The sequence below is a fragment of the Carica papaya genome, chromosome 1 (genome assembly GCF_054855325.1).
Source record: "Carica papaya isolate Zhongbai chromosome 1, ASM5485532v1, whole genome shotgun sequence".
Lineage (NCBI taxonomy): Eukaryota > Viridiplantae > Streptophyta > Magnoliopsida > Brassicales > Caricaceae > Carica > Carica papaya.
In genome coordinates this window covers 6,868,937-6,938,681 of record NC_142309.1, presented here as the reverse complement: position 1 = coordinate 6,938,681, position 69,745 = coordinate 6,868,937, and the positions used below count along the sequence as shown (strand labels likewise).

At 36.6% G+C, this 69,745-nt stretch overlaps 9 protein-coding genes across 19 annotated transcripts in view; 5 read left to right on the top strand and 4 right to left on the bottom strand.

Annotated features, from left to right (window-relative positions):
- CM1 (chorismate mutase 1) overlaps positions 1–249 on the bottom strand; it is a 3,309-nt gene extending 3,060 nt beyond the window's left edge. Inside the window, exon 1 of the mRNA XM_088217068.1 lies at positions 1–249. This exon is cut by the window's left edge and continues 87 nt beyond it. Within this exon, the coding sequence (XP_088073194.1) occupies positions 1–101 (101 nt within the window). The 5' untranslated portion in view covers positions 102–249.
- Positions 250–12,071: 11,822 nt separating this feature from the next.
- Positions 12,072–14,327, top strand: LOC148269132 (Tetratricopeptide repeat (TPR)-like superfamily protein). The gene has a single exon (XM_088217064.1). The coding sequence runs from the start codon at positions 12,201–12,203 to the stop codon at positions 14,094–14,096; it is 1,896 nt and encodes a 631-aa protein (XP_088073190.1). The 5' UTR covers positions 12,072–12,200; the 3' UTR covers positions 14,097–14,327.
- An 891-nt stretch (positions 14,328–15,218) lies between these two features.
- On the top strand, positions 15,219–16,629 carry LOC148269131 (PPR containing protein (DUF179)). Of its 2 annotated transcripts, XM_088217055.1 has the most exons (3): positions 15,219–15,368; positions 15,493–15,672; positions 15,787–16,629. In XM_088217055.1, the coding sequence occupies exons 2-3, from the start codon at positions 15,522–15,524 to the stop codon at positions 16,473–16,475; spliced, it is 840 nt and encodes a 279-aa protein (XP_088073181.1). In that variant the 5' UTR covers positions 15,219–15,368; positions 15,493–15,521; the 3' UTR covers positions 16,476–16,629. The 2 variants fall into 2 exon arrangements, with proteins under 2 accessions (XP_088073181.1, XP_088073178.1); XM_088217052.1 differs by lacking the exon at positions 15,219–15,368 and having other exon boundaries at positions 15,401–15,672.
- Positions 16,630–17,128: 499 nt separating this feature from the next.
- On the top strand, positions 17,129–29,203 carry LOC110820223 (Tetratricopeptide repeat (TPR)-like superfamily protein). 9 transcript variants are annotated; one of them, XR_015818210.1, is made up of 4 exons: positions 17,129–17,628; positions 22,457–24,157; positions 24,290–28,181; positions 28,903–29,203. XR_015818210.1 is itself a non-coding variant. In XM_088217032.1 (4 exons), the coding sequence occupies exon 4, from the start codon at positions 24,608–24,610 to the stop codon at positions 26,990–26,992; it is 2,385 nt and encodes a 794-aa protein (XP_088073158.1). In that variant the 5' UTR covers positions 17,129–17,628; positions 22,457–22,713; positions 24,087–24,157; positions 24,290–24,607; the 3' UTR covers positions 26,993–28,453. The 9 variants fall into 9 exon arrangements, 7 of the variants coding, with proteins under 7 accessions (XP_088073158.1, XP_088073154.1, XP_088073152.1 ...); XR_015818211.1 differs by having other exon boundaries at positions 28,889–29,203; XM_088217032.1 differs by lacking the exon at positions 28,903–29,203 and having other exon boundaries at positions 22,457–22,713; positions 24,087–24,157; positions 24,290–28,453.
- Positions 29,204–32,193: 2,990 nt separating this feature from the next.
- On the top strand, positions 32,194–35,628 carry LOC110820307 (Saccharopine dehydrogenase). Its single transcript, XM_088217025.1, has 4 exons — positions 32,194–32,646; positions 33,196–33,617; positions 34,375–34,699; positions 34,835–35,628. The coding sequence occupies exons 2-4, from the start codon at positions 33,274–33,276 to the stop codon at positions 35,525–35,527; spliced, it is 1,362 nt and encodes a 453-aa protein (XP_088073151.1). The 5' UTR covers positions 32,194–32,646; positions 33,196–33,273; the 3' UTR covers positions 35,528–35,628.
- A 1,020-nt stretch (positions 35,629–36,648) lies between these two features.
- On the top strand, positions 36,649–39,552 carry LOC110820104 (tRNA/rRNA methyltransferase (SpoU) family protein). The gene is made up of 6 exons (XM_022049493.2): positions 36,649–36,926; positions 37,014–37,491; positions 37,826–37,964; positions 38,209–38,270; positions 38,684–38,822; positions 39,047–39,552. Exons 1-6 carry the CDS (start codon positions 36,800–36,802, stop codon positions 39,182–39,184), a joined length of 1,083 nt encoding a protein of 360 aa, XP_021905185.1. The 5' UTR covers positions 36,649–36,799; the 3' UTR covers positions 39,185–39,552.
- A 133-nt stretch (positions 39,553–39,685) lies between these two features.
- Positions 39,686–48,413, bottom strand: LOC110820224 (U-box domain-containing protein). Of its 2 annotated transcripts, XM_088217024.1 has the most exons (17): positions 48,353–48,371; positions 47,335–48,193; positions 46,470–46,674; positions 46,092–46,243; positions 45,722–46,004; positions 45,346–45,498; positions 44,846–45,049; positions 44,631–44,743; positions 44,400–44,514; positions 42,536–42,625; positions 42,237–42,440; positions 41,996–42,091; positions 41,751–41,873; positions 40,743–40,835; positions 40,463–40,627; positions 40,172–40,261; positions 39,686–40,090 (listed from the first exon to the last, which is right to left on the bottom strand). In XM_088217024.1, exons 2-17 carry the CDS (start codon positions 48,186–48,188, stop codon positions 39,917–39,919), a joined length of 3,114 nt encoding a protein of 1,037 aa, XP_088073150.1. In that variant the 5' UTR covers positions 48,189–48,193; positions 48,353–48,371; the 3' UTR covers positions 39,686–39,916. The 2 variants fall into 2 exon arrangements, with proteins under 2 accessions (XP_088073150.1, XP_088073149.1); XM_088217023.1 differs by having other exon boundaries at positions 47,335–48,413.
- Positions 48,414–49,287: 874 nt separating this feature from the next.
- PTEN1 (Calcium/lipid-binding (CaLB) phosphatase) lies at positions 49,288–59,185 on the bottom strand. The gene is made up of 8 exons (XM_022049707.2): positions 58,915–59,185; positions 57,630–57,959; positions 57,230–57,406; positions 56,769–56,882; positions 56,181–56,384; positions 50,294–50,527; positions 50,063–50,164; positions 49,288–49,791 (listed from the first exon to the last, which is right to left on the bottom strand). Exons 2-8 carry the CDS (start codon positions 57,912–57,914, stop codon positions 49,642–49,644), a joined length of 1,266 nt encoding a protein of 421 aa, XP_021905399.1. The 5' UTR covers positions 57,915–57,959; positions 58,915–59,185; the 3' UTR covers positions 49,288–49,641.
- Positions 59,186–61,013: 1,828 nt separating this feature from the next.
- On the bottom strand, positions 61,014–65,836 carry DND1 (Cyclic nucleotide-regulated ion channel family protein). The gene is made up of 8 exons (XM_022049536.2): positions 65,521–65,836; positions 64,641–65,286; positions 63,591–63,806; positions 63,167–63,483; positions 62,430–62,541; positions 62,111–62,347; positions 61,773–61,859; positions 61,014–61,688 (listed from the first exon to the last, which is right to left on the bottom strand). Exons 1-8 carry the CDS (start codon positions 65,553–65,555, stop codon positions 61,200–61,202), a joined length of 2,139 nt encoding a protein of 712 aa, XP_021905228.1. The 5' UTR covers positions 65,556–65,836; the 3' UTR covers positions 61,014–61,199.
- Between the last annotated feature and the right edge of the window lie 3,909 nt (positions 65,837–69,745).

Below are 69,745 nucleotides of genomic sequence, written 5' to 3'. Positions count from 1 at the left end.
CTGAACTGCAGAGAGAAATGGCCGTAAGACGTAGACAACCTCCGAGCATTGAGAGCAGGAATAGCAGGAGAAGGAGCTGTTCTCAACAACTTTGCCTCCATTGAAGCGAGAGAGGAGGAAGAAGAAGCAAAACAATCTCTTCTCTTTTCAAAAAAGAAACCAAAAAAAAACTGTTATTACTTTCAGAAGGGTAGAGAAGAAGCTAACGCAGAAAGAAAAGAAAAAGATTAAAATAGAACGTAGTGGCGTGTTTGGTTGGTGAGTGAAAGAAATATGTTAGGTGTTGACATGGGGTAGGTTTAACAGGGGTGAGTGGAAGGCCTGCGTCATATAATATGCTTTTGATCGTTTTCTCTACTGGTTTTCTTTCTTTTTTTTTTAACTTTACATGGTAAGTAAACTAAGAGCTTTAACCCTAGTAAGAATTAATTAGTTTCTTTTCTTGTAATTAACTAAATTTTAATTAGTTTATTTGAAAAATTAAGGTAATTAAATTAATAACTAGTTTTGATGTTCATTATTTCTCTTTTGGTGTATCAGCATTAATTTATTAATGGAGTAATTAATATAAAATAATAATGTAATCTTGTTATTCTTTTCCAATTAAATTTACATCTTACATATTTTAAATGTTTATAATAACACCTTATGCTTTCTATTGCATTACTTAAATGAAATGATCTTTTTATCCCTCTCATTACAATTATTGTCTTTTTTTAATAATACAAATCTTAATAAAATTATATTATTTTACGTGTGATTTATTATTATTATTTAATAAATAAAATATAATTTATAATATTAAAAATAATCAAACACTCTACTGATAGCACTATAAATAATACGATTATATTTAACTACTAAATAACAAACAGTTAATATTATATTATATATATATATATATTACATGAACCCACTTAAATTTGAGGACTCAATTTAGATCGAACACTTGCTTAATGAAGTTTACAACAAACTTGAACGAAGAATTCTGGAATTACTCTATCAATCCAATAATAAATCTTACTTAATTAGGTTAGTAAACTTTTAAGTTGATATTAACAATATTATGTAAAGCGAAATTAAACTACACTCTCCAAATAAAATAAGTGAACTATTTAATCAACAATCATATTACAATTTCCATTTCTCATCAAAATTCTACTATTATTTATTCTAAATATATTAAAATTAATGAGAAATAGATAAAACATCATTTCTTATATATATATATAAACACCATGTTACCTTAGAAATAAAACTACTTCCTTTTAAAAGCTAATAATTGACATATTTACTTTACTTCATTCAGAAGATAAAAAATTATTATCTTTTTATATGTAAATTACTTCACCTATTTTTTTTCAAAATTATTTTTAATTTCATTATATACCTATTTTTTTCATATTTACATTAAATAATAAATTTAAAAATTATAAAATTATATTTGAGTATTACAAAATTATTATTTTTTATATGTATGTAAGTTACAAAAAAAAATGATAAAAAGAATTACAAAATAATTTATCACAATTTTAAATGTATATTAAAAATTTTAAAATTAGTTTAGTTGACTTGTTGATCTTCAAAGTTTTTCAATATGTCCATGATGATGGCAATTCATTTTCTGCCAAAATTTCCTAATGAATTTCTTGCTTGTAAACCAAGACTTTTGAATTAATGGACACCGCACAAATTCACTTTAATTTGTCATCAATTGCCTCCCATTATACGATTCACTTTTGGAATACCATAACTTGGGAGAAAAAAAAAAGAAAAGAAAAATTAGAATTATACGGGTCATGGTCATGGGAAAAAGAAGAATATTTTTCTCTTTTCCTTTTTCTTTTTAGATGCTTGGAAAATGGAAAAGAAAGTAACCAAAAATAAATCACTTCATTTTGGTTTTTTTTAAATTGGAATTTTGTTTGATTGTTGTAAGTAAGACCATATTTGTTTGGTGGTAAATGGTAGTCAATTAATATACGTTATTCCACAAACGTGATAAAGTACTACTTATTTCAGCTTCTAACATAATGAAATGATAGTATGACTGACAAATTTATGATTAATTTTAAAAACCATCGAATCGGTGATATGTGACGAGTAAATAATATTCTTTCCGTTATACCCTCATAAAATATTCTTAATTTTTGTTATACCATCGTACACAAACACTCTCATAAATATGTTTAATAAATTAATTCATGGTAAATGATTATTTCAAACACATTTTAACTTTTTATTTTTTAAAATAATTTTAAATTTAATATGATAATATATAATTACACTTATTTATTTTTAATATATAAATAATTTTATTTTTATTAAAATTAAATTAATATGATAATATAAATAATGATTATTTATTTTATTAAATAAAAAATTTAATTTAATTATGTATAATAATTATTTATTTAAATATAAATTTAATTATATTTTTATATAATTTATTTTTATTGTTATATATTTTTTATTTATTATTTACTATTACATATTATATGTAACGGTCCCGGAAATTTTAACATGAAATATGTATATTAAAAAGGTCAAATGCGGAAGCGTAATAAAAATTTGATTTAACATCCCTTACACTAAAACAAAAAACATACTCAAAGTATAAAAGAACAAACTAACTAAAAGAGAAACTCGAAAATAAAAGCTATAAATATGACTACGGAGTCTTCAGGCGTCCCCTTCACCGTCTTCCTGCGGAACGGGCTCGGGAACAATGTCTTCCTGATCTGAAATGATTAAATAAGGAATGAGCTACACCAGGCCAGTAAAGATATCACACTATCTCACCGTCACGGAGGTAAAAGTGGATAGAAAATACAAAAGGACCAATGGAGCATAGTTTACAACAAACTCGTTTATTAACATAAAAACTTTTACTATCCACTTATCTCGGTGAAATTCATAAAATAATATACGAAAGCAATAACATTATCATCATCACGAAATCATAGAAACTGTATAACAAAATACTTATCATGCCTTTTGCATCTCAATCATTACACAACATATTTTTCCTTATTTACCAGCCTACTAGTATCCATGGGGATCCATAGGGGTCCCGCTACCCGTGAACCTTTAACACCTGTAATCATATTCTAGGGCCGTCCCCATACCCCGTCCGGTATGGGCGCCAAAACTATAAACCTCAATATCCCGTCCACTATGAGGGTGAAATGGACCGTCCCCATACCCCGTCCGGTATGGGCGCCAAAACACATAAGGTCTCCATACCCCGTCCGGTATGAGAGACCACAATCCCGGTAGGGTTCCCTACGGACCCGGTCCGTCCACCATCTCCCAGGATATCTAGTCAAGCTGACTACATTATACAATTATCAATTTACATAACATTTCATTCCCCTTTTCCTCAGTCAGCATCATCAAATCACACACAAACAAGCAACAAGTAATTCATGCCAAACAAGCCAACATACAACATCGAGTTCTCAGTCATTCAACCCATAATCAATAAAACAGTGATTTATGCACACGAAACTATGAAATGAGAACATCAGACATCATACTGCATTTAAAACTGTAAAATAGAACAAACAATAACTGACCGACAAATACACCAGACTCGGGCTCCATTAGCAACCTTAAACAATTTCACACATCTACTGATTCATGAAACACCGTTTTATCATTTATTGAACTTTAATACCGTGATAGAAAATAGGGTGAGGGGTCCTTACTCGTTTCGGAGTCCGAACACGGCTCCACAGTGCGCCTACAGGTTGTCCCTAATTTTTCCTAAATTTTTCTCGGGGAACTGAAACGCACTACTGGTACCTGCACGTGTCCCCAAAAAATTCCAAATTAGACCCAGGCCCCTTTCGACCAATATCGCAATTCCGGCACGGCGGCTCCGCCGCTTGCGGCGGCGATTCGCCTCAGGTTGGCCGTTTTCGGCCGAATTCGGCTACACTTGCATCGGTCCCTGTGATAAAACAACCCTAGGGCCCTCGGGGGGCCAAAAAATTATGGAAAATCGAAGCTTACCGGCGGCGGTGCTCTCGGGTGCGGCGGCTCTCCGGCGAGGTTCGTGTTTTGGTGATTCGGCTCCGATCAACTTGTAGAGAAAAGAATGGTGATATAAAAATTGCATCAAATGGAGGCTAGGAAGGGCCTAATCGGAGGCAAAAACCGAGGAGGGGCGCGGCGGCGCCGCTGGGTTTCGGCCGTGTTTTCTGGCCGTTTGGCCGGGATTTTGGCTCTGATTTGGCCACAGGAGAACTCAGCATGGAAAAACGAGTCGGGAGTATGAAATTTACCTCGATCGGCGGTCGGAAAACTCCCCAGTGCGGCGGCGGGTGGCGGGAGCCGGCTCCTCCGGAGTCTGGTTCGTCTTCTCCGACGAGGGCAGGCGGCTAGGGTTTTTGTGGTCAGGTGTGGGGGTTCTATTTATACCCTTTTGCCTTTTGATCACAGCTGTCCATTTTGATTAAATCTGGGCCGTCCGTTTTTGATTGAATCTGGGCCGTTCGTGCGCGTGCATCTGGGCCGTCCGATCGCGCGCATGCGGATCGTCCACGTGGCCCGTTCCCTGGTCGACATGGTCTTGCCACGCGGCAGGTTTTGGTTGGCCAGGGCTGCTGACTGGGCCGCTGACGTGGCTGCTGACGTGGTGCTTTTTTAAAAAAATTATAAATTAAACTAAATAAATAAAAATAATAAAAATAATAATAAAAATGCTGAAATTATTTGGGCGTTACAACTCTCCCCCCCTTAAAGAAATTTGGTCCCCCAAATTTGCCTCTTACTCTTGATCGAACAGATGGGGATACTGGGCTCTAAATTCTGATTCTAGTTCCCAAGTAGCCTCCTTGGGCGTGTGGTTCTACCACACGACCTTTACAAATGATGTTTTCCGGTTGCGGAGTATTCTGCTCTCTCGGTCCGTGATACCGACCGGTACTTCTTCATAAGACAAGTCCTCTTGGAGTGGAAGCGGTTCATGAGCCAAGACATGAAAAGGGTCCGGGTTGTACTTACGTAGCATAGATACGTTAAACACGTTGTGAACTCAGGAGAGCTCGGGAAGCAGTGCTAGTCTGTAAGCAGCGGTACCAATCTTGTCTAAGATTTCAAAGGGTCCAATATATCGAGGGTTTAATTTTCCCCTCCTGCCGAACCTACTAATTCCCTTGAAAGGAGTGACCTTAAGAAACACTCGGTCGCCTTTTTCAAACGCTAGATCCCTCCTTCGGGTGTCTGCATAACTCTTCTGTCTACTCTGACCTGTCTGAATATTCTTTCTGATTTTAGCTATCTTCGAAGTGGTCTCCTCTACCAACTCCAGATCGAACAATCTTCTGTCGCCCACTTCCTCCCAACAAATTGGTGATCTGCATGAGCGTCCATATAACGCCTCATACGGAGCCATGCCAATGCTCGCTTGATAGCTGTTGTTGTAGGCAAACTCTATTAGGGGTAAATGGTCGTCCCAATGACCCCTAGAGTCAAGGGCACAAGCTCGGAGCATATCTTCCAGTGTACGAATTGTTCTTTCTGATTGTCCATCAGTCTGAGGATGAAAAGCAGTGCTGAGGGACAGTTTTGTTCCCATGGCTTGTTGGAAACTATTCCAAAACCGAGAAGTGAATATGATGTCCCTGTCGGATACCACTGTCACTGGGACTCCATGCAATATGACTATCTCCCGGATATACATTCTTGCCAATTTGTCCAAAGAATCAGTTATTCTGATGGTCAGGAAGTGGGAAGACTTAGTGAGTCGGTCAACAATTACCCATATAGCATCATGTCTTGATCGTGCCTTAGGTAGTCCCGATACGAAGTCCATGGTGATATGTTCCCACTTCCACTCTGGAATCGGTAAAGGCTGAAGTAACCCACCTGGGCGTTGATGTTCTGCTTTGACATGCTGACATACCAAGCACTTAGATACAAAGTCAGCTATATCTCTCTTCATCCCATTCCACCAGAACCGAGGTCGCATAGTTTGGTACATTTTTGTACTTCCTGGATTCATGGCAAACCTTGAACTATGGAACTCCGTCATGATGTCTCTTTTTAACTCACTGTCGTCTGAGACACACACTCTGTCCTTGAAACGAATCAATCCGTCGGCAGAGATCTGAAATTCTGAACTCACTCCCTGTTCTGCATCATTCTTGCGGGTTACTAGGGCGGGGTCGACTGACTGGGCTTCCTTTATTCTTTGGATTAACTCGGGTTGGACTGCTAGGTGGCCTAAACATGTGGCCCTCTTCAGATCTCACAGTCGAACCTGCTGCGTGGCCCCAATTGACTTGCATTCTGAAACCATCAAATGGGCTAGGGTGCCTGCACTTTTCCTGCTGAGGGCATCGGCTACCACGTTGCCCTTATCTAGATGGTCTAGGATATCACAATCATAGTCCTTGAGGAGTTCCATCCACCTTCTCTAACGCATGTTGAGATCCTTCTTAGTGAAGATGTGCTTAAAACTCTTATGATCGGTATAGATCTGAAAGGTCTCTCCATACAAATAATGACGCCAGGTTTTCAAGGCGTGTATGATTGCGGCAAGCTCCAAGTCATGGGTAGGATAGTTCTTCTCATGATTCTTTAGCTGTCTACACCCATATGCTATAACCTTTTCATGCTGCATCAGGACACAACCCAGGCCCAGATAGGAGGCATCACTATAAACTGTATACCCTCCTGATCCACTCGGTAGAGCCAGCACGGGTGCAGTAGTCAGTCGCTTCTTCAATTTTGAAAAACTCTTTTCGCAATCCTCATTCCATTTAAACTTTGCATTCTTCTTTGTGAGTCGGGTTAGAAGAGCTGCTAGACTAGAGAACCATTCGACAAATCGGCGGTAATAACCTGCCATCCCCAGGAAGCTGCGAATTTCCTTAACTGTTGTCAGCCTTTCCCAACCAAGTACCGCTTCAACCTTTTCGGGGTTCACTAATACCCCTTCCTTCGATATAACATGTCCTAGGAAGGCGGTTTGCTCGAGCCAGAACTCACACTTGCTTAACTTTGCATACAACTTATTTTCCCTGATGACTTGTAGGACTTGGGCAAGATAATGAGCATGTTCTTCTCTACTTTTTGAGTAGACTAAAATATCATCGATGAACACGATGAAAAATTGATCCAAGAACTCTCTGAAGATCCTGTTCATTAGATCCATAAAGATGGTCGGGGCGTTGGTTAGCCTAAACGGCATGACCAGGAACTCATAGTGTCCATACCTGGTTCGGAATGCCGTCTTGGGGATGTCTTCTGTTCTTACCTTTACCTGATAGTAACCTGATCGTAGATCTATTTTAGAAAAGGCCCGTGCACCCTCCAACTGATTGAAAAGGTCATCAATCCAGGGAAGATGATATTTGTTCTTAATTGTTACCTTGTTTATCCCTCTGTAATCAATGCACAGTCTCAACGTTCCATCTCCCTTCCTTGCAAAAGTAACCCCGGCACTCCAAGGGAAAACGTTGTGTCTAATGAAACCATTGTCTTGTAACTCAGTGATCTGTTTCCTTAGTTCTTCCATCTCGATGCGGTTCATTCGGTAAAGAGCAACCGAGATGGGCTGGGTATCTGGCTGTAAGTCTATGGTGAACTCGACCTCTCTGTCCACTGGTAGATCGGGCAGTTCATCCGGAAATACGTCTGGAAAGTCTCGGACTACTGGAATCTCTAGGATACAAACTTCTTTCTTGGGTTTACCTAGTTAGAGAAAATACAAGATTAAGGCACTGGGAATTAAGAAAACTTGCCATCAGGGGAAATCAGTACTGAATGATTTTATTAACTTGTAAATGGCTCCTCGTTGGGAGGATTAAATATAATCTTTTTGTTAAAGCAGTCTATGGTGGCGTGATACGCCGCTAGCCAATCCATTCCTAGGATTACATTAAAATCCCCCGTGTCTAACCCTATCAGGTCCACCCTCAATTTTTTATCTGCTATCTCCACGGCACATGCCCTGTAGATAACCTCTCTTAGCAATGTCTCCCCCCCAGCGGTAGATACAAGCAATAATGAATCAAGTCTATCAGGTGGTACACAAATTTTGGAAGCAAGAACATGTGAAACAAAAGAATGTGATGCACCAGTGTCAAACAAAACATGAGCAATATGGCTAGAGATAGTATACATACCATGTACCACGTCCGGGTCTGCGTCGGCATCCTTCTGGGTAAGGTTGTAAACTCTGCCCTGGATTAGAGGCCTTCTTTGATTCTGGTTCCTCGGGCATTCCCTTGCATAGTGCTGGGCACTGCCGCATATGCGACAGGTGTTGCTGAGGCGGTAGCAGGGTCGATCCCCGTGATCCCTGCCGCAGTGCTGACAGATCTTCCCACGTGCTGCCTCCGTAGCCTGAGGAGGGGCCTGGATGACGGGTCTAGGCCTCTTTCTGGTTTGGACAGGCACGGTAGGTGCTGGCCTGCGGAGCGGGGCTGAGGGTCGGGAACTCCTCGCTAGCTGAGGGTGGGTGTCGAAGCTCCTTTCTATGATCTGCGCCTTTGCTAGGACTGCTGAATATGTCTCGAGCTCCATTACCAGTAAGTGCTGTCTGATTTCCGGGCGGAGACCCCACTGGAATTTCCTGGCCTTTCAGCCCTCATCCATCAATGTCTCCGGGGCATATCGGCCCAGCTCCAGAAACTTACAGGCATACTCCGACACTGTCATGTTTCCCTGGACCAATTGAGCAAACTCCATTTCCTTCAGGTGTTGGATGTGTTTAGGGAGATACTCCGCGTGGAAGGCCGCTAAGAACTGCTCCCAAGTAGCTGGTGTAGGCAGGATGGTCCGCTTGAGCTCCCACCAGCGTACTGCTTCCCCTACCAGCATGTAGGAGGCAATGACAGCTCTCTGCTCAGGAATTACTCCCAAGGTCTCGAAAGCTCTCTCAATCTCTGCCAGCCAGTATTGGGCCTCTTCAAAAGAGGATCCCCCTGCAAAAGTAGAAGGGTTCAGTCTTCTGTACCTCTCTATGAAGCCGGGGTCGATCAAGGAAGGAGCGGGGTCCCGAGGTAGAGGGACTGGGGACGGCTGAGGGTGAACGGGGGGGGGGGGCCCTGTGGTGGCACCTGCTGATGTGGTGGGGGTACTGGAATGTGCTGTGGCGGTGCCTAGTGGTACCGTGGCTGTGGTACCAGGTCATACCGTGGCTGTGGTGCCGGGTGGTACTGTGGAGGAACAGGCTCCTGCCGGGGTGGCTCGGGATCAGCCTGCTGTAGCGAGGGCTCAACCTGTGATAGTGGAGGAGGTCCGGGTACTCCCTTCTCTCCTCTCGCCTTTGCTGGGCAGCTACGAGAGCTTCCACCATCTCAAATAGTCTGTCTAAATCCTCCCGAAGCGAATTATCTTGGGCCGCTCGATTTAGTGGCGGCCTTCCTCTCCTCATTTTCGTGTACCTGCATTCACAATGAATGGTTGAGTAACGACCTATCGGTGAGTATTTCTCTAAGGCACTATTGTGTAAGGGATGGGTCCGAGGAAACGCGGCTCTGAAACCAACTGTAACGGCCCTGGAAATTTTAACATGAAATATGTATATTAAAAAGGTCAAATGCGGAAGCGTAATAAAAATTTGATTTAACATCCCTTACACTAAAACCAAAAACGTACTCAAAGTATAAAAGAACAAACTAACTAAAAGAGAAACTCGAAAATAAAAGCTATAAATATGACTACGGAGTCTTCAGGCGTCCCCTTCGCCGTCTTCCTGCGGAACGAGCTCGGGAACAATGTCTTCCTGATCTGAAATGATTAAATAAGGAATGAGCTACACCAGCCCAGTAAAGACATCACACTATCTCACCGTCACGGAGGTAAAGGTGGGTAGAAAACACAAAAGGACCAATGGAGCATAATTTACAACAAACTCGTTTATTAACATAAAAACCTTTACTATCCACTTATCTCGGTAAAATTCATAAAACAATATACGAAAGCAATAACATTATCATCATCACGAAATCATAGAAACTGTATAACATAATACTTATCATGCCTTTTGCATCTCAATCATTACACAACATATTTTTCTTTATTTACCAGCCTACTAGTATCCATGGGGATCCATAGGGGTCCCGCTACCCGTGAACCTTTAACACTTGTAATCAGATTCCAGGGCCGTCCCCATACCCCGTCCGGTATGGACGCCAAAACACATAAGGTCTCCATACCCCGTTCGGTATGAGAGACCACAATCCCAGTAGGGTTCCCTACGGACCCGGTCCGTCCACCATCTCCCAGGATATCTAGTCAGGCTGACTATATTATACAATTATCAATTTACATAACCTTTCATTCCCCTTTTCCTCAGTCAGCATCATCAAATCACACACAAACAAGCAACAAGTAATTCATGCCAAACAAGCCAACATACAACATCGGGTTCTCAGTCATTCAACCCATAATCAATAAAACAGTGATTTATGCACACGAAACTATGAAATGAGAACATCAGACATCATACTGCATTTAAAACTGTAAAATAGAACAAACAACAACTGACCGACAAATACACCAGACTCGGGCTCCATTAGCGACCTTAAACAATTTCACACATTTACTGATTCATGAAACACCGTTTTATCATTTATTGAACTTTAATACCGTAATAGGAAATAGGGTGAGGGGTCCTTACTCGTTTCGGGGTCCAAACACGGCTCCACAGTGCGCCTACAGGCTGTCTCTAATTTTTCCTGAATTTTTCCCAGGGAATTGAAACGCACTACTGGTACCTGCACGTGTCCCCAAAAAATTCCAAATTAGACCCAGGCCCCTTTCGGCCAATATCGCAATTCCGGCACGGCGGCTCCGCCGTGCTTTGGCGACGGCGCCGCCGCTTGCGGCGGCGATTCGCCTCGGGTTAGCCGTTTTCGGCCGTTTCCAGCCGAATTCGTCCACACTTGCATCGGTCCCTGCGATAAAACAACCCTAGGGCCCTCGGGGGGCCAAAAAATTACGAAAAACCGAAGCTTACCGGCGGCGGTGCTCTCGGGTACGGCGGCTCTCCGGCGAGGTTCGTGTTTTGGTGATTCGGCTCCGATTAACCTGTAGAGAAAAGAATGGTGATCACGGTGATATAAAAATTGCATCAAACGGAGGCCGAGAAGGGCCTCATCGGAGGCAAAAACCGAGGAGGGGCGTGGCGTCACCGCTGGGTTTCAGCCGTGTTTTCCAGCCTTTTGGTTCCGATTTGGCCACAGGGGAACTCAGCGTGGAAAAACGAGTCGGAGGTATGAAATTTACCTCGATTGGCGGTCGGAAAACTCCCCGGTGCGGCTGCGGGTGGCGGCGGCCGGCTCCTCCGGCGTCTGGTTCGTCTTCTCCGACGAGGGCAGGCAGCTAGGGTTTTTGTGGTCAGGTGTGGGGGTTCTATTTATACCCTTTTGCCTTTTGATCAAAGCCGTCCATTTTGATTAAATCTGGGCCGTCTGTGCGCGCGGGGACGCATCTGGGTCGTCCGATCGCGCGCACGCGGATCACCCACGTGGCCCGTTCCCTTGTCGACGTGATCTTGCCACGCGGCAGGTCCTGGTTGGCCAGGGCTGCTGACTGGGCCGCTGACATGGCTGCTGACGTGGCGCTTTTTTTTTAAATTATAAATTAAACTAAATAAATAAAATTAATAAAAATAATAATAAAAATGCTGAAATTATTTGGGCGTTACATTATAAAACAGAATTAATTGAAAATATAATTATACCATGATATCATTCAAACAAAACAGTTGTTATTAACATATAATAATATACGATTATACAAACATAAATTTTTTTTATCATTTCTATCATATACTATTATTATTTAATTACTATCATTATTAATAATTAACTATTTATCACTAAAATTTATTTAAAAGAAAATAACATGTTTTATTTTTTAATTTTTATATTATTAAGTGTTATATATAAATAATTAATTTATAAAAAATGATGTCACAATTTCTAACTATTATTAAAATCTTAAATTCTATTATTTATATAAAAATTAGTCACTATAAATATGGGAATTGATTATGTTTTACAATTTTTTATAAAATATTTAAATAAATAATTAAACCTTAATTAAAAGATTAAATCGAAGCTCAATAAAGAAGAAAGAGTTCAGTACTGGATTCTGAAGAACTAGCATACCATCTTCTTATAATCTTTCAATCTCTTCCCACTTCGATTTGATGCCAAAAGAATTTTCTTTTCTAAATGATTCGTCACCAAGATCCTGGCTTTCGTTGCTTAAGCCACTATCTCCCGTCTCCTCGACCAATGTCCATGCCACTTCGAGCCCCTACTTGGGTCTCTCCTCGAAGAATTTTCCAGGAAAAGCTGCAAGATCTCTACAAATGCACCAACTTGAACCATGTGAAGCAGCTACATGCGCAAATACTCAAACAAGGTTTACACAGAGACACCTCTGTAGCGACCAAGCTCATATCAGCTTTCTCTCTCTGTCGCCAAATGGGGTTTGCCGTCAACGTTTTCAATCAAGTTGAAGAAAGAAGCCTGCATTTATACAATGCCTTGATCAGAGCCCATGTGCAGAACTCGCAGTTCGTTCTGGCTTTTGCTGCTTTCTTTGAAATGCAGAGTAATGGCATTTTTGCTGATAATTTCACTTACCTATTTCTTCTAAAGGCTTGCTCGGGGGAATCTTGGTTGCCTGTGGTGGAAATGATACATAGTCATATAGAGAAATCTGGGTTTTTGGCTGATATATTTGTGCCCAATTCCCTTATTGATAGTTATTCAAGGTGTGGCGGAGAAGGTGTTAAGGCGGCAATGAGGTTGTTTATGACGATGGAGGAGAGAGATACAGTGACTTGGAATTCTATGATCGGTGGGCTGGTGAAAGCAGGTGAATTAGAAGAAGCGCGCCAAATGTTCGACGAAATGCCTGAGAGAGATATGATTAGTTGGAACACGATGTTGGATGGGTATGCAAAGGCTGCAGACATGAATGAAGCATTCAAATTGTTTGAGAAGATTCCTGAGAGAAATATTGTGTCTTGGTCGACCATGGTTTCAGGTTATAGCAAAGCTGGGGATATGGAGATGGCTAGAATGTTGTTTGATAAGATGCCGACTAAGAACATAGTTCCTTGGACCATAATTATATCTGGATATGCCGAAAAAGGGCTAGCAAAGGAGGCTATTTGCTTATATGATCAAATGGCGGCCTCTGGATTGAAGTTGGATGATGCAGCTGCTATGAGCATCCTGTCTGCTTGTGCAGAATCAGGTTTGCTTGGATTAGGCTTGAGAGTTCACGCTTCTGTTGAAAAAACTAAATTTCAGTTCAGTACTACAGTGTTAAATGCATTGATTGATATGTATGTGAAGTGTGGTAGCTTGGACAAGGCATGGAGTGTCTTCAGTGGGATGCCCTATAGAGATTTGGTATCATGGAATGTCATGGTCCAAGGTCTAGCCGTACATGGGCATGGCAGGGAGGCCCTTCAGCTTTTCTCTAGGATGAAAAAGGAAGGTTTTGAACCCGATAAAGTTACTTTCGTTGGTGTTTTATGTGCTTGTACCCATGGTGGTTTTGTGGATAAGGGCATTCAGTACTTCTACGAGATGGAGAGAGATTATGGCATTGTTCCCCAAGTTGAGCATTATGGTTGCATTGTCGATCTTTTGGGTCGTGGAGGGCGTCTTAAGGAAGCTTTTAGGATTGTCCACACGATGCCAATGGAGCCAAATGCGATTATCTGGGGTGCCCTTTTGGGGGCATGCAGGATGCATAATGCCACTGAACTTGCAAAAGAGGTGGTTGATCACCTTGTGAAACTGGGGCCAACAAGCCATGGAAACTACTCCATGATGTCAAATATTTATGCTTCAGCAGGAGAGTGGGACGGTGTTGCGAATGTCAGGCTGCATATGAAGAAGTCGGGTATCGAAAAACCATCAGGGGGAAGTTCCATTGAAGTCAACAATGTGGTCCATGAGTTTACAGCACTTGATAGATCACATCCTAAATCTGATAAAATATATCAGATGGTTGACAGATTGGTTGAGGACCTCCAGGAAGTTGGACATAACCATACTCCAAATTTGTCTATAAATGATTTCGTGGATACTCTGGTAAAACCCTAAAATGTTTTGTATTGCAAGCATCTTTCCACTGCAAGTGGCAAAGGGTTCTTTAAAAATTTAGGTAAGTTATATGTTCAAAAAAAGCTGTATATACTGTATATGTATGATCTGTTTCTTTCCTAACTGAAGGGAAGAAAAGGATATGCAGTCAGGGTTATGTATCCGTTGTATATGCACATGCAACCTTTATGAATTGCTGATGCAGTCAATACATGTAAGCATTAGATAGTATTGGAGTTGCTGCTGATTTTACAAGGCTTCTTGACATGGAAAAAGGTTAAACTTATTTCCTAAATCTGACCCACAATCTAATATTTTAACTAAAATTTAAAAGGTATGGTTATATTGAATAAGTACTAAAGGTGTAGTTTTTATTTGAAAGTTTGTAATTTAGTCTATAAATAAGTATTTTTATTTTTTTTACATAAATACACAATATACCTAATTATAATAACTTATGGTTTGGTTTTATGCTATAAATATACATAGACATGAGATGTTACAAACTCTCTCCATTAAATGGATCTCTTCCTAACACAAAATCAAATTCAATTTAAACAGAACCTACAATCCAACATGATAATGGGTACAAAATTGACTTGAGATAATTTGTAAAATTACAAAATCCTCCACAAGCTTGGCTTATATCTTAAAAGTACTATTTATTTATACTTTTAAAATATAAATATATAATACACCTAATTTTTACTTATAAAAATAAATTTTGACTTTTTGTTAACTAAAAATTATATATTATATGATTATTGAATGTAAAAATAAAATTTGATAATATATAATATACTTAATTTAATAATATATATTAAATAATTATCTATTACAAATTTTTAAATACAGATATTTGAAGGTTTATGAAAATAGTAGTAACTGTTGAAGTAAAGATAGCTTCAATGTTCTCAATTAGTTAGGTTGACATCTCCTCCGCGAAACAATCTGTTTCTTTATCCAGAACATATTATTCCATCGATGTGGGACTCCTTTTACAATATAAGTACTCAATAGAATGTAAGTGGCCAGGAAAGTGGATGAGCATCATCTTCCAAAAAGCACTTAATTTGAAATTCAAAGCCCACATCAAGCCAAATTTCCCACACCATTGGCTAACACTTGGACACATAAGCTAAAAGCGGATAGCAAAAAGCAAAAGAGAAAAGCACTTAATAAGTAATAGACGCCTCACAACTTGTTCTTCTTGACTGCTTCTTCCTCTCTCATCACCCAACTCACATTCATCAGCCCCATACTTCCAACTAGGTAAGGATCAGCTTGTGGTCAAGATTCATTCTCTTCCAACTCCCCCCCTCTCTCTCTCTATATATATATATATATGTGCTGGGTCATCGTTTTGTGATCTTAACTTTTTGTTCTGCATAACCAGGAAAAAGAAAAAAAACAGAGTAATTTAACATGGAGGCTTGTTTCCTCAGCTCATCAAGCTCATTTCCCAAGACCAAACTAGACCTTTTGCCCTCCATCAAGCCTAGACTCCTTTCCTTCCCCAAGAGAAATTATAACCAGCTTCAGTGCAGAAAGTTTGGTTCTTCATCTTCTGTTACCTGTAAGTCTAACCCTGCTTTTGGGTTGATCAAGCCAAAGGGATTGAATATTAGGTAAACTTGTTTTAAGCTTTTTCTCTTTATTGATCAAGAAACTTGTGTTTTAACCCTAACAGGTTGCCACATGGACTCATGGTCACCAACCGAAGACGACAACAACAACAAACGACTGGTTGAAGAAACAGACTGGCGTAGATTCAGAGCAAGACTGGTGGCAGGAGATGGAGCATCAATTCCAGACAAATGGGTTCATCCCATTTACGAACCTGAAAAAGGTTGTCTCTTGATAGCCACAGAAAGGCTCGACGGAGTCCACATTTTCGAACGTACAGTGATCCTGATTCTGTCGATTGGACCCATGGGTCCGTCCGGCATCATCCTCAACCGGCCTTCATTGATGTCGATCAAGGAGATGAAATCAAAGATTCTAGATGTATCTGATACGTTCTCTGACCAGCCTTTGTTCTTTGGTGGACCATTGGAGGAAGGGTTGTTTTTGATGAGGAGTTCAGAAGAGGAGACGAGTGGAATGTTGAAGGAGGTCATGAAGGGTTTGTGTTATGGGAGAAAGGAGAGTATAGGGTATGCTGCTGAGCTTGTGAAGGGAAACTCAATTGGGTTAGGGGATTTTAGGTTCTTTGATGGGTATTGTGGGTGGGAAAGAGGGCAGTTGAATCAAGAAATAATTGCTGGTTATTGGAAAGTTGCAGCTTGTAGCCCTAGTATTATTGGGCTTAGTGGTGGGAGTGGACATGGACTTTGGAATGAGATTCTTGGGATGATGGGTCCTAAAAAAGTGTGGTGATTAGTAGATAGAATTTGTTCAATGTGGTAATATAGCAATAGGTGATAGAAAAATGATAGAGAGGAAGTTAGTGTGATTAAAATGAAATGCTTTTTAGATGTTTGTATATTGGGATTCAAATAGTTTCTCTAATATATGCAAATTGAATTTCATATTATGTCATGTAATTTTCTTAAGTCCATTGTTTAGTGACGAATTCAACAAGATTCTTGAAATAGTAAAAACAAGATTAGTTTTACAATCTAATTTTGCTATATAATGTTTTAATAAACTTTTTTTATCACATTCGTTGATTTCACATTCACATGATTACTTTTATATATATATTTTTCAAGCATTTCTCTTTAAAAAAAAATAATCGATTAAATAATAAAATAAAAATTTCCCCTTTCAATTATCATAACAACAAAGCCACTATTTTTATAAAAAATTATGTTCTTAGATAACTTTGATGATGCCATTACTTTGAGAAAGCTTTATGCTTGTGTTTTTACACTCGGTGACAAATATTTTAATTGACCCAAATTTTTTTAATTAAATTATATAAAAGTTGTATTTTTAATATAATTAAGATGAGTATGTATGAGATTTAAAGTAATTAATTTTTTTTTAATTTAATACTAATCAAATAATTTTAAAACTGATCAACATATTGGAATGCTCAGATGGTATTCCATTCCATTGGAAAGTACACAAGATTGGTTTTAAATGCTGCAAATTATTGCTATCAATTTAAAGAGCTGTCTTAAGCTTGGCAGTTTGAAGTTTAGTAGAGGAGTTCACATGGATGCTTTTAATTTGGTTAAGCATGGATAGGTTTGAGAGTCTTTCACTTATTTATTTATAATCGAAAGTACGGAGATATCGAAAAAACACATGAAAGAGAAAAAATTTAGATTAAATATAAAAAAGGAGAGGACAAACCTACGGAAAGAGAGAAGAAGAAAGCTTGAGAAAAAAACAGAGAGGCTAGGGTTTTTTTTGGGTTGATAGGAAATCGGAGGCAATTGAGTGTCTTAGAAGGGAGAGCCTGAGAGGAAAGAGAAGAGCGGAAGAAAAGGGCGCTGGAGACATCTTCGGAGGAGAGACTGAGACAGAAAGAAGGAAGCTTTAGGTTTCATTGGCTGTGGAGGCTCCAGTTTTATCTCCCTAGGTAATCATTTGGAAATCCTCTTCCCATCCTTGTCTTGATGATGGTATTCTCAATATAACTGGGAAGAATGATGTAATAATCAATTTGCTTGCACTATTGAACACAAAAATTTTAACTTTAGCTTGTGTGGGTAATTTTTCCCTTTGGCATATGATATTGGATATCTCTGTTTTCATTGTATGATGATGACATTATCTCTTTCTAATTCCAAATCTCATAACTATTTTAATCCTTATAGTGCGTGAGAAAGGTTGATTGTGGGTTCAATGTAAATATGGATGAGTTATGACAATCCGTTGAGTACGTTAACCTTGAAATTACTCCTCCGTCAGCCATTTCTCTTTTCTTTCTGTGCTCTAGCATACTTTTCTCTGTTTATAAGCATGTACACAAGCCGGTGGAGTCAGTTGGAGCTAGGCTCACCGCGGCCTTGTAAATGGTGACTTGAGCTGGATAGAGTTGGACTCACTAAGGACGTGCTTTCATATTATATACGCATTCATTCTGCACATGCATAAACAGAGGTGGGGAGAGCTGACTAGAGCTAGGCTCACCATGGCTTTGTAGATGTTGGGCTGAGTTGGATAGAGCTAGGTTCTCCATACTCCACATGCATTCATATTGCATTCTGCATGTGCATATAGAAAGGTGGGTAAAGTTGGCTGGAACTAGGCTTGCCAAGAACATGTAGAGGTTGTGTTGAGTTGAGCCAAATAGAGTTGTTCTCTCTGTGGTCCTATGTGCACTCATGATGTGTTGGTTTGATCCCTGGCCGTGTTTGGTTACTTATGTTAATATACATACATTACAACGTATTTTTGACTTTTTAAGACTTCTCCGATGTTATTATTTTTTTTTATTTTCTAAATAAAATTATAAAGTTGTATTGAAGTAAAGGTGCCAAGGGGGCACTGCTTTTTTACAAAAATTTACAGATCTATTAAACAATTGACAATAGAGCTGAGATCATCAAAGCATTCGATGTTATGTTCTAAAATAGTAGATCCAAAATAATAGAACCAGTTGTCAGTGATGATTCTGAAATTAACTTCTTTTCCTTGGAAAGCACGATTGTTTCTTTCCTTCTAAATGACCCAAAATATAGTGAGAAGGACGAGTCTAAAAGTTTTCTTGTGGCAGCTCAATCCTTCCCATACAAGTAGCTCATCCATAATTGATTTATATTTAGTCCTATGAGGCCAAGAATAGTAGACTAGAGGTTGTGAGAGATCGGACATCCCAGGAGTAGGTGATTACATGTTTCATTGCTGTTTTTGCAACGAAAGCATCTATTATCTAGTGTAAGAATGTGGCTCTCTGTTACTTCTCATGCAAAAAAGGAAATTCTTGGAGTGTCACCCGATTTCCAAATAATATTAGCTGGAAATTTTGTCTGTTCTTGTGGAATATTGCCTACCAAAGTCTTATACAGGGATTTAATTGAGAAAATACCAGATTTGCTGTGTTGTCAGATGAATTTTTAGACACAATCACCTGCCATTGATTCAATTCGACAATATCTTTTACTAAAATGTTTTTGTGTCTAGCAATCGCGTAAATCATTGAAATCCTTGATTGTAATGCTTCTCTGTCATGCCAAATATCTTTGTAGAAACGAATTTTGGTGCCATTGCCGATGCTCCACCTAGAATTATGTAGAACTAGGTTTTTCAGATTCCAAATATCTCTCCATAAGTTAGAGCCATAACTGTTGTTTTTTATTTTAGAGTTATCATTGCAGTCACCATTAAATCATTTGCTCATAATGATTGATTTCCAATGGCTGTTATTGTCATTCCAAAATCTCCATATCCATTTTCCAAGTAGAGCTTTATTTAGTTTGTCAATTGACCTCAGACTTAGCCCACCTTCTTTGAATAGTTTCTTGATTTCTTTCTAATTCACAAGGTGAAGTTTTTTGTTATTGTTGTCACTATCAACCTAAAGGAAATTGCATTGTATGGCCTCTAGTTTGTTGGCAACATTGTTCGGAAAATTAAGTACAAATAATAGGTAGATGGAAAGATTTGAGAGTGTGCTTTTGATGAGTGTAACTCTGCTTCCCTTGGATAAGAACCTCTTCTTCCAGTTTGCAAGACTATTATGAAACATGTTAATTATCGGATCCCAACAACTTTTATCTTTGAATTTAACACCAAGATAAGTAATGGGGAGATGAGATAATTTACAGTCTAAAAAATGGGCAAGTGCATCACTCGAGGAGATGCCCAAAACCACTAACTCAGATTTGTGGAGGTTTACTTTCAGTCCTGATACTGCCTGGAAGCAGAGTAAGACACATTGCAGGAAAATTAAGGAGTGAATATCAGGCTGACAGAAAATAAGTGTGTCATCAATAAAAAATAGATGGGTAATCTCCATTTGATTCTCTTGTTGGCCCATAGTGATACCTTTTAAAAGCTGCAATTATTTAGCTTTTTTTAATAATTTATTTAAACCTTCCATAACGATGATGAAAAGGAGAGGAGAAAAGGGATCACCTTGTCTCAAACCTCTGGAAGCAGTGAAAGAATTCGATGGGCTGTCATTAACCATGACCGCAAAACTAGATGTAGAAATGCACGTTCTAATCCAACCTCTCGACCTTGTACCAAAACCAAGTCTCTCCAGCATGTAGTCAATAAAGTCCCAACCGACGTGATCAAAAGCTTTCTCCATATCCAGTTTACATAATGCCCATTTTTTGTTATTACTGATGGTTTCATCCACTACTTCATTTGCAATAAGAATAACATCTGTAATATGTCTACCAAAAACAAAAGCATTTTGTGATTCTCCAATAACTTTATGTAATATAGTAGCACATCTTTTATATAACACTCTTGAGAGAATCTTGTATATGCAGCCAATGAGACTTATAGGCCGGAAGTCTTTGATGTTCTTCTGGTTGGGTAATTTAGGTATCATGACAAGAAAAGTAGACTTAAGAGCTCTTACAAACGAGCCATGATTATGAAAATTATTGAAGAAATCAATAATGTCGCTTTTGACAATCTTCCAAAAAGTCTATATGAATTTGAGATTAAATTCATCTGGCCTTGGAGCTTTGTTCCCATCACAATCTCTCAAGCAGTCAAAGATTTCAGTTTCAGAAAAACTTTTTTCCACTGATAAACAATCATCCATATCAATTGTATTAAACGTTAAATCATCAAGTCTAGGGCGAGAGCCAATGGTTTCAGTATAGAGTTTTTGAAAATATTTACAAACACCATTTCTTATATCATTGTTGTTTTGAAGAAGTTGGCCATCAATAGTGAGTTCGTCAAGAAAATTGACCCTTCTGTGGTGGTTTGCAAGCATATGGAAGTATTTAGTGTTTTTGTTCCCATCTTTAAGCCATTTCTCTCTAGATGTTTGCTTCTAAGAAGTAGCTTCCATTTGTAGTCTGTGCACCAGATCAACTTTCAATTTGGTCCTTCTATCAATATTATTTGAAGTGAGATTGTTGAGTTCTTCTAATCTGTCAATATTGTCAATTTCATCAATAATATTTGAAATGTCTTCTTCCTCTTGTCTGCCAGTAGTTTTAGACCACTTCTTAATCTCTGTTTTGAGTTTTTTGAGCTTCTGAGCAATTCTATAACTAGTCGTGCCACCGATTTGAGTGTTTTTCCGAGTGTTATTCACTAGTGCTTTGAAACTATCCAATGTGATCTACTTGTTATCCAGACGGAAGGGAATGGGCCCCAATTGGATTCCATCCGAAACCAACATGATGGGAAAATGGTATGAAGTGAGTCTGGGCATGAGTTTTTGGTAAATGTTTGGAAGTGAAATCATCAGATTGGAGGTGATAAGGAACCTGTCAATCCTTGAGAAAGAAGGCTGATCACGCATATTACTCCACGTCCATTTCCCGCCATTAAGTGGGAGGTCAATCAAGTCAAGATTATTGATGAGGGAATGAAAGTCCTCAATGCTAGAATCACCGTAGCTTCTGACCGATCTTTCGGATATTTTTAAAACCATATTAAAGTCTCCACCAATGATACCTTTATTATTCTAAGAACTTTTGATCATCTCGAGTTCAGTTGCTAATAATGTGGGCTCTGTGTTGTTGCCTCTACAATAAACACTAGAGAAGTACCAAGTCTCGCTGTTAGATAAATTTGAGAATAGACAAGAGAGGGTGATCTCACCGGGAATAACATTTTGGCATTGGAACCGGTCTTTTCTCCACATGATAATGATGCCACCAGCTGATTCTTTGGCTAGTAAAACATGCCAGCCAATATCATTGGGATTCCAAATGTTTCTAATGAATTTATTGCTCACTGAGCTCATCTTTGTTTCCTGCAGACAGATTATGGATGATTTCCACTTGTTGAGACATCCTCTAACAGTTGTTCTCTTCTTTAAGTCATTTAAGTCCCTTACATTCCATGATAGTATTTTGTAAACATCATTGAGAAATTGAAATACTGCCATTTTTCCTGTTCTTTTTGTTGCGTCCATTATAGTTAATGGAGGTTTGTAGACGTCTCAATTCATGTGAACTCCTATCTTTCTGTTTCTTTCGGCCCTTTTCAAGGAGCGTAATGCTTTTGTTCTCCTCATTCTTATTAACTTCCATATTTGCAAGAAGAAGTTGAATTTCTTTTTCGTAACCAAAAAGAGGGACACCGAGGAACTTACTTACACAGAAAATATTTTTGTTCATCCACTCAGAGTAGAGGTGAATGTCTCCCTCGTGGTTCCCTTTGAGTAGGTGATCCAGGGAATTAATTAATTCTGCCAAACTAGTATCTTTAAGAGTTTGCAGAGACGAGGGGTCTGATTCTGGTTCTGTGTGTATTGTGACCAGTTCTGTTCCATTGATGTGGATGTGTTCCTCTTCATGATTTACTGCTGGTCGAAGAAAAAAGTTTGGTTCAGAAGACCAATCATTAGAGTTGAAGACGCTGGCAGCCATGTCCTAGTGCAACTGTGGTGCATTTGGTTGGTTTGAGGAAGGAGAAGTTTCTTCGTTGTCGGTGAAAATTCCTTCACTTTGAGCAGCTAAAACACTGTGTGCTGGGGTCTGAGTCTTGGAATTTGTACTGGTGTTCTGCGCAACTGAAGGTAAAAGTCTTTTCTTCCTCCATTCCCTCTTTACTTTCTTAATTTTTTTACAGGGCTAAGAGGATTCTGATTGGACTTGCTTGGGCCTGCTTGATTAGTCCATTTTCCTTTCTCAGCCCAGAAAAATTTGGGGTTTTTGTGGTTGTTTTTTTGTGCCCGAAATCCAGTTAAAAAGGCCCCATTTGATTTTGTTGACTTAATCTTCTGATTTTGTCTCTGTCAGCTTTTGGTGGTGGCAGAGTTTGTTCTTTTGTTAGATGCAATTTGAATTTCCAGCCTTTTTGGTTGCCTCTTCGGGTTGGGTGGTTTTTCTTGCGTTTGGGTACGAGCGGGTCGTTGCACTGAAGTACGGCTGCGTAAATTTTCTTCTCCGGCGAAACAAACTGGACTCAAAAACATTGCATTGTTTACCATGGGTGTCGGGCTTGCTACCTTTTTCTGAAGCTTAAAGGGGTTTACCAAAGGAATTTCAGACAGCTCAGAAATTGCTTTCATAAAACGCCACCATCCTCCAGCCTCATAGCCATCCGGGATGAAGATTCTCCTTGTTGACTTTTCTCTTTCGTCTGAGAGGACCAGAGCCCGGCCTCTTCTATTCCGGATCATCACTAGAAAGAGATATCGGTGGTCACCTTTAAATTTTTTACTCCAGGACTTCCCACCCCTGTTCCAGTAGAAGTTGTTGAGTGATTCGGTAATCCATCTCACTTTGTTTCTATTGAGGCTGATTGATACCCTGTTTCCGTGGCCATTTTCACTTATTCGAAGTCCATGGAGTTTTCTTCCTTCGCAGACAATGTCGTAAGACTTATTTCTGATGAGAATGAACTACTTCGAGTTGGAGAGAAACATTGTTCAATGGAAACAGAAATCAGGTCGGCCACCGTTTAGGGAAAATTGTACCAGTGTTTGGTTTAAGAATCTGGTTGTAAGGGAAAGGAGGGTTGAAGAAATGGGAGAATCGAGGAGAAGGTCAGTTGATTGGGAGAGTTTTAGAGGGAGAGTTTTTTTATTACCCCCCCAATGTTATTTGCTCATGATTGCATTCAATTTATTAGTGATTGCATTTAACGTACATGAAAGGGACATGTTGAAACACTATTAATGCGTTGTTAATTTTGACACACTAAGCTTAAATATGGTTTTGGTTCTTTTTTTCTTTTTGTTCTCCTTTTTCTTTAGGATATCGGACTAGTCTCGGTGATCTTAGTTTTTTGTCTTTCATTATTTTTGTATTTCAATTTTACTAAAACTGTAAATAGGGATGTCCCAAAGTGTTTTTCCAACAAATTTTCTTGGGTCATTTGTATGATTAAAATTCAATCTTAGTTACTTATTTTTCTTTGGAAATTCTGGGACATTTGAGTCAGTAGTGATAGGTGTAACCAATGTGGAGAAGTTGCAGGAGTCGAGGCAGTCAACACCTACACGAGTAAGGCCAGTGGTATGGAGTTATCTCTTTTCAGTTCAGTTTGTTGATATTTTTTATTTTATTAATGTATGAGAAAGTTTACCAGCTCTCAGATGGTTTTCCATTTGTTTCATTTTTTTTAGGATTTTACTTACATGATTGCAGATTGCTGGCCTCACTTCTTCGAACTGATAGAAGATCAAAGGTATATTGGTCTATGGGTTTTGAAGCTGCTTTCTGCAAACTGAATTGTTGCCCAGATAATCCTTTTGATTCCCACAAAGAATCCCTATGGTCTTATTGGGGGATTAGTGGGAGTGCTAAATGGAGAGAAAAGAGGGAGGCCCTCTGTTCAACCACGAAACTATCTCCCTCTGTCAACCACGAAACCAACATATTTTGAGGTTAAGATAGGATTCAGTTCTCTGTTAGGCATATTTGAAGAACACTTTGATAACCGTCATTGATTTCATGTGCACATGAATGCCTTCATATCGACTTCTAGCGCTCCCCTCCTCAAAAAACAATCCGATACCATCTTCAGTACAGAATCTATTTCTTCATACTTTTGGTATTGCTGGAAGAGAGTCATTATCCCTATCTTGGACAACTTCCAGAAAAATTTCTGCTTCCTTAGATAGTTGTAGTGATGTTGTTACTTTGAGAAAACTTCATGCTCGCATTTTTACACATGGCTTCAGCGGCGACATTCTGGTGGGCTCCAGGCTTCTAGCTTCCTACGCAAAATTTGAGTTTTTAGCAGAATCAAGATTGGTGTTTGATGGGATTCACAATGCTAACCTCATTCTTTGGAATTCATTACTTGTCAAATATTTTAAGATTGGTCACCATACTGAAATTCTTAGGTTTTATTCTAATTTGAGGCAAAGAAAGATTGGTTTAGATGGTGCAACAATTACTATCAACTTAAAGAGTTGTATTAAATTGGGTACTTTAGAGTTTGGTAGAGGAGTTCATGTAGATGCTTTCAAGTTTGGGTTAAGCATGAACAAATTCGTTGGTTCTTCGCTTATCTGTTTGTACTCCAAGTACGGAGATATCGAGGATGCATATAAGATTTTCGATGAAATAACAGAAAAGGATGTTGTTGTGTATACGTCATTGGTTACTGGGTATTCACTAGTTGGCGATCACCGTGCTTATGATGCTTTTGGGGTTGTTCGTGAAATGCTGAAGAATCAGATAGACCCTAATCGGGTTACACTAGTGAGCTTGCTTCAGGTGGCGGCCCAATTACAAATATTGATAGAAGGTCGTACTGTTCATGGCTTTGCAATAAGGAGAAGAATTGGTTGCTCAGATGAAATATTTGAAACAAGTCTATTGGACATGTATATTAAATGCAAGGCTACACAAATAGCTGATTGTTTATTCAGAAAACTGAATGTGAGAACTATTGGTAGCTGGAATGCTATGATTGCCAGTCGCCTTCAGACCAAACAACCATTAGATGCCCTGCACCTTTTTATTCTCATGATCCAAGAAAAAGTAGTGCCTGACTTAATTAGCTTAGCCAATGTGATCTTCTGTTTTGCTGATTTGAAATATCTGCGTCTAGGAAAGAGTATACATGGCTACATTGTTCGAAGTAAAGTCCAACTTGATCTAGTAGCTACCTCTGCTTTGGTTGATATGTATTCTCAATGCAACAAATTAGTGCATGCAAGGAAAATGTTTGAGAGAATAGGGACAAAGGATGTGATTTCATACAATGTGATGATGACAGGTTATCTCCAAAATGAATGTGCTTTAGAAGCCCTAGAGATTTTCATTGAAATGGTTGGAGCAAGTGTTAGACCCAACCAAAGTTCCATATTGTGTGCACTTAATGCATTATCTGATGTAAAACAGATAAAACAGGGTAGATGCATCCACGGATATGTATTAAGACATGGGTGTCATACAAGTATTGAAATTTTCAACAAAATCTTAAATATGTACGCGAACTGTGGTCATATAGACTATGCAAGGAAAGTCTTCAACATGATAAGATATAGGGATTTGGTGTCATGGACTTCAATGATGATGGGTTGCATTTCTCATGGCCATGCAGATGAAGCAATAGCCCTTTTCCAAAATATGAAAAGGGAAAAACTAGAATATGATTCCGTTGCTCTGATAAGTTTGCTTCAGGCAGTCTCACAGCTAGGATGTCTTCATCTAGTAAAGGAAGTACATTGTCACTTATATCGAGTTAAGATGGAGCAAGAAATACATGTGATTAATTCTCTGATAACCACCTATTCCAGATCCGGAGAATTAGGAATGGCCAGAAACATGTTTGAGAGCATGAAGAAGCGGCATCTAACATCTTGGAATGCGATGATAGCTGCATTTGGTATGCATGGTAAATGTCTTGATGCCATCAAGTTATTTGAGTGCATGAGAAAAGAAGAAATTCAACCGGATGAGAAGACCTTTACATCAATACTTACTGCGTGCAGTCATTCAGGATTCATAGAAGAGGGTCTGCAAGTTTTTAGGTCCATGTTAGAAGACAATTCTATAATCCCATCAGAAGAGCATTATGGTTGTATGGTAGATTTATTAAGCCGAGCTGGACGGCTTGAAGAAGCATATCAGTTAGTTAAATGTCTACCATCAGGACAAAGTGCTTCCGCATTAGGTGCTTTGCTTGCTGCTTGTAGAATGTACAGAAATACGAAGTTGGGGGACATCATAGGAAGGCGCCTTCTGGAGATAGAACCTGAGAATTCAAGTGTTTATGGTTCAATATCAAATTTATATGCAGAAGGTGGAAAGTGGGATGAAGTAGCTAGGATAAGAGGTATTGCAAAAGACATAGGTTTGACAAAGAGTCCAGGGTATAGCCTGATTGAGCTTTGAGAAGCAGTTGTATGAGATTTGAATATCTTTTGCAGAAGGTTTAGTTTTAACTTCTCCACTTGTTACCTCAGGTCCATGTCAATGACTTTGATGATCTCTAGGAGGAAAATATGTGATCTAATACCCTGGCCTTAGAGTCAAGACTTCGCATAGGATATGGCATTAGTAATGCATTTCCCTTCCTGATATTTAATTTGGATTCTTGCCTGTCAAATTTAATAGTCTTGACAGTGCCCCTAAAGGACCAGATAACTCCCATACAATACTTACCGTCTTTGAAATGGTGCGATTTTGAATTTTCTCCCTAAGCATATTTGGTGAAGTTGGTTTACTTATATATTAGAATTATGTTTACTACTTTTGCAGCGTAATTATGTCGCCTAATCTGGTTTTGGGCATTTTTTATTCTTGTGTTCTTTTGAAATGTTGAGGGTTACCGTCTTACTTGGAACTATGAATAATAATAGCAAAGTTGTAATATATCGTACATTGCAGAATTTAAAAATATATATAGATACTGTAGAGTATATGTATAGTCTTGAAGGAAAAAAGGGGACACTTGAGTAGAAAAAAGAAGATTTCAAGTGAAAGGAAGAGAAGGTGAAAGAAGAGAGAGAAAGAGAAGCGAGAAAAGGGGACTCTTTCTGGCAAGGAGACTGGAATCTATTCTCCATCGCTGGTTGGTGTCTTCATACTCAAGAACTCTCTGTCCGCCTGAAATCACCTCCAACTCCCTGTTCACCTCAACTCATCTCCAACGATGAGAATCTCCAAAAAACAATAATAAGAAGAGAGGGAAAGGATGGTTGGAGCACCACAGCATGATATCAGCCACCAAGCAATGAGCTACCACCAGAAAACAAATCCGAATTGCCCAAAAATTGATCTTGACCAGCAACAGCCTGTGGATTGCTAGTGTTTGGCGAGAGGCAAGGAGGAGCTGTAATTTTTGGAAGTTCAGTCCCTGCTAATGATTGGTTGCTTGGGCGCACGGTCGATTGTGTAGAACTGGCGCAGTGAGCTTTATCGGGTCCCAGCTTGTTGGCTTGTTTTTGTGACTGGCAACGAGGTAGTTGCTGGTTACTCTGGTGACTTGGCAGTGACTCTGGCAGTCTTGTAGGCAGCAGCTCCGCCTCAACATCCCAAAGCTGTTCCTAATGCCTGTGAGACCAATTAATGCATGAGTAAGGTTCGTTTTTCCCTATTAAATGTTTAGATTGTGCATATTGTAATTTTGTGCATGCAACTTACATATTATATATAACTAGATAGTTCTACCTTAGTCATACTTTTCAAGCAATTATCCACGTAGAGTTAACTTAGGAAACATGGATCATGGTTGCGAATGTATTATTTGAAATGTAATTAGGCTGTAAGTTGATATAGGCAACACAAATTGTGACGAAATTGTAAAAGTTAAATGAATTTATTCAAGGATCAAGAGAGTTATATTTGAAACAATTGTCTCTTGTATTTTTTTTTTTCTTGACAGGCGCATAGTGATTATACAAAAGAGCTAGTAGGCATATACCCTTGTATTTATGAGTATAATTTGACCCTAAATCATCTTTTTCCCATTATGAGTTGGGATTCGGGAATAATTTGAGATGATTCGGTTACTTACTAGTTGGTTTGATAGTACTTTGAATCTTGTTTCAATGTTAGCATTGTTAAGGAAACAAAGGAAAAAAATTCACTATGCACTCATCTTGAATTTGGGCATTTATTTGGATCTTGTTGCTAATGTTTGTATCGTTAAAAAAAAAAATAAAAGAAAAAAATGATTTTGCACTTGCTTTGAATTTCTCATGAGGTGGCTAGATAAATCTTGTTACTATTATAAACAATGTTATAATTATTTTGGGGTTATTAATGAGTTGCTTGAATGTCTAAAAGTGAATAAATTTCAGGAGTCTAAAAAGCTGGAGGCAAACTACCAGTTACAGTTCATTTGGCAAGATTTAGAGCCTAGAGAATCGCTTTCCAAAACTCAGTGCCCATCCTCATGCTTATCTGAGTCGAGCTTGCATGATAAATTAGGATCAATGACTGGTCATTTGGAGCCTAACATAAAGATGTTTCTGTGGTTCTTTGCCTTCATTGTTACTAAATTAATTGATTTTTTTGACCTAGTGTAGTTTCTAATCGAGCAATCCATACAAATATGAACTGCTGTTAGTGCTTATAGAGTTGAGTTATTGTCTTTTCAAATTTTCTCTCGTTTTCCTCTCTAATTTAATGTATATTGGTTTCTTTTTTTTTTTTTTTTTTAAAGCAATTATAAAGACTCTAATATTGAGGAGAAATTCAAAGGAGAATATTAGAACCAAATCTCAAGATTTAAAAATATTTCGACAACATAATAAACAGGGACATGAATTAGAAAAAAAAAAAAAAAGTAACATAATCGGGAGTCTCATAATTCACGAAGAATCACAGAATTAGGCATCGTTAATCTGTTAATAGTTCGGTGTAAAACAGACAAATCAAATATAAAGTTACTAACATAAACTAAAAACAGTCAATTTACTGTAACAACATTAGTTTGGACATTATAACATAAAAGATAAGACAATCGAGGACAAATGAAGAAAGCAAACAAGAATAAGATATTATGATATTTAATTTAATCACATAAAAATTTATCACGAACTGAAATTTCTCATTTGTTTTATTTATATAGTTATAAACTTATTAGTTTACTATTATTTTTATTTAGAAATTAATTAATTTTTTAATTCTGAAAGATCTCACAACATATTAAATATATCAGATTTTTTTTTAAAATAATGACAAATACTCTAACAACTCAATTATTGAGGAGAGGCTCAAAGAGGAATACCAGAACCAGATCTTACGACTTAAAAATATTCAGAATATTCAATACATAGAGATATAAATTGGAAAAACAAAAAAAAAAAAAAACTAACATAATTGAGAGTCTCATAACTCATGAAGAACAATATAATTAGGCACCGCTAAACTGTTAAAAATTTAGTGTAAAATGTGCAAATCAAATCTAAAGCTACTAACATAAAATAAAATCAGTCACCAACTTACTGTACCAAAAAAATTTTCAGTTCTGATAATTGTTTTTCTGATTAAATTCATAAAACAACGATAACCAAGAAGGGAACTAACCTCGAAGAAGCCAAAATATGAATATGAAAAGAAAAAAAAAAGAATTATTAAGAAAAGAGTAACTCTTACCAAGATTAGTAAATAATATATTCTACTCAAGCAAAACAAAAAGAAATTGAGATATAGAAGAAAAGAAAGAAAACACACAATGATCCTCCTCTGTTCAACAGCAACAGCAAGGGCAAAAGCAATGACAGCCACAAGCAACAAAACTGAAACTATATATATATATATGTGTTATTTCTAAGGGTAAAATAGAAATTAATAAAATTTAATGATAATATAGCCAGAACAAAGATATGAGCTTGTTAAAAACCATAGGATTGAAGGTTTTAAAAATTCGTCTAAAGTTTGTTTTTTGCATACCATTAAACACCCTAAAATAATCATACTATCAAGAAACAAATAAAATTTTGTCATCTCAACACCGTACCCTACATTAATTAACCACAAAATAGCACAATCTAAAAAGAGGGTAATAGTGGGGAACAATTTCGAATGCCGATGACAACATTAGTTTGGACATTATAGCATAAAGGGTAAGACAATTGAGGACAAAATGAAGAAAGCATACAACAAATCGCGAAGGGAAGATGATACTTTTAGATGAGTTCGGGTGGAGAAAATGCTTTGAAGAAGAGAAGGGAAGATGATTTCAGATGGAGACAAGAAGAAGAGTAGTAGATCGCGTGATGAAGGAAAAATATTGAGAAGAAGAGAAGCAGGTCAAGTTGGTGAAGGAAAATGGAGTATGCAACGAGAGTTATTTCAAGGGTAAAATAAGAATTAATAAAATTTAATGAAGGTATAAGCGAAACAAAATATGAGCTTGTCAAAAATCATTGAATAAGTGGTTTTAAAAATTTGTTCAAAATTTACATTTTGGATGCCATGAAATACCCTAAAATAACCATACAATTAAGAAATAAACATAATTTCGTCATTCCAACACCATACAATGCATTAATTAACTACAAAATAACAGCGTGCAAACAAAGGGTGAGTATTTTTAATAGTTGAATGTGCATCATTCTAGTATGCATAGATACACATGTGAGTATAATATTTATATGTAAAAGAAAGAGTTCAACCATAGATGGTATTAAATTGTACTTCAGCCTTGTTCATTCCATCATTATGCATTGAGGAATAAAACCTAGGGTAATTTTATTAGTTCAAAATTAACCTATTATGTGATTTTTGAGTGAGATATTGACACATAATATGCAGATGTGTGAAATACAAATAGTGGAACTCTGATGACTATTACTCGTAAAATAAAGATAAATATACATTTAGTGAGTTGTTTATATTTACAGGGTAAGAATTACTACCAAGATAAAATGCTATTTTCTACTATAATTATTAAAATAAATGGAACACGATGCTAAATTGTATCGGTAGTTCAATCTCAACTATGTTTTATGTTAGAAGAATTGAATTTGGAGGCTGCGAGGCCAACAATCTTAAGATTATTGATACTGTTGAGTTGATGAGGTCCTAAAGGACTGAACCTTCTCTGTCTTTTCTTCTTTTTTTTTCTTTTGTTCTTTGATTGCAAGGAGAAACAAGTATATCTTTGGAGGAGATTTTGCTGGATTTTCAGCAAATTCTTGAAGCTGCCCTAGTCTTCAGATGACATTGAGATCGTCATTTCTTCCTCGTAAATTTTGCGTGCAACAAAAGTAATTATGCTGCCATTGCAACATGCTAGGAAGAAATGGGTAAGAGAAGATCTTTTGGGTCCAAACTTAATCACAAGCCACATTTGGAAAGGTCTCATTTATTCATGAAATGTTAAAAACAACATTTAGCAGTCAAAATTGAAGAATGAATGTTTATAGGGGAGAGGAATGTAACATTCAATTATTCTTTGATTGGTGGAACACTCTGTATCTTTTAATAGTGCAATACATAGCACTCAATAACAATATTTCCTTTCAGCCCAAAATAATTCAAGCCCAAGTTCCAAGTTCAGGTCAGCCCAAACTGAGCCTCTGAACCCAAAACCGGAGGCAGAGTGTTGACAGAGAAAAAGAGCGTTACAGGACAGAGCAGAGGTCAGCGAAGAGAACGCGTTGAAACGAGAAAGAAGCAGGAGGAGAGTGGTCCAAGAAAATGCTTCGAGGTGCTTCGATCGAGGCAGAGGATAAGCTGCAGCCACCGAAAACCAGGCTTGGAGGATTGCCTGAGCAGAAGGAGGCTTGTTAGTGAATATTTCGGGTTCTATAAAAGGAGAAGAGAAGAAGTGACGATGAGAAGGCAAATAATCAGGGAAGGAAAACAAAGAGTGTTCTAATAGGTTTTTGGATTCTAGGATTTCTCTAGAGGCTCTGGGTAGAAAAAATATACCGAGAAGGAGAAAGCTATCGAAAGAGAGAAAAGGAAAGCTTAGGAAAAATACAGAGAAGCTAGGGTTTCTTTTTTTTTTTTTTTTTTAAGAGGAAATCAGAAGCAATTAAGGGAAGCTTCAGGCTTCAGTGACTGTGGAGGCTCCAGTTTTGTCTCCCTAGGTAATCACTTGGGAATCCTCTCCGTATCCTTGTCTTGATGATGATTTTATCAATAGAAATGGGAAGAATTATGTAATTATCGGTATGCTTGCACTATTGGACACTAAAAACTTAACTCTAACTTGTTTGGTAATTTTTCCATTTGCGCATATGATCTAGGATTTCTCTGTTTTCATTGTATGGTGGTGGCATTATCTCTTTCTAATTCCAAACTTCATAATGATTTTAATTCTTGCAGTGCGTGAGAAAGGTTGAGTGTGGATTGAATGCAAATATGGATAATTTTAATTCTTATGCCCTATGCGCACTCATGATAATGTGTTGGTTTGATCCCTGCCTATGTTTGGTTACTTAGGTTTAATACACAGACATTACACGGTATTTTCAACTTTTTAGAATTTCTCTAATGTTATTTGTTCATGATTGCATTCAATGTATTATTGATTGCATTTGACATACATAAAAGGGACATGTTTGAAACACTCATACTGCATTGTTAAATATTGAGACACTGAGCTTAAACTCACTCCTTTCTTTTTTCCTCCTCAGGTAGCAAACAAGTTAGTAGAGCTTTAGTTCGAAACATACCTTTTCGCGACACACTCTATTTCTCAGTCCAAGAAAGAAATGGACGCAACTCAACAACAAAATCCCAGATATGACCTCATAATATTTGGAGCTTCAGGATTCACTGGCAAGTATGTGGTCAAAGAAGCTCTCAAGTTCCTTGGAACTCCGTCTTCTCCTCTTAAGACAATTGCCTTGGCAGGTCGCAGTCCCTCCCGGATCAGTCAATCCCTTGAATGGGTTGCCCGTCCGAACCCGCCTCCATCCATCCCTATCATTGCTGCTGACAGCACCGACCCTGTCTCCCTCCGTCGCCTATGCCAGCAAACCAACCTCATTCTTAACTGTGTCGGTCCCTTCCGGCTCTATGGCCTGCCCCTTGTCGCCGCTTGTGCCGAGTCAGGGTTTGTTTTCGTCTTTACTTCAGCTTTTTGCCACTTTGTTGCAGCTCGAGTTGAACTGTCCTCAAATTGTTTGTATTTATGTATTTGTCAAAACAAAATTGTTTTTGTATTTATGTGTATATGTAGATAGTCTTCAGAACTATTAGAAGCGGATAGCATGAATGTAATGTTAATGGGCTAATTTTTACATATTGGTTTAGAAAAACCCCATAGAAGAGAAAGAGTGGAAGGTCGAGAGGAGAGAAAATGGAAGATTCAGAGAAGAGAAGCCATTATATCTCTAAGGGAGGAAGAAAATAGAGATCGAAAAAAGAGAAGAAACTCATTTCACGAATTCCTGCCCATATTTTGCAACTATATCTTTCCAATTTATAGAAGTCTATTTATCTAATTAGTAAAAGGTGCATGCCTTATCCTTGAATAATCTGAAAGCAAATTTGTGTAAAAATTTGGAGGGTGAGATTGTGGAGAATTGATATCTATATGGGTTTGAATCCTTGGATGATTTGTAAGAGTTATAAAATTGAGAAATGATTGATGTATTGATGTATTATGATAGTTTTTGTTTATGTGAGGCCGTTTGGGTTAACAGAGACTATCGTCAATATATCAATAACTTCTATTAACATTGGTCTTGTGGTAAGTGACCTGCACTCATTTCTTGTTTGATGGCAATGGTGATGGTATATCAGTTATATAAGTTTCAAATATTGTACTTCTATATCATTCTTTTTGTTAAGCCATCTGATTTTTCTAGGTGTGACTACTTGGACATATGTGGGGAGCCCGAATTTATGGAAGGAGTGGAGGCAAAGTACCATGAAACAGCAGTTGCTACAGGCTCCTTGGTGGTTTCAGCTTGTGGTTTCGATTCTGTTCCAGCTGAACTGGGGCTTATTTTCAATTCCAGGCAGTGGGTGCATCCGGCTATTCCTAACCATGTTCGGGCATATGTAAGCTTGGAGTCAAATATAAGGATGGTTGGAAATTTTGGGACATTTGAGTCAGCAGTGTTAAGTGTGGCCAATGTAGAGAAGTTGCAGGAGTTGAGGCAGTCAAGACCAAGACGAGCAAGGCCAGTGGTGAGGAATTAGTGTGTTTTTCAGTTCAGTTTTGTCAATAATTTGATTGTGTTATTGCTTGTTTGATAATGTTTCCAGCTCCTAGATGATCTTTGTGCTTGACTTAATTTTTAGCTTTTACTTGTATGATTGCAGATTGCTGGTCCTGCTCCTCCCAAAGGACCATTGGTAGAACATCAAAAGAAAATTGGTCTCTGGGCTGTGAAGCTGCCTTCCGCTGATTCAATTGTTGTCCGTAGAACTCTTTCGACTCTTGCTGAAAATCCACATGGTCTTCCTGGGGTTAATGAGAGTGCTGAGCAGAGAGAAAGGAGGGAGGCCTTCTGGTCAACTGTGAAGCCAGCTTACTTTGGGGTTAAGATAGGATCCAAGTCTCTGTTAGGCATATTTCGATTCATGATAATCGGAATGTTCATTGGGCTGTTGGGTAAAATTTCTTTTGGGAGGTGGCTTCTTTTGAAATTTCCTTCAATTTTCAGTCTTGGATTGTTTAGGAAGAAGGGTCCATCAGAGGATGAGGTAAGAAGTGCTTCATTTAAAATGTGGTTTGTCGGCCATGGATTTAGTGACGAGAGTCTTATCTCACAAGAAAAATCAAAGCCTGACATGGAAGTAATAACAAGAATAACAGGACCAGAAATCGGCTATTCGACCACTTCAATAATACTTGTTCAATGTGCTCTTGTTGTCTTGAGCCAACGTGAAAACCTAGTCAAGGGAGGAGTATTCACACCTGGCGTTGTATTTGGTACCACTGATCTCCAACAACGACTCCAAGAAAACGGAATATCTTTTGATATCATTTCAAAGAGTTCGCTCCCTCGTTAACTGGTACACACTTTATGGCATTTCTAGGAACATCTGAGTGTATATGAACTTCTATCTTGGCATACTTATGTGTTGTTAAATAAAAAGTTAGTAGTTAGTTATATATGTTGTTATCCTGTCTGATTCTCTTTCCAAAGTGCTAAATCAGTATGTTTTGTTTTCACAAATACTTGCGTTTATGTCAAAGTCTGAACGATAGACTTTCGACCTATGATATTACGGATTTTCAGACAATCACAAGTGCAAAAATATGACATATTCTTGGTATTCATTTTGTTTTGGTCTTCTTCCACATGACCTAGAACTCCCACCAACACTGACTAAAACCCTTGCCTCTTCCATCCTTAGGGTTATCTCCTCCCCCATCACAGTGTTATCTTAAAAAAATGTCTCATTTAAGAAAATATGATGATCTCTCTTTAAATTAAAAAAAAGATTCTCTAAACTCTAATTAACATAAGATGGTAAATCATTAATATACGAACATAAATTATACGGTTAGGATTTCATCAAGTTTAAAAGAGATTATCATGTTAAAAATTATAAATATTATTATTATTTTTTTGCATGAAAATTGAAGGTTATAAATAAAAAAATTTTTTAATTTCACCAAAATAGTATCACATATTTATCAACATTGAGGATATTTTTAGGTCACCATATTCTATCTATTTATATTTGTTATATTATCCATCTATTTTCTTTTCTATTTAATATTTTGATTATATTTAGAACAAATACAAAAATTTTATCAAATTTATTCATAAATTAACACTTAATTTAATTAAAATCCGTGAAACTATTTTTAATATGATCAAAATAAATCATATATTGAATTTCGTATGACATTCAATTAACACACTCCAAATTCTATCAACTCTAATTGTGCATAAATTTCATTGAAGCTATTACCTCTAAAAAAGTATTATATTATATTATATTATTGCTAACTAAAATTTAATTGTATTCTCATTCACAAAATTTATACCAAAATAAAAAAAAAGTATTTACCAACTACGCATGTATATTATTACATGCTATAAATTTTTAAAAGAAAATTATAAATGAAACTAAGGTTGACACCCGCTAATTTTAAGCAGGAGCAACAAACGGCGTCGTTTCTGTTCATCGTGCAAACAGAGGAGGACAAACCCTTATCCGGAGGAGAAAATCGCATTTCTCCACTCCGTTCTTCTTCAGTTCTTCTCACTATGCTAAAGACGAAAGTAAAATAAAAATCTCTCACAATCTATTGGCGCCAAACCGGCAAACATGAGCGCCAGCAGAACTCTAATCCGTTCATCTCTTCACTCCCTCCAGTCTCTTCCCGTTTTCCACCCAAAACCTTTCTGCTTTCTCCGCCCCGCGTATCCTCTGTCCTACTCTTCCCCATATACACGTAGTCTTTCTCTCGTTCTCTGTTGTTTTATCTGATTTCTTGCTTTGGCATGTATTTTGATTTAATTTTATTTGTTGTATCCGATAGGCATTGGGGTTGGGCCCTACAGGGTTCGTAGGAGACCTTTTGGGTCAGTCCGAGGAGCAGTTCCGGTGGAAGTGCCGGAATTCACGGATGAGTCACCTGAGGAAGCGACAAAGGACACGGTTGAACAATTGCTCGCGAATCCTGATGATGTAGCAAGGTTTATGAAAATGGAGCGCAGGTCCACGACGAGCGACGGTGGTGAGCGTACAGGACGGGAAAGCCGTTGGTTCCCTTACCTGAACAGGTTCAAATGCGGGAATTTGTACCTGAACAGCGGGGAGGTGCTGGAGGCGCTGGCCCCTCACATGATGGAGGAGAGGAAGGAGCGGTTCCGGAGGGTGGCGAGTAACCGGAGCTTTTCCGTGTGTTTGGTTGTGGAAGGGCTCTCCGATTTTGGGAATGTTTCGGCCGCGTTTAGGTCTGCTGACGCCCTTGGGTTCCAGTCTGTCCACGTCGTATCCTGTGATAACTCCAAAAGGTGCACTTGAGGTTGGCATTTTCCTTCTTAGTGTTTGATAATATGATAACTGGTTTTAGGGTTACTCTTGTTTGATTTTATAACCTGCTTTTGTTATGGAGGTCATGAACATTGAATAGTTTAATTGTAAGTGCTTTAGCTACTACCGATATTGAATAGTGTTTTAGTAATACCCCGTTGAAGTTATATTATATTCAAAACTTTGGACTTTTTAGTCCACTGAAAAGGACAGACAAAGAAGGTTTTAGGCTTTCTTGACGGATTTTATTGCTGTTGATTGTGGTTGGCATTTGTTTGAGTTGCAAAATCAGCATTACCTATGTTCTTGATGCAGATACAGAGACAATCGCCATGTTAGTATGGGTGCGGAGAAATGGTTAGACATTGAACTTTGGAACTCTCCACAAGAGTGCTTTAAAGTTCTGAAATCACGTGGTTACCGAATTGCCACAACTCATCTTGGCATGGATGCAGTAATTTTGCTTCATTATTTATTTTTGTTATTTTTTCTTCAAGAGAAAGTGAGAATTTTTTTAGAAACAAATGTGAAGTAGTACTAGTCCTTTGTTTTATTGCAACATGTTCTATTCTATTATGTTTTGTTCCCTAGAGCTGGTTATAAAACAATATGCTAACTGGGCTGTGGCTTTATTGGTGCTTCATAGTCTGAGAGTTCCTGATCTCCTTTATGTTCAATTGACTACTTGGTACTATCAGGTATCCATATATGACATGGATTGGTCATGCCCAACTGCAATAGTAGTGGGAAATGAAGGCAGGTAATCATATTCCTTTGTTTTCAATCATTTATTCACATTGTTTACTTCTAGCTGAGGAAATTATTGCCTTTATAAAATGTCTATATATAATACATCACCAATAAAAGTCAAAGTAAATGCATGTAAGAATTAACTTTTTAAATTTTGCTTTTTCTTATATTTTGTGACTTCTGGGTAAAATCTGAATAGTAAATGAGTTTTTACTCTGAAATATGACAAGATTTCCTGGTGCATTTTCTTCTTTTCATTGTGGCTACATGTTTCAAGTGCATTGGTGGAATAACAGATAACTTGGTCTGCTTAAGTTCATGATAGTCATGGGCCATTTTTATTCTTTTGCTTCCCCCCATATATTCTTTGAAAGACATTCTTAATGAACTTCTAATGCCAGTCAACGTCGTCTCTAATTGCAGGGGTATAAGTGATGAGGCCCTTCAACTTTCAGATTTATGCTGCAGTATTCCAATGAAAGGCATGGTGGACTCTTTCAATGTTTCAGTTGCTGCGGGCATCATCATGCACCATGCTGTTTGTGACAGAATTTCTCGTCTGGTAATTCCCCTTGATCTATGCAGTTGATTAATTTCTGCGATTGAGATGAATTTAGATAGTAGGTTAGGTATATTATATCATTTTTCTCAAGGATTGTGTCAGATTTGTTCCTCCTGTATTACTATATTTATATCTGGTGATTTAAGTTACATAAATTACTCTAAAGCCAGTACATGCTTCTATTTAGTTTTATAGAAATTAACTATTGCATCTATTTCACGCAGGGGTGCCATGGTGATCTGACATTAGAAGAGAGACAAATCTTACGTGCAGAGTTCTATTTACGTCATGGAAAAAGTGCCATAAGCATTGCTCATGAATATGCGAAGCGCAAGGAAGCCATGCTTGTTTCGAAGCTATGATATGGTTCCCTATTTATGGGATGTCTGCCAATTGACTTCTGAACATTATGGGAAGCAGATGTAAGGTTGTCGAAGGGTGAAATGATGGAGATAACCTGTGACTTATTCATATTGGCCAGAAGCAAAGTCCCAGCATCAGTTGTGTTAATGGAGGCAACAAAATCCCTTGCTTAGCTAAGCCAGGCTGTCTCGGGGAAGATAATCCGCTCTGGATGTTAAGTATATGACATTTTGACTGTTGATTGTTGAATCACAAAGATTCATAACATGCTTTTGTCTCTGATAGGAAAAACCAACATTAAAATCTATCTTCATTTTATGTAATTTAGTGATTAAGTGATATAAAGGGGAAAATCTTTTTGATGTTATTTATAAGCTGCTGGACCTTTCTTTTTGGATAAACCTGTCGAACTTGATTGGGTACTGTAATGATTTTGTTGCTGCCGGATTTCTTTTCCTGTTTTCCAATCCAGTTGTTCAATTAGAAATGATAGTAAACCCTGACAAAGAATTGCTTGCAGAATTTTTCATTCTAGACAGTTTCAAAGTATTCTCTTTTTAACTTTACAGGCTGGGGAACGCTTTTCATATTCATGATGATACATATTCTCTACTAACAAGTAAGACCAGGGAAAAAAATATAATCCAGTTCAAATTATCACAAATGTAGGAAATTTTCTAAATATTCTAAATATGAGCTGCCAATCCACTAAAACATATCATCACAATGCACTAATCAATTAACATTTTCCCCTCTGTTGTTTGTGGTGATGTTGTCTTGGTGCTTTGAATGTTCAAGTATCTCTTTGATTCCTGCAATCTGACAAACTCATCGATTCTTGCCTTCAATTCAGTGTTAGGAATCAGCATGTCGACAGTTAGATGGGAACGGTTAAATGGATCAGTCTGCATTTGCACAAAATTCAATTAGCAAACCTAGGACTTATTTAGACCATATATAGAACACAGAACAGGATGGAGATGTACATTATCACTAAGAAGATGTCTTTGAATTACAGGCCTGTCCACCGTGATCCTTGAACTAGGTAATAACACTGGATCCTTCATTAGAGTGTACTGCAATACGTAAATACAATCAGTCTTGTTTTCACGGCAAGTACTGGACAACATCTCCCGGTATAGAGGGAGAAAGATGAGAGAAGGGCAATGTCTTAATAGCATAACATGCAGTGAGACAGTGATACAAGTGTTGCCTGTCAAGCTACTGGCAGTTGGTAAGTACTTCCAGACTAAACCACAAAGTAATGTTAAATGTACCTGAATGGGATCCAGGAATTCTTCTGGTATGTCACCAAGGGCTGCTTCAGCGTCCATGGCCTCTGATGCAGCAGCTTTGGCTTTTGCCCCGAGCTCAACAAATTCCTGTATAATTCTCATGTCTTCACCAATTTTGCGGAGCACATCAGCAGCAGCACTAAACAACTGGAGCATACACAAATTTTAAGATAGACCTTGATCAGAAAATAATGAGAAACCAAAGTCTTCAACAATGTTAAAAATAGAACTTCAAAAAAGTTAACCAAAACGTTTGAATCACCTGCTCATTGTATGACCGACCATCCTTGGAGATGGCGGATGGAAAAATGTTATCAGAGTCGCCCCTTGCCAGATGAACGTATATGCGAACAATCTTCAATAAAATATAACAAATAGTTAAACACAATTTTCAACCTTCAAACCGCAAAACTGGTCTTTTCTAAAGAAGAATGATATTAACGAGGCACTCAAAGGGAGCAACCCATTTATACTAACAAGTCAACATCATTATGTCCAATATCCTCCAAAAAAATTGTACCTGTAAATCAACAAGCGTGCAGTAGGAACACAGTAACCCACCCAGTATTTACAACCTTCAACAAGGAATCCTCTTATCCTTCACTTGTGGCTCAGTGAAGAACAACAAATTTAATAATCAAATAAGAATATGGAACCAGGATCTTACAGAACTTTGCCTAAAGCTACACATGTTTTCTACTCTTTCCACAAGTCATCAGTATTCCTTCCTTCAATTACTACTAGAAAAGCAAAGGACGAAGTAAGAACACATGGCAGGTATATTTGGAGACATCTCATTTAATGTTTCATATCTTTAATATATCCAAGATTCATCTCATACAATGTCTCATATCTTTCCAAATTCCTTAACACGTAAAAAGCTCCCAAGTTGCCACACAGCCATACAGACACAAGTCTGCATGCATGCATAATGAGCCAAAAATCACACATACTATGCCAGTTGCCACTTTCAAAAATGTAAATGATTACGATCCTGATATAGCTAAAGGTTCAGACAAATGGTCATACTTATTAAACATTTTGCCAGTTGCACAATTAATCACAAAGAGTTATACAGTTATGTCAATCCAATTATATATATCCTTTTTTTACTTCCTCCTTTTTTCGTTGCAATAGATACCATGTTGATTTCACTTCAGTCAAACAATCCCAACTCCCACACTCTAAAGAAGAAGGAAAAAGGGAAAGAGAATAATATCAAATTAAATATACCTTTTTTTTAAAAAAAAAAAAGTTTACCAATACCAACCTGCTTAAGCAAATGTCTGGGACGAAACTCGTACTTCTCAGGGTCTTTCAAACTGAGGGATTTCCTTTGGGGCCCAACAAGTTGAAGCAAAAAGTAATTGAGCATATTGGCTACTCTTTCAACCTTCACAATTTTTTTCAGAGAGCGAGAGAGAAGGAAAAAACAATCAGTAAAGAATAGAAAGAGTTTCGGTTCTAGTCCGAGTAATAACATGTCTCCATACTGACGAGGAAAGTATATCTCACCATCTCAGGAAGTAGGAAGGGAGCTGTAATCTGCTCAGATGTGAATGCCAGCATACTTACATCCTCATTTGCCAACTTCATATCAATACGGATTATCTGAAGACACAAGACAAAGCACATCCGATATGTACTATGAAGAATTAAAATTCAGAGGTGTAAATTTAGAATCTTTCTCTTGCAACACATGGCTACATCCAGACACCACACCTAAAAAGCACATAGAACAAAGGATAACACTAACATTCTCCTGCGAGTGGAACAATCTGGTTCTCTCCTGCCTCTCTTGGACTGGTCTTCGTTCCCATTCTGCAGTGTTTGACATCTCAGCTTCAAGTTCTTTGAGCTCAAGAATTTTGTTAAGACTTTCATCAAGAAGATATATACTATCATTGATCAAGAAGTTTAGGAAGTTCAGATAGACACCCTTCTCCTCTTCCTTGGCAATCTGGAACCAAATTTATCACATTTACCACATCACAAAAAAGGATATTCAATACCGAACGAATAATGTAATAGATAAAAACCACTAAAATATTTTACCTGTCTCCAAGCATTACAATGACTAGGGACCTGCCATAAGTACTCAAGAAGTTCAGCAATATTATGCCGGATGTCGAACTTATCATAGAACTGCATGGGACAGGAAACAAAAAGGCCAATTAGCACGAAGTAGTTAACTAATAAGAAAAAGGGAGGAGAAAACATAAAGGTATTCACAAAAGGAAATATCTGTTCAAATTCAGCCTTGAAGACCATTATAAGCAGTCAGAAATATAAACAAATATTGAATATGATATTTTATTATTTTAGTTTATTATTTAATTAATTAACTATTTAATTAGTTAGTATTATATAATTAGAATTCTATAAGAATAATAATTTCATATTATTAGAATTCTAGTAGAATAATAATTTCCTTATTAATAGGTTATGAATTCTATAAATATTCAGGTGTAACAAACTAAAGAGTGAGAAATAAAATTATTTATTTTTTTCTCCTAAAATTCTAAATGGTATCAGAGCCAAATAATATTATTTTAGGAATTTAATTTTAAGGTTATTTCCAAACCCTAAAATAGCACAATATGCTGGGTTGGTAAACTTTTATATATATCTACTTTCATAACCACCCAATATCGATTGGACTCGTCGATATATTATATGGTATTTACGGTGATTTTCGGTGGCGGTGTAAGCGCCGGTAAAAAAGGTGCAGTTGCACTCTGAAGGCGCCGGTAAAAAGATGCAGCCGCACATTTGCAGGCGCTAGTAAAAAAGTGCAGCCACACATCTACAAGTACCGGTAAAAAAAGTGCAGTCGCACATCCAAAAGCACCGGTAAAAATATAAAACTGCACAACCGTAAGCATTGGTAAAAAGTTGCAGTCGCACATCTATAATCGTCAATAAAAAGATGCAGCCGCACATCACATGCGCTGGTAAAAAGTTACAGCCGTACATCTACAGGTGCTGGTAAAAAAAAAACCGCGTTATTCCGTTTTTCTGCTCACATTCAAAGATTTGTCCGACTTCGAGTTATTTTCTGAGCCGACTTCAAGTCGTTTTAAAGCAAAGTCTGAGCCGTTTTAGAGTCAAACCCGAACCGTTTTAGAGCTGAACTCGAGTCATTTTAGAGTCGAGCTTAGCTGTTTTGAGCCGGGTCGAGCCGTGTTGAGCCATGCCAAGCCGTTTTGAGCCAGACCGAGCTATTTTGATCCGAAACGAGTTGTTTTGAGCTGAGTCGAGCGTGCGTACGCCTTTAGTAGATTGCATGATGACTCTTCAAAACTTATTCTGCATATTGGGCGTGTGCGATATCCCTGCCCAACTTTAGGGGGATGTTGAATATGATATTTTATTATTTTAGTTAATTAATTAATTATTTAATTAGTTAGTATTATATAGTTAGGATTTTATAAAAATAATAATCTCATATTATTAGAATTATAGTAAAATAAGAATTTCCTTATTAATAGGTTAGAAATTCTATAAATACCCAGGTGTAACAAATTAAAAGGTGAGAAATAAAATTATTTATTTTTTTCTACTAAAATTCTACAACAAATCAGACATAGAATAGCAGAAAGTAGGCCTCCATTCTAAATAACCCAAGTCCAAGCCACCAAGCCATACAAAGAAATAAGACGCATCATACTCTTGGGACCATTTCCCATGGCCATACCTTATTTTAAATGATAGTCAACATGAGGAAGGAGCTCGTGCAAATGTAAGTTCAAATCTTTCTTATTAGAATCTAACATTCCTTTGATAGAAATGTGGCCAAGTTACCAAGACTATCCAACTACCTTCTCACTTATATATCAACAAAATCAATTTTGGAAACAAGGGTCTCTGTGAACCATTATATAAAGGAATCAAACAGCATAAAAATTTAAGCAATTACCTGTGTGTGGGAACCTGTGAACTCAATGTCAACATATAGTTTCAAAAGATTTCTCACAAGATACTCAAGAGACAATTGATGCCCCTCAAACAGAGTTGATGTAGCAGTTGAACCACTGCATGTGAGATAAAAAAAACTTTCATGAATATCTAACTATTCAGTTTGAAATTGGAAAAAGAAAAGGAACAAAGAGATGTTTAGTTATCCTGCTATTGTAAGCTATCAGATCACCTTCTTCGGGGCATCCAGCAGTTCAGCACTTCAACCATCTTTGCTCTAAGATAAGGATTCCTGATATAATTTGGACTTGCCATGAACATTATAATGAAGTTCATAAAGTCGTCCTTCCAAAGAAAGAAAAAACAAAACATTAACTACAATGTAGGACACATTAACAGGATTGCATGGGAAGTATACAAGGCAAATGCTTTTTGCATACAGCCTACCAGCAAGACACCATCCAAAACTTTTGGTATCCGGGAGGCAAAAATGAGCAATTCCATGGCATCTTCAACAAAATGCTCTGGCATAGAAGCAAATGCCATTGGGCAAGTTGATGGCAGAGGCATCCTAAATCCACCAACCAAACCAACTAAGAACACCACCATTAACCGATAGAATGATAATGCACGCTGAATAAGTGCTCCATCCTACAGATCAAAGTAAAGTAAACAGAATCATATTCCAGTATTCAATTACAGAATTTTAAATTTTTTAACTACACTTTTTTGAACTTTTATCCCTAACGGCATTACACAGAAAGAGAGAATCGAGCCCTCAATCAAAGGAATCTATATAAAGTATTTTTCCTTTTCCTGGATAAAACTGCAGTTCAGCAGTAGTGTTCATGTTTAAACTAAATTGTTAAATATATGTTTGTGCATAGTCCATGCTCACAGTAGAGGGGAGGGAAAGAGAAGGGGGGGGGGGGGGGGGGGGGGTATACCCTTAGTATTTGAGCTTCATAACAAAGCTTTTCCTGTGTATGCAACTCTATGGCATTCTCAAGTCGAGATATATCAAGCTCCAGCTGTGGAGAAGGTGCCTGCCCTTGCATGCTTTTTAGAGTGGCGAGTGTATCTTCACGTCTTGAAATATCCTAATAGGATATTTAGAAATATAAAAAAGTTGTGCCATCAATTAGTTTATACATTTAAGAGAGAGAGAGAGAGAGAGAGAGAGAGAGAAACTACAAGAAAGTGATTGTTCAAGTCAAAAAATTAGTGTTAGAAAAAAACAGTCCCATACACCTCCATTTATGTAGACCACTAGCTAGGCACCTAAAACCATAAAAGCCAGCTCATAGGTCATGCATGCATTACCTGGACAAGATGTTTGAAGTCGGAGAATGCTTTTAACAAGCCCAAGTTGAGAACCCTTGCGGTCATAAAGAAGCATTCACAAATAAATGTGTATTTATTTGTTTGTTTTGCATTTCGGGGAGAAGGTCTAGACATATTGCTGCTTGAGCTGGTTGCTTCTTGAGACTGTAGCAAGCGATTTTCATTTTCACCACTTTGTCCAGAGGAACCAGGTTTGAAAGGGCTGCCTTTCTCGATCCACTCGGAAACTTCTTCTGATGATGCTTGTAGAGCAGTCAACCCTCTAATATGGGTTCATAAGAATAGCTATCAGGAAGATATCAAAATTGGCAGTGTAGGAGGTAAAATTAACTAAATAAGGAGTACTCACTTTAAATCCAAACGGTTACTATAGAACACATATTTTGGATCAATTTTATCCTTTTTTGTTAAATTTGCATCTAAAAACGGCTCACAGAGTTGAAGCATTACTGCACTGAGGTTGACAAACATGCCTGAACTAGCACAGGATAAAGGATCAACCTGCCATATATACCATGCATGATGACGTCAAAGAGTGTTGATATAATGAAAAAATACAACTGTTTGCTATGATTGAGAATATAAAAAAGTGAAATTCATTGTACCATCAAAAATTCAGTGAGAAGAGGTAAAGAAACAAATAAGAACTTGTAAATTAGTTATGATTCAGTTCATGTTTGTTAAAAACACCCAGATTTGTTGAATGGAGAGAGGATGGCAGAATAACCTGCAGATGGGCCCTTGATGAATTTTTATTGATAACCTCTGAAAGGTATTCAAGAACATTCTCACGAGTATCAGTGTTTTTAAGAAGAGAAAGAAGTACTTCTCCAAGACCGTCATATAAATTATTCATGACAGTTTTGATTGTGGTGAATGATGATAACAAATCAGCAGGACGACGAGTGGATGCCTCAGAGAAACATTGCTGCCTGTTATATTCATCAAAGAAAGAATGTATCAGCAGCAGTTGGACAATTCACCTTTATTACACCTAAGCCACTGTTGCAAAGTCGACTTTAATTAAATGGAAAGGCTTCTGAGTGAAAGTATGATTCTCAATGCTGTCAATAGCAGTCCCCCTTTCTTAAATTCACTTCATTTCTTTCTAGAATGCTAGAGAAAATCTGTCTCAAGATTTTGTATTTTACTCGTTTTATTGGATGTTTTTTTTTATAACTAAACTCCCATTCTATATCTAAATTGGAAAAAAAATTCAGTGTTAGGAGGGTTTCATTTGAAAGTTCCCGACTGATTCAAACCAGCTCACTCCACTATGTGGACTTAACTTCAGAGGAAACAAGAGAGGGAAAAACTGTGCATTCAACATAAGGTAGAAAACTATGGAATAAGTTCATTCAATCCTTGAAGACTTTACAAAGTAATTTATTACTTCCATTCTGTCTTAATACAAATAAATGCCCAAACTCTCTAAACCTGAACTAACCAGCTAGACTGTTCACGATTCATCACATAACTTAAGTGGAATTTCTATTGCAGTTCACAAAATGCAATTATCAAATCAAATTTTGGTTATCTTACCGCAGAAAGAAAATGAAAATAGACGAGAAAGAACACCAAATAATACTCACCCAACGTCAGGCTGGCTCTTGAAGATGGGATCATCAGGCAGGGCACTCACATGAAAGAAAGGGCCCAATATGCTGGTCATCTCTATGACACGCCCATTCAAATATGCTCCTTTAGGAATCCACCAAGGATGATTCACCAGAGACTTAGCCCCAACAGGAAAACTCACCAAATACAGCAACGCCCTTAACGGCTGCTGGAAATTCCCAAGCGCCGAGATCTTCAACACACTGCCTCTCAAGTCCTCATACAATCCCTTCAGTATTGGGTCCAAGGTCTCTAAATCCGAATCCCTAAAAAACTCGTCCAAAAACCCAGGAGGACACTGTACCCCTCCACTGCTGCTACTCCCACCGAATTCAAAAACCCCAGAACCTACCTCGGAGAAGATCAATGATAGCAGCGGCGAGGAAGTATTAGATTTCCTATCTAAACCAAAAGCATTATTCGAATTCCCGAAGAGGTCAGGATTGCCCAGGAGAATCCTGCAATAAGACACCGCCAATTTCTTAGCTTGCTTAACGACGGATTCCATCTCGGAGCGGACAGTCTTGTCTTTCATGGAGGCAATTTTCTTCGCCTCCTCGTGCGCGCGTCGGTAACAGCCAACGAGGTACTGGAATAGAGGCTCCCCCGAGGAGAAGTCACCGGAGAGCCTATCGATAAGCACTCGCTCCATTAAGTCGCGAGAGAGCCTGAGGTCCTTACCTTCGCTGAGAATTTCGGCGGCGATCATCTGAAGGTAGATGATGCGAGAATCCGTTTCCCCGGATTCTTTTAAGGTTACGAGGAAGATCTTCCGCAGAATTATGTCCTCGATTTCTTCCGGCGATCTCTGAGGTCTTTGCGTCGCCATGGCAGCTTAAAACAATCAAAGAATAAAATAAAATTGGGTTTTAAATATATGTAAATAACGAAATTTTTCAGCGAAAAAATAGAAAGATTTGAGATTGAAGAAGAAATTATGGTTTATAGGGTATCTGAGAAGACATTGAAGAGAGCATGAAGACGAGGCAGTACAAAGGTAGGTGCTTTCAGTGCTGTGTTGGGCAGAGAGTCGAAGACAACAGGAACTCCGACTAAAACTTCAACATGAAAGTATTATAGACTCTTTAACGGCGTCGTTTTTCCAGATTTTCAGGGAAGTCAAAATCATCGAATCATAACGGCGTCGTTTTTGGATCTTACCACGTGGAAAAGGCATCAAAAAGACGTAATCCATATTTATAATTGAATTAGTTGTTTTATTTTTTTTTTAATTTTTTTATAGCAAAGTATTATATATTTCCATAATATTTTCAATTATTTCTGATATAGGTTATTTTATTTTTAAATTTAACACTTTATTTTTTATTTTAGTGTTTTAGAGTCTATTATTTTTACTTTTTATATTAGTTCGAGTACTAAAATTTAAAAATTATTTTTAACTGGTCAATTATTTAATGTGTAAATGTTGTTATATTTATAATAAAAATATATTACTAACTAATTATATTATTTTTAGAGGTGAGATTTGTGATTTAACCCTAAAATGTTAATGAATAAATAATTTTGGTAATAAATAATTAAAAACTTATGTAAATTGGTTGCTGTTTGGTTTGCTTGCAATGGATTTAGATTTAGACAATGATTGTACATCAATTGCTCTTTTGTTACCGGTTTGATATTGTTACTTACGGTATGTTTGGTTTTATTTAATAATCTTGTAATATAATTTATTTATTTATTACAATAATTAAATTGTAGTTTTATTTTGTATTATAAGATAATTGTTTATTGTGTTATGATATTTAATTATAATATATATATATATATATCAATAAATGTTTGTTAATAAATTTTTATCGAATTCATAATTTAATTCGAATTCGTTTCACAAAATTCAATTTAAAAAAAAAATGAGATTTCGGACTTGTAGTTGGATCTTCATTCAGCAACTATACTTAGTGTTGATGGGAGCATCAAGGAATTCTCTTTTCAATAGATTCTCAAAGAGTGGCATTGAACAAAATAGTGAAAATAATGCTCTATTGTATCTATAGTTATTTATGAGACTGAATACATCTTTGATGCATTGACTACCAAATTTACAAAATTGAGGTGTATAAATTGTGTGTATATTCAGTAATCTATACACAAAATTTTGTTCTCCCCTGCCATCCATGGAAAAAGAAAAAGAGAAAAAAGTAGACGGCAACACTAAAGAGGTTTATCACCATTTTCTGAGAAAAAATTACAGGCTGAAGTGTGTGTATACATGTACCAGAAGAGGTAGCTTATGATTTCCTTCAAATAAAGACTTATATTTGTCAGGATGAATTCTCTGTTATTTCATCATCAGATGATGAAAACATGGCGCATTTTGTGTTAGCAGGACCAAATAGAAGTTCCAGGCAGAAAGCCGGGCCGCAGATTGATCTCCCTTTGCTCCCAACTTTATCCAAATCCCGGGAAGAAAACTGAAAATTTTCATTCATCTACTACTAAGAGATGGAAATATGATTTGTACTTTTAATCTCTTTGAGTTGTATCTACACTTTGATAGTAGAAATTCGATTCGTAAAAGTGGGAATTGAGTTTCATTCATCCATTATTAGGAGATGAAAACATGATTTATACGTCTAATCTCTCTATGGTTGCTATCTTGAATTCTTTGATGGTAGAAATTCAATTTATATGACTTAAAAGTGGAAGTTGGATTCTAAAAGTTATAGAAGATTACAGAAGTACCTGTAGCAAACCATTCTTAATGAATGATGTATTGAAGCAGGCGTAAAAAAGGCGGCCTCCAATCAGTTTTTGGTAGAATATGATACGTACATCTCCGCTGACCTGTTTAGACAACTAGAATCTTTATAAAACTTTTCAGGCCAGGAATTGAAATATGAAAAATGGATTGATTGTGGATGGATCTGCATAGAGGATAAACATGAATATATTGTGGTATTAGTAATAACTTACCTGCACAGGTTTCTCAAAATAATAGTCAAGGCAAGTTTTCTGATAGATCATGTAACTCTCTGTGTCCATTTGAACGACAACATGAGGTTCTTCTTCATGTAATTTCTCTCCTTCATCGCCATCTATGAAAGAGAGGTAGTACTGAGGACTGTTTGTTCTCTGATGCCCCTTCTTCATTTCTCTGCAACAGCCCTTGAAAACTTCTACAGGTGGTTGGTACAGTTGATTAGGGACCTTTAAAACATGTTACAATTTTCTTGATTATTATTTATAAAGGCTTACATTGCTCAAAAACATCATATGGAAAATTTTCCGGAAAACAAAAATTGCAAAAGAAAATCATGTGTGCACAGGATTTTAGGAGTCAAGATCCTGACATTTTGCCACTAAGTTTTTCACAAGCAATCAGATATTAATGTATAATTTAATGAATAATCATTGTCTAAGAGTTACTTAGATGAGAATGTTAGGACAAAATAGTTCCTTGCCCACAGATTTATCAAAGAAGGAATAAAATTAATAATTTTATGTAACTGCCTATATCTATGTGTGTTAGTGTCAGTGTTACTGAGTAATCATCATGTAAACATGTTAAAATAAGTGTTAAGTGTGTATTAGAGTATGAAAATAAATATGTTTTTCAGACAAGGGCAGTTTAGGTAATTCTGGAAATTCTACTTCCAGAATTAACTGTTCCTCTTTCTACATATCTACTGCTATGGGGAAAAAACACAATTATGTCCGGAATGTGATGTTAATGAATAATTTGATTCTCTTCTAGAGATTGTAGGGTTCTCTCTATTTAACGAGTTCTAATTATTTTCCTTGAATTCTATAAATAGGTGAAGGAAGAAAAAAAACAAAGGAAGGAGATGTCACCTACTGATTTTGTTGTCAATTATCCCATAACACAATCCATCAGTAGGTGAAAACAGAAATGATATTTGTAACTTTTCTATTATTACATAAGTTTACACCTCTTCCCCATTTTATGGTATAAGAGTCTACCAAAAAGGGAACAAATATACACCTAATTAATTAGTGAAATCAATCACTGAATTTCTGCTATTAAATATCAATCACAATCCTCTAGCATCCAGGATTTCCATGACAGATTTTCTACCATTAAATATCAATCATAATCCCTGAGTGAATGAGATTTCTACACTCCTCAAGTTGGATTATAGATATTGATCATGTTTAACTTGTGAAGAAAACTGTCAAAACTTTTTCGAGGAAGACCTTGGTGAGGATGTCTGTAATTTACTCTTTGGTAAGCACATATGTCATGCGGATAATACCTTCTTCTACATATTCTTTAATGAAATATTGATCCACTTCCACATGTTTGGTCCTATTATGTTGTATAAGAATGAGTGATATACTGATGTCGACTTTGTTGTCACAGTAGAGTTTTACAGTTTGGCTTCTACTTGTAACTCATCCAAAAGTTTTTTCAACCATAGTCCTTTACAAATTCCCTATGCCACTATTCTAAATTCCACTTCAACACTACTTATGGCCATCACGTTTTGATTCTTGCTCCTCCATGTGATCAAGTTCTCCAAGACAAACGTGCAATATCTGGTAGTAAACCTTTTATTTTTTATTGAATCTGCCTAATCCACATCTGGAAACACTTCTATTCCCCTAGTTTAATTCTTTTTGAAGAACAAACCCTTTCTTGGAGAGCTTTTGAGATCCCAGAGAATCTTGTAGACATTATCTAAATAAGTTTCTGATGATCTGTGCATGTGCGACTTACTAAAGTAACTGAAAAGGAAATATTTGGTCGAGTCTGTGATAAATAGATTTATTTGCCAACTAATATCTAATATTTTCATATTTCAACTGGTTTTCCACCTTCTTCCCTATCTCAATTTGTGTATCGCTCGATTTGCATCCGAGCATACCGGTTTCAATCAAGAGGTCGTGGACATATTTTCGTTGAGAATGCTTATCCTTCTTTTCGATTTGACAACTTCTATCCCCAAAAAATATCATATTGGTTCTAGGTTCTTGATTTCTAATTTAATGACCAAAATTTTCTTCAATTTGTCCATTTCTTATGTATCATTACCTATCAAAGTTTTATCATCTACATAAAGGGTTAAAATTCTTTTTCTTCAACTTTTGGACTGTCAGAAGAAAATAGTAGGATCAAATTGCCCTCATCGGTATCCTTGTCAAATATATCAAACATGTTTTTGGTGACTGTTTGATCTCGTATAGATATATATATTTTTTTAAATTACAGATAAGATCTTTTTTTGTATTAAACCCAAGTGGCATTGTCATGTACACCTCTTCTTCTAAGTTGTTATTAAGAAATGTATTCTTAATATCCAACTGCTGAAGTGGCCAATTAGATTAATTACGAAAGATCGAAGAACTCGAATTGAGTTCAGTTTTGCCACTAGCGCCAATGTTTCTATAAAATCAACTTCATAAGCTTGAGTGAATCTATTACAATTAGTCAAAGTTTATATCATTCAATAGTCTCATTAGCTTTTTATTTCAGTGTAAACGCCCATTTGCAGCCAATAGACTTTTTACCTTTAGGTAATTTGTTATTTCCCAGGTTGCATTCTTTCCGCCGCTTGCATCTCTTCCATGACTACCTCTCTCCATTCACGAATCTGCAGTGCTTCCTGTATATCTTTTAAAACCCTTGTCTTATGAAGATTAACGATAAATGTATGATATCTTGTAGACAAAAGATCATGGGACATGTATTTTGAGTAAGAATAAAAAGTACATGACCGAGTTAGTTTTTTAAGGGCAATAGGAAGACTCAAATAAGCAGGTACATCAGGTGCCAAATGCTTACTTATAACAGCAGACTCATTAGTTAATAAAGGATTACTTAAACCGGCAGATTCATCAGGCGATAAAGGATTATTTGCCGCTTATTCTGGATCAGATAACTCATGATTTGGAGCTATCATTGGTTCCGCTTCTTTTAATGTTTCGAGTATAAAATGCTCATTGTACTTTAACTGCCACCTCTGTTAGTAAACGAAGATCTCTTCTCTATTTTGTTGTTCTAAATTTTCCTCTGAGTTTAAATTTCCTAATATACATGGCATATGATGAATGGGTAAGTTGGTCAAAGAACATAGTAAGAAAACACCAATCTTCATTCCATGTCTCCCTCTGAAGATTGGTATCTCAGAAGTAATGAGTGTTTTCAAAGAACGTGACGTTAAGGCTGACAAACATTCGACATGTAGATGGATTGTCCTTTTGTTGTAGGTGAGTATCCAAAGAAGAAACTTTTATGGGCTTTTGAATCCTTATCATGATGGGAAGAATGATCATGAACAAGCAGTGCAATCAAACACTTTGAGAGGAGGACTTGTGCCAAGATGGGAGGTAGGAAAAAATGAATGAAATTTTTGGAGAAGAGTTTCAAATGAGAGAACACAACTAAGCATTCGATTAATAAGATGTTAGAGGTTAAAATGACATCCCCTAAATTGTTTTTGGTATATTAATAGTGATCATTAGGACAAGAGCAACCCCCACTAGGTGCCTATTTTTTCATTTGGCAACTCCATTTTGTTATGGGGTATTGACACATGAACTTGATGAATAATTTCATTTTTTTCGAAGATAGTCTCCCAAAGTGGAGTTGAAATGTTCACAGCAATTCTGCATCAAAACCAATCATTACAATCTCAAGTTTTCATTAGAGAAACCTGATCTTCAATCTCCACAGCAACATTGTATTATTAATTTGGGATTTGACTTTGTTGTTGAGTACAGGACAAGAAAGGAGAATGTGGTGGTGGATGCGCTTTCAAGGCTATATAACGTCACTCCTATCTGTCATGCTATCTCCGTTCTATCTCTTGATTACTTTGATAATATCCACCAGGAGGTCAAGAATTCAGTATCTCTATAGGCTCTGTTCATAAAATTCTACAAGTAGAATTGAATGATAACTGGCCAATTCGAGATGGATTGATTTTTATAAATTTAACGCTTTCCTTCCATCTGAGTCTCCTCTGTGTCCTTTACTTTTGGATGTAGTTCATAATCAGTTCCATGAAGGCCATCAGAAAGTAATTCGATGGCTTTCCATGGACTTCTTTTGGAAGGTATGAAATCAAGTTAGAGATTTTGTCCATTCTTGTTTGGTTTGTCAGCGGAATAAGGTGGAATATTTACATCTTACTGTATTGTTACAGCCATTTCCAGTTCCTTCTCAAGTTTGGCCAGATATTTCTCTGGACTTTGTGGTAGGTCTTCTCACTTCCTGAGGTAAAAATATTTTGTTTGTGCTGGTGGACAAGTTCTCCAAATATGTCCATCTTATTCCTTTTTCTCATCCTTATATGGCTGATCGATATAGCCAAACTCTTCTTTGATCACATCTTTAAATTGCATGGGTTGCAAGAAACATCGTCAGTGATCCAGATGTAATTTTCACAAGGTTGTTTCCGGAGGAATTTTTGACTGTGCGGAACTAGGGTAGCTTTCAGTTCAGCATATCATCCTTAATCCAATTGTCAAATGGAAGTTATCAATAGAACACTTGAAATGTATCTCCATTGTTTCACAAGTGATCGCACAAAGTAGTGGATTCAATGGATTTCTTGGGCTGAGTACGCTAATAATAAAAGTAATCACTCTTCTATTAGGGCCACTTCCTTTGAGGTTGTTTATAGGAGATTGGAGCCAAGGCTCATCTGTTATTATCTGGGACATACTAAGTTGGAAGCTGTTGATTATGAGTGTAAGGACCGGGACTAGGTACTTCACACTTTACGTGCTCAATTGTGGCAAGCTGAGCAGAAGATGAAACATATTTATGATAGTGCCCATTGGAAGTGGTCTTCCGAGAGAGTGACTTGGTTCTGTAGAAGCCTTAACCATATGGACAGGTTTCATTTGGTAATAAGAGAGTGCTGAAGCTGTCTTCCTGCTTTTATGGGCCTTTCAAGATCACATAGAGGATTGGTGAAGTCGCTTATAAGCTGAAATTACCATCCTCTAATTGGGTCTAGTTTTCCATGTCTCTTATCTCAAGGCTTTTCGTGGACAGCAAGGTGTCTCTCCCAATCTTCCTATTGTTCATCATGGAATTCCTCATCCTTCACGCCCAATCCCAGTTGGCGTCATGGACTCACAACAAATAGCATGAAGTTCTCATTCATTGGGAGGGCCTTTCTCTCACAGATGCTTCTTGGGAAGTAGCCGGGCATATGAAGATCCGCCACCCTCATATTGCGCTTGGGACAAGCGCCAATTCAATGGAGGAAGTGATGTTAAGAATAAAATAGTTCCTTGCCTTTACCAAAGAAGGAATAAACTTAATATCCTGTGTAACTGCCTATACCCATGTGTATTCGAGTGTGATTTTTATTGTGTAATCATCATGTAAGTGTGTTAAAATAAATGTTAAGTGTGTATTAGAGTAGGAAATAACTCTGTTCTTCAGAAAAGGGCAGTTTAGGTAATGCTGAAAATTGCAGAATTACCTACTCCTTGTACATATCTACTGCTGTGGGGAAAGAAAAGCATTATGTCTGGAATTTGATGTTAATGAAGAGTATATTTCTCTTCTAGAGGTTGTAGGGTTCTCTCTATTCAATGAGTGCTAATTATTTTCCTTGAATTCTAAAGATAGATAAAGGAAGAAAATCGAAAAAATATTACATTACATCTACTTATTTTGTTGTGTCGATCTGTCGATAGGGACCATAACAGAACGGGTTCAAGTTAAAAACAGATTATAAAATCATTAATATACTTTATCTTTTTCTTGAAAAAGAATTAAACTTCTCACTTGACCATATCATTCACTCCTGTTAACGAACTTAAGATAATTGTGAATCCCATGTTTGGAGAATCATAATTGATTCTTTGATAATAGATTTACCTCTTGTAGTTCAGAAAGCACAAAGAAAACTGAACTGGTGTTCACTATGTCGTAAAGTCTAATGCGCCGCAATTCCCTGATACATTGTTGAGGCAATATAACATCAGGAGGTCCGATCTCATGTAGTCCATTCTCATGTCTTCTAGGAAAAGAAACTATTTTGCCCCAGTATCCAACATAACGACGTTGGCTTGGTATAGACACCTGTTGAGCAAAAATGGGATGACTAGTTTAGTAAAACTTAAACAATAGAACTACCGTGTTCCCAGCAACTAGTAGTCTGCTTGAAAGTAGAAATTTAGGACTATAGACTCTGAATCAAAATTTTCATCAGATCAAATATCAATTTGGGTCACTGCTGCCACTGAAAATTGAAACTAAGACAAAAATGTTCATTGCATCCATTTCCTTGTCCTAAGTTACCCCAAACAAGTTCGCTAAATCTTTGGACTTTGGATTTTAAATTTGATAATTTCACATTATTTTCAGAAGTAACAATTTGTATCCTCTGAACGTCTCCAATTAAGTGAATATGAATTAGTTGAATGAAATGGTGAACAGTTGTTATATCTATGCTGTATGACTTACTCCTTCATTATTAGTAGTCCGCTTATGTGCATATAGCTGCAAAGCCTCTTCTGCTGACATGCCACAATAAACAAGGTAAGCACATACCATTAAGCCTGTCCGACCTTTACCCGCCTGCGAAAATAAAGTGAAAAACATCGGTGATAATGCAATGTAATTCATCAAAATTAGCAGATATGAAAAAAGAAAATCTTTACTATTAATGAACTTTTGTTTCTCCAATCATTTTTCACCAAGATTCCTACATAAGTTAAAGATAAAGAGAGACCACAATATCCCTAATTTTTCAGTAAGAATATTTGATTGATCATATTACAACTTTTAAGTATAGCTATACAAATGTTTTGATATAATATCCAAACTTGAGTTCAGAAGAAGACTGGACAATATAAACCTTGTATAAGATGACTCATGAAGGCCACCAAATTAACAGATTATATGGAACAACTTGGAAGTCATACCATACAATGCACAACAGCAATGTTTTTTGGGTCACGAACCAGCCATGAATATACACTTTCACAGAAAAGTTTGATCATATGTATAGATGGGACATGATTGTCGTCAAAAGGAAATCTTTCCACACGGCCGTGAAAGTGCAATGGATCATATGCTTCTTCTATGCATAGATTAAATATCTGCAAATACGATCCAACAGAATTAGATATATGGATAAAACACTATGTGAGAAGAAACATTTGCTGTCTGCCTATGACCACATAACTGGTCTGTTTCAAACCGTAAGGAATTCAAGCAAAACTACTTGATAAAGACTAAATGTTTACTATGTACTACCAAAAGAATAATATAGAAAATTGAAATAGATAGACTTCATGATATTAGAAGATTTAGACAAATAACCTTGTAATGCCCTGGATGTCTCATGTCAAGTACAGACTTGACCTGCCAGAGGGGGTTTCGGTACATTGCTCGCATGCGTTCTGCTGGAAATGACATTGCTAATATACGTTCTGTGATATATGACATATCGAGGTCGTAGCCACCAACAAGCAATCTCCTCCTTTTCTTGGATACCAAGTTACGAATGTAAGAACTTTTTGTAAGATAATTGAGAAAATGAAGTTGTGTATGGATTAAAGCTGAGCTTTCAGCCTTTCGTGGCTCCTTTGAAAATTTCAATCCCATTATGCCGGAAGATGTGCTGGTTACTTAAAGATGAACATAAGGTCCCTGTTAAGAAATGATTGAAACAAACTTGTGAAACTAAAAAGTATGAGCAAAAACCTTTTTTTTTTTTTTTCTTTTTTCCCCTTTTTATTGCTTCTTGTACATATAGTTACAAGGAACTCTTGATCAACTTGTTTCTTTATGTGCTACCGGCTTGGATAGAACTTGAACCTTCCATGTATGCGAAGGCTCATGTACTATTATTACTAGAAGAAGCTTTTCCTTTTTTCCTTTCTGGCATAAGGTTTATTTAGTTTAGGGTGATGGGAAAAAATTTTGGTTGGCATCAATCATCCAAGTGGGAACAAGGTTTTTTAGTGCAATAACAAGAACTAAGCAAGCAAGAAATCTTTTAAAAAATGAACACCAAGAATTACATGACTAAGTTTGATGGTGTAACAAACTTCACAGGAGAGACAAATCCAGATTCGCCATAGAAAATTGCTAAAAGTTAGGATGCCTTTCTTTCTCACATAGAGCCTAGTTCCAGCAAACTTAAATCTCAGGTAAATAATGGTAAAGCTAGCTAGTCTCAAGAAGTTTGCACATTGTTTAAAGGTCTTATTTACTGACACTTTTGACCTAGGTGAAAATTCAAGACATACTATAAATGATTTAATCCTCATTTTCTCTTGTGAAAAAACGGGGAGGATAACGACTACCTGAGTTACAGGTCCCATATTTTCATGTTCAATAACTAGAAGTCAAACTGTTCACAAAATGTAATTATTATTATTAACCAAATGATCCTTGGTTTAAATTTCTTCAAGAATAAAAGCTACATATAAAACCATGCTCCAAAAGAACAAACCCATATTCATATGTATTCATATATATATATATATATATATATATATATATTGTTCAAACTTCAACATCCCATTGAGACATTACATCAAACATGAAATATATGAGAATGAGTGATAAAAAGTTAAAAAGAAAAAAAGTAAAGAAGTACCTGTAGTGTTGAACAAGAAGTAGCTGGCATGGGCTGTAATGGAGGAATTCAAGCAATTTCTGGGGACCCAAATGGAGGCCGGTTACGAATTGGAAACCCCCAGAAAAAGCTGTACCAGAAAAAAGAAATGGATAGGGATGTGAAGAAATGATAATAAGGGTCTTTGATCTAGAGGAGAGAAGGTGCGTAAGCCAATTGTGGGTGAGTTGGTGTCTTGTGCTAAATTTAGAAAGGGTTTTTGCACCATTTTCTCAACCCCAAATTTGGAGGAAAATGGGGCTAAATTTCAGTTTCTTATTGATTTTATCTCCCTCTCTTTGCCCCCTTCAAACACTTTCCTATAAGATCACCATTAAGGCCTCAACTCATTTCCTATTATATATATTTATGATTTAATAGTTAACATAAACAAAAGTCCAGATATGTATTTATAACCGTTGACTTTTTTAATTATATGTATATGCATATGGATACGTGGTTCCTGATATTGGCGGGACTCAACTGAAATTTCAAAGCCTTGTTACAGGACATTGACTAAAGGGATAAAGATTCTAAAAGTTTTAGTTCTTGTACAAGAAGACTATATCTTACTTCTTCTAATTTTAGTACAACTTGTTATCATATTTCTAGTATACTATATACTTGTATATGTACTATATATAGTTTAACATATATTTGGTTGTTTCTCCAACTTGTACAAACCCATATTATATGCATGTATAATAATATATAACTGTAGGCATGAGTTGGTTTAACACATATATACAACAAAAGTAACTTTTTAAGTGTAAAGTATGGTTTTGTAATATATTTACTTACGTTTACTCAATCAATAATCCATTAACTCATTTTCTCTAATTTTTTTAATAAATTTATACATTAATTAAGTACATAATATGTATACATCAGTTATAATATAATATGAATAACTTCTAAATAATTATTCATGAAAATACATTATATTCAGACTTACAACTTTATATAGAAGAAACGATACACCAACTATTCAATTAAGTATTAAATAATTTTTTTACTTTTTATAAAAAAAAAAATTCATACATCTCTTTTATTTTTTTTCTTCCATCTATATAAGAGTTTTTTAATTTTCTATTTTCAAATAGATAGCTTTAAACTTCCTTTTTTACCTATAAAGGATTTTCTCTCTATTAAAACTGATAACCATATGGCTTCCATTTCTGCCTTACTTGGAAGACTCCCTCTGATACAGCTTCAATCTCTCATGTGGGTCCTTCGCATTTTGCTAACAAGTTCAGCAACTGAGAGATCTTTTAAATCACACGATTCTACAACTGCCGAAATTCTGGATTCAAATCTAGCTGTTAGGCTGATAAGCATCTTCTCTACAACCTTTTGATCACTAAACTTGCTTCACTAAACAATCTAATTTTATTCAAAAGTTCCAGGAGCTTTGAGGCAAACTTCTCCACATTTTCACCATTCGCCATCCTTAGCAGTTCAAACTCTGGCTTAAGAGTCAAGAGTTTGATAGCCTTTACCCTCTCATGGCCTTCAAACTCACCCTTCAACTTGTTCCATGCCTCTTTAGGTGTTTCACATTCATGCTTCAAGTGAAAATAACATTTGATAAGGCTGAATGTATGTTTTCTTGCAACATCCTCTTCTTGTTTCTTCATCCGAGCCAACGATGGATTAGCTGTGAGTTCTGGTGGTTCTGCATCATTCTCTACTACATTAAACTCTGAACTCTCAAATATGCCAAAGTCTTGAGCCGAGATCAATTTTAGCAAGCATTTTTTATAAAAGGGCTCAGTAATAATCAGTTCAACTATAAATGTTAGCCAGCTAGCTTCCAGATATATATAGAAAATTATTCTAAGACAATTTATCATCGTATAAATTTATATCTTAGTTCTCCTAATTCTAATAGAATCAGTTATTAGAATTTTAATATACTTGTATGTATAATGCGTGAGAATCTATTCATATTCCTACACAATGCATGTTCTACGCAAGATTTGCAATTGAATTTTGCCTAGGGTTACTTTCTGTTTGCCTAGGGTTAATTTCTGTTTGTTATGTCATAGGAGGATAGAAATTAAAGAACTTGCAAGTCTGAATTGAAGCAAGAAAACAAATTTATTTATTCTCTTCCAAAGAATTAAGCTCCATCCAATATTCTCATATTCTACAACAGATACTTCCATGATCTCCATGGTGAATAATTCTGTGCTTAGGGAAACAATTAACATTTATTCCACAATGGGGCAGCAGAGAACACTGACCCAAATACTTCCATATAGCTTTTATTCAAGGTGATCATGTGGCCTGATTGACATGAACATTGCAGCATACTGTAGCAGCCGGCGCTCGTTGCTGCTTCCATGTTCCACAACAGGACTTATTGGACCTCTAGTCCTCGTCCTGTACCGACGCCAAGCAAGTTGTATATTTACAGATGCCCATGTTCGCCAGTTGGATGAGTAGTATCTTGCTGTTCGCTTAAGCCTCTCGTTCGCAAATTTGTAGCGGAAGTGATCTGTTATGTACCTAAGATGGTTTGCATCAAGACCAAATGCTTCTATGGCTTCTATACAGACAAATGTTGCAGATGAGGCTGGAAGGCGGTCTATGAATGGGCGGCGAAGGCACCAGGACAGCAGTTCATCACCCAAAAACCCTCCTGGCTCCAGCACACTTGTGGCAATCATCCCTTTGCTAAGGCTTTGGCTACGTCTTATGCGACCTCGGACGATAAACACCATCCTTTGCACGGGATCTCCTTCTCTAATTATCTGTCTCATCATAATAAAGAATCTAATCACCTTTTCAATTCTACTAAATAAGAGAGTCATAAAAAGTTTTGTACCAACTTGCACCTTTTCATCTTTAGAGAAGACAAGTGGCTTAACCCGATCACAAATGTTGTCAAGAATCAGATCATCCAAATTGTGAAACAGAGGTACCTAAAAGAAAAATGGGAATAAGAGTAATCCAAAAGTTAAATAACACCTACTTGTGAAGGTTTTTCAGAAGAGATGATTATATTCCCAAGTTGCTAAAAATAAGTTTAGGCAGGTATACTTTCTGATCCACTGTGGCTTCAGTTTGAATTTGGCATTAATTAGAAGACTCAAGTAATCTAACTAGGCAGCTTTCCCCCTGTCAGCAAATCATTTTAAGTCATCTATCATTTGCAAACTGTCATTTCTTTTACCTTTTTGACAAGGTCAAGGCAAAGGTAGCGCTTAATGGCTCTCCTCAGCCCTTCAGGCAAGTCTTTGATTAGTTCCATCTCATCTTCACCTCCCATGGTTGCCCATCTCTGGCGTTCAAAATGGCGAACTCTCTGCCTCAAACGGGAAGGCAACTGTCTACGCTTCATCCACCATTCCATGTCTCGACATCTCAGCTGCATTCTCCTCTTCTTTGCCATGACAGCATGCAAAAACACCTTCACAGTGTGGAGATCGCATAATTTAGATTCATCATCCAGCATCAATGGAAAAACTATCCTAAAATGAAATAAAACTCACCTGAATGTTACCAATCAATAAAGTGAACAGCAACAAACCACTTAGTACAATGCATATACTGAATATCACTTCTAGCCAGTGACTTGTGGGTTCAAGATCATTGCCAAAGGTGCTGCAAACAAAAGAATTGTATTAAAATTTACTTAAATAACAGATAAGTGTTTCTTTGGGAAATTCCAACCAGAAATTACTATCAGTCTTTGTTAATTTAAAATTGAACACTTCCTTCTTTTCTGATATCATTTATGGCGTAATATACATTTATCTTCTCAAAAAATAGCTAAAATGTCTTTTTCCTTTATCTGATGATGGATCCATTAGTTACAGGTTGAACTGTAAAATGGAGACAAAAATAATTCCGCTACTTCACTTTCTCTGCTTGCAATTAGAAAATTATTAGGTTACATTAAAATGCAACTGCTAGAACGTAGGAGCTTGAAGACTCCAAAACTGACTCTCCTAGCAGTTTTTTCTTTATGGCTGGCTGAATGACAAACATTCTAGAGAGGTGAAGGACAAGCTGTCCCAAAATGATGCAAAAGTTACATCTATGCTTTGCAGCTACTATACTCATTGGCAATTGAGAAGGTCCATCCGAAAAATAAGTTACTTAAAGATTTGAGTTATTAGGACATAAATGTTGCAAGAGATATGCATACTTAATTTTAACGAAAACAAAAAAAAAAAAAAATCTTGTTAGAACTCTAAGAACTCTGATAAATTGTTCTATCATTTACCTGAGGGTCATCAAGCCCCAAAAAATGGGATAAAGGACTTTAACAGCAATTGAATTGCTAGAGACAACAGGAAGAGCCCACTGATAGATCCCATAACGGAATGGTCCATTCACATCTAAGCATAATGGCTTTCTAAATGTTGCAGTTGAGTTACCACCACAAGGATTTCCAACTGTGTCGTCAGGTAACAAGAACTGATAACAAACCTCCTCCGAGCACGACAAAGATAGATTGCACCTTGCAGTCCTTTCACATTGTTGCCTAAGGCACGAGGCTACACGCTGTATTGCAAGGACATACCAGCATCCTCCAGCAACCTGCAGAATGAGTATGTACAGAAAATCCAGCGAAAAGCTCTTATTTTCGGAAGTAGGTATAACAAGATCCCATAAATTTGGTCATATAGGAAGTAAGATAGGCTTACATGAGAGGCAATAAAATAGGCGATGAGATTAAGGCCAAAGCCCCACCAAATTGTGCCGAAGATATAGCCTGTTACTTTTTGCATTCTTCTCATCAAGCAAATGCTGTGATAAACCTTGGGGAGGAACTGGAACAAGAAGATCAACAGGAGAATCGTCATTATCAGCTTAATCTTCTCTTCTCTGATCAATTTTGGCACAACTAACCAGAACACAGCCTGCAAAAGAAGAGAAAGAAGAAAGCATGAGCAAAAACTAGAAATTGGAAGTGACACCCAAGAACACAAGAGGGACACAATGAAAGGCCAAGTTATTTTTGTTTGCTTCTCTCTCTTTCTATGCATGCACTCATGCCCAGTTACAGCTGAAAGTAATAAAAATAGTTACCAGGAAATTGAACAATACCGGCTTCAAATTTCACTTGGGTAAATTTACGCTAAAGCTTTCTAAAGGTGAGTTACTAGTTCTAATCCCATAATGCCATTGCTTGACATACCCATCCACACTTCAAACAAAAACAGAAAGAGGAAATGACAAACACATATTTGATGGGTGGGGTTTTGTGGCACCCACTCCGTATCATTCACCGTTTTCTGGGCATTCCCAAAATTAATTCTGAACTAATGATCCCTTCTTTACTTTTTCCCTTGTTCTATAAATCATTGCCAATTTCTGGAAAACACATCTCATGTAACAGCTAGAGATATATCATCATAATGCATATAGCAAAACAAGAAAAAGCCTAACAAACCAAAAGAGAGAACAAAATGATAGAAAGTTAGGAAACTATTGCATCACTACCCAGTACACTGCATGATTATCAATCCACATATAGAGACAGAAAAGCTAAGTAAGCATTTGTCAACTCAACACGGCTCATTCATCAACCACGTCAATCCACACCAGGCTGCATCTTCATCACCTTCTCATTGAAACATGACGTGGCAGGACATGATTGGACATTCTTTTTCTTAATTATTAACAGCGGTGGTGATTAGTAAAAGGAAAATACTGATACAACTAGAAGTTTCAAGATTTCGAGGATCGCGAACCTGGGGAACCGGGAGGATCACGAAGGCATCGAACCAGAAACCTTTAAGGGACCTGACGTAGTGGGAAGCGATGGCACGTGCGTCCCACACGAGCTTTCCGCACCCCACCACGAGCGATTCTCTTGACACGTACGCCAGCTTGAACTGCAGCCAAAGATGGCAGAGGTGAACGGCGTCAAAGCACGTCCGAAGCACCGTCACGAGGGCCGCCAGCCCTCCGTCCATGTAGAGGCAGGGGGACCCACCTCGCCCGATCGATAGTGCATAGAAGAATAACGGGTCGACGGCCAGAGCCATCCCTCGAGCCAGCAGGAACGCGCGGTTCCACCGTTGCACGCGTTTGCTCCGCGGGTCCAGCACGGTCCCGAATGGTCCCCGGAGCCGGCGACCACCCTGGGTTCGAGCGGGGCTCTTCCGAGTAGAACCAGAGAATCGAGCCTTGATGGGCACTAAGGATGAGCCAGCAGAGGCCTCCCATTCGGGCTGGTTAGCCTGGTCGCAGCTAGTGGAATGGAAAACGGGAACGCCAACCTGGGTGCAGGCGTAGCACTCGATGGAGGTGGAAATGGGATTATCATCGCTGCTGCCATCGTTGTTTTCGCCTCTTTCTTTCTGAATATTTCCGCACTGGAACAGTCCAATCCACCTGCGTAAAGAAACTAATAATAGTTTAATCAAAAGAATAACGATGATAAGAAATAAAATAAAGCAACAATCTTTTTCATTCACATTCAGCTACAAAAACCCATGACCCCAGAAACCTTTTTCTGTTATTTTATTATTCTTGAAACAGAATAAACCCATATATTTTATCTGTTTTACAATCATAGTATGTGAAAACAAAAAAAAAAAAAAAAAAAAAAAAAAAAAAAGGGTAGACCTTGGAAGAGAGAAGTGGAAATTGGGCAGAGACATGGGTAGAAGAGTGGAAGAAGCACCATGGGAGGAAGAAAAGGAAGGTGGTGTATAAGAATGATAGAGATAGAAAGAAGGGTGTTATGAGTTTTGGAGGGATTATAAAAGAAGGATGTGTATGATAAGTGTCACGTTAGGGAGGAAGAGGGAGGTGGGGTTGAAGGTGAGAGATTTTTTGGTAGGCTAGCAGGAAGGAGACGATGAATCCCTGATGAGTTGTTGAGTCCGAATAAGGTCAAGGGAACAGTGCAGTGACCCCTCCATGTGAAAGCCAAGTGAAGAAGAAGCTCAGGACCACACCTCTAACACAATCCTTTCAATGATTTCACCGATTATAATCCTAATTTTGTTCCTTTTTTTTTTTTTTAATATTTTTTTTATTAAGAAAATTAATTTCTCAATCGCACATTTTTATCATTTTTAAATTTACTCTGTGGAGTAACAAAATGTGTCCTTTTAGAATATACAGAATTTCTGAGGATGTCCTCCCAAGTCAAATTGAAATTCCTTGTTATTTATCTGAAATAAATCAATAATTAAATAAAACAGAAAAAATAATAATAATTATGCATTTGGTTTACATAAATAATTATTGTTGTTTATATTATTAATTTAGTTTTGGACAAAACATTTGTCTATCATGTACTTTCCGGTCATATAAATAAGACCTTCAATCCACTAATTTAATTTAATCTTAAATAAATAAAAAATTCTTTCATTAATTCGGGTTTTGTTGAGTTAATCATTTCTATTAACCTTAACGGCTAACTTGTAAGTAGTACTAATGTCTGAGGAGGTCATAATTACGCCACTAATTTAATTACCGACATAATTAATTAAGATATAAATACTCGTCTGATCTTTTTAATTTTATTCATGTAATATGCATAATTATATATTCTCTTTAATGATCCAAAATGAAAACCTTACAACAAACAAACTCTCGAGTGTACGAGAGATCATTAACTGAGATTGAGATGTACACACACACACACACACACACATATATATATATAATATATATATATATATTGTAATTATCGGGTGAATATCTTAACTTTAAAGTATTTCTAATGTTAATTTATTAATTATTAAAAAATAATAAAGTGTTTTTAAAAAACATATATGAGTCAACAGATTTCATGATAAAAATTAATTTTCATTTTTATAATTTTTTGATAAAATTTCTCACTGATTTACTTTTCGCAATAATCATGTATTATAATTTAATTTTAATTTAAACGAAAGGAAACAAAAAAAAAAAAAAAAAAAACTAAAAAAATCCCAAACTCTAAAAATTTGGTCTATATACGGATATCATGATTCTCCATATATATATATATATATATATATATGTACAAACGCGAACATGTGGGCCCTGCATGCCAAACGCAATGCAGATGGGAGGTACTGGTCTTCGAAAGAATGATCTCCTTCTAACTTTTTTTTTTTTTGTAAATGATTATTATTATATATTTGTCTCTGTGTGTATATATATAAATCTATGGGTGAATACAAACTCCTTTTTTTTTTTCCTTTAATGTTAATTACATAAACATGTAGGACTTTTAGAAATAAATTAGATCTGAATTTAAGTCATGTTCATATATATATATATATAGATATGAAAATAAAAATATACATGAATTTATAATAGAAAAAAGTTGTAAGTTCTTTAATAAATTTTTTAAATTAATACGTAATTTTTTAGAGTTCTCACACGCTCTTTATTTTTTATAACAAAATAACATAATAGAAAAAATATGATTCATAAATTTTTATTATTTTTAATTTAATTAATAATATTTTTGATCTCTACGTATAAAAAATTCATATTTTATTTAATGCATTAAAATATTTAATTAAATTGATCGTTATTTATGTACAATAAACTTACATATAAATTCACACATGGTGATCAAAATATAATAAAATCAAATTATTTTGTTCCGAAATAAAAATATCAATGTATTCAAATATTTAGGATAAAAAAAAAATATAAAATTTTATTTTGAATAAATTTTAAAAGAAGAAGAAGAAAGATTGTAATATTAAAATTACCCAACCCGAAAGTGCTAATTTTATTTTGAAAATATTTTTTGAAACCAAGAATTCTTTAAATTATTTTATCTAATTATATACGTCCGCATAAAATTATATTTTTATAACAATTTTGTTCTGTGAAGTTATACTGACTCGTTTAAATTTTATATCAGGTTATTAATAAATAAATATATAAAATTATATTTGCTAAATAAAATAAATTTTGTCAGCGTTTAACTAAACATTCTGTCTGCTCTTCATATATAATATGTAAATAGTAGACTATATACTTGAAAGTAATCAGTTTTTTTAATTATTATATTATTTAATCGTTATATGTGTATATATAATTATCCACACTCTAAATCATAACATTCAAGATATGTTAGGGACTGACAGCTCTTAAAAATCAATCTCTCTTTCATTCATCAAAATTCAAAATAAATTATTCAATTAACAAATATACTTCATTATTTTGTCTGTCACATTCATATCAGCCTCAATAATGCATATATATATGTATATGTGTAAACTGAAATATATTATAACTAAATGAATAGAGGGCATGCATGTCGTGTCATGTACGTACATGCATGTATAATTGTGTCTCTTAAACAAAATTATTCCTGTTAATTCTTAGATGAGAGATTATAACGAGTTCCGTATATAACTAAGATACTAATTATGTGTTCCTATATACATGTATATATATATATATATATATATAAGATTATGTTTAAAGTGCAGTGTCTTTTTCTTTTTATCAGCTCAAACTCATGGAGCAAGTATTACATCCATCTGGGACACGAACGCTGAAAATGCCGGAGGAAGAAGACGTACGTGTACCGCTACAATTAAATAAAAGTGTATAGATATATATGTATACACACACACACAATAAATTAAACTTGCTTGGAACTTTCATGACCCACATGCATGCACCCGCACCCACTCCCACAATAAAATTCGATTTATTGGATTTTAATTTGTATGTACGTAGGGAATTCATAAAAACATATTTACATTAAATATATTTAAATTTAAAATAAAAACGTACATAACAATATTATGTTTGGTAGAAGCGAAATCTATAATATTCCAACAGCTAATTCACCCTAGCCGGCCACTTAATTCCTAATTAAAATATTTAATTAATAAGTGACACGTCAATTTTTGGGTTAAATATACATATTTAGCCGTGCATTATATATATATATATGTATATATAGGTTAATTTTAATAATTTGAGTTTAATCTTGATATATTTATGTATATGCATCTTAATTTATACTGATAGATGAGATGATACTGGGGCAACTTTCAATTTGTCCTACTTTACGGCAAGGGCTAATTGGAAAGTACTTAAAATATATGGACAATCTAAACAGTGGCTTTTTGTTTTGTTTGTTTTTTTTTTTTAATGAAACTGGCTTCATTAATTCATGTATGTTTCCTGCCTCCTGATTATATATACACACACACAAATCCATACATACATATATATATATATATATATATCACTTATAGTACTTGTCCACGTGTTTGAATCAGTTTTTGTAACACCCCGACCTCTAAAATTGATCTAGAATAATTTTTCCAACTTATAGAATATATATATATATAAATAAATTTTATTTTAATTTAATTTTTATTAAAAAAATTTGAAAAAAAATAAATTATAATTGAAATTAAAAATAATTATGAGAAAAAATGGTGAAATTTGAATAAATTTGGTGTTTTTAAAATAAAATTTGAAAACATACGGTGAAATCGCAAAAAGAGAAAATATGATAACGTGGGACGGCCACGTCAGCAACCACGGCGAACCAGAACACGCCGCGTGATGGAGACGCTGACATCGGCTCCACATGGGCAATCCGTGTGCCTGGGCGATCCGACTATTCAGATCGCATCACGCGCGCACAGACGGCTCAGATGCATTTTTTCTTCAGGTGCGATCGAATGATCAGATTTAATTCGATCATGCGCAATCCAATTCATTTCCTGAATAAGAAGGATCCAACTAAGGGGAGATGGTCACGTGTATCCGATGACCCATATCGACTCGGTAAAGGTATTCAAACATCACGTTTTAGGGAACTCTAACCCTAGCCGCACCAATTTTCGTTAGAGAAGAAGAAGAAGGG

Coding starts and splice junctions, on each gene's coding strand:
- PTEN1 (XM_022049707.2), bottom strand. CDS start 57,914: ATGGGATTGAAATTTTCAAAGGAGCCACGAAAGGCTGAAAGCTCAGCT. Junction 57,407..57,629: donor GACATCCAGGGCATTACAAG/GTTATTTGTCTA, acceptor TCGTATTTGCAG/ATATTTAATCTATGCATAGA. Junction 49,792..50,062: donor TTAAGAATGGTTTGCTACAG/GTACTTCTGTAA, acceptor GAAAATTTTCAG/TTTTCTTCCCGGGATTTGGA.
- LOC110820307 (XM_088217025.1), top strand. CDS start 33,274: ATGGACGCAACTCAACAACAAAATCCCAGATATGACCTCATAATATTT. Junction 33,618..34,374: donor GCCGCTTGTGCCGAGTCAGG/GTTTGTTTTCGT, acceptor TGATTTTTCTAG/GTGTGACTACTTGGACATAT. Junction 34,700..34,834: donor CAAGACGAGCAAGGCCAGTG/GTGAGGAATTAG, acceptor GTATGATTGCAG/ATTGCTGGTCCTGCTCCTCC.
- LOC148269131 (XM_088217055.1), top strand. CDS start 15,522: ATGGAGGCTTGTTTCCTCAGCTCATCAAGCTCATTTCCCAAGACCAAA. Junction 15,673..15,786: donor TTCTTCATCTTCTGTTACCT/GTAAGTCTAACC, acceptor TAACCCTAACAG/GTTGCCACATGGACTCATGG.
- LOC148269132 (XM_088217064.1), top strand. CDS start 12,201: ATGATTCGTCACCAAGATCCTGGCTTTCGTTGCTTAAGCCACTATCTC.
- LOC110820104 (XM_022049493.2), top strand. CDS start 36,800: ATGAGCGCCAGCAGAACTCTAATCCGTTCATCTCTTCACTCCCTCCAG. Junction 37,492..37,825: donor TCCTGTGATAACTCCAAAAG/GTGCACTTGAGG, acceptor TTCTTGATGCAG/ATACAGAGACAATCGCCATG. Junction 38,823..39,046: donor GTGACAGAATTTCTCGTCTG/GTAATTCCCCTT, acceptor TATTTCACGCAG/GGGTGCCATGGTGATCTGAC.
- LOC110820224 (XM_088217023.1), bottom strand. CDS start 48,188: ATGGCGACGCAAAGACCTCAGAGATCGCCGGAAGAAATCGAGGACATA. Junction 45,050..45,345: donor ATGAAGCTCAAATACTAAGG/GTATACCCCCCC, acceptor TTTGATCTGTAG/GATGGAGCACTTATTCAGCG. Junction 40,262..40,462: donor AATTCCTGGATCCCATTCAG/GTACATTTAACA, acceptor TACGTATTGCAG/TACACTCTAATGAAGGATCC.
- LOC110820223 (XM_088217046.1), top strand. CDS start 24,608: ATGCCTTCATATCGACTTCTAGCGCTCCCCTCCTCAAAAAACAATCCG.
- DND1 (XM_022049536.2), bottom strand. CDS start 65,555: ATGTCTCTGCCCAATTTCCACTTCTCTCTTCCAAG. Junction 63,484..63,590: donor CCTATTTTATTGCCTCTCAT/GTAAGCCTATCT, acceptor CTCATTCTGCAG/GTTGCTGGAGGATGCTGGTA. Junction 61,689..61,772: donor TCTTCTCTAAAGATGAAAAG/GTGCAAGTTGGT, acceptor ATGATGAGACAG/ATAATTAGAGAAGGAGATCC.